The sequence below is a fragment of the Hippopotamus amphibius genome, chromosome 16 (genome assembly GCF_030028045.1).
Source record: "Hippopotamus amphibius kiboko isolate mHipAmp2 chromosome 16, mHipAmp2.hap2, whole genome shotgun sequence".
Lineage (NCBI taxonomy): Eukaryota > Metazoa > Chordata > Mammalia > Artiodactyla > Hippopotamidae > Hippopotamus > Hippopotamus amphibius.
Genome location: NC_080201.1, coordinates 24,816,319 through 24,888,407, shown reverse-complemented (window position 1 = coordinate 24,888,407; position 72,089 = coordinate 24,816,319). Strand labels below are relative to the sequence as shown.

The 72,089-nt window shown below is 37.3% G+C and overlaps 1 pseudogene; it reads right to left on the bottom strand.

Moving 5' to 3' along the window:
* Nucleotides 1-23,630: 23,630 nt before the first annotated feature.
* Nucleotides 23,631-39,941, bottom strand: LOC130838041 (AP-3 complex subunit beta-2-like; annotated as a pseudogene).
* Nucleotides 39,942-72,089: the final 32,148 nt, after the last annotated feature.

Sequence of the window (72,089 nt, the reverse complement as noted above, 5' to 3'; positions counted from 1 at the left end):
AAATGTAAATGGATTAAACTCGCCAATCAAAAGACTGTCAAAATGGGTCAAAAACACATCATCTAACTATATGCTATTCTCTCCATAAGGGCTCACTTTAGATCAAAAGGCACTAATATTGAAAGTGAAAGGACGGAAAAAAGATATCCCATGCAAATAGTAACCAAAAAGAGCAGATGTGGTTATACTAATATCAGAAAAAAAATAGACTTTAAATCCAAAAAGTTTACAAAAGACAAAGTAGGACATTATATATTAATAGATATTTGATATATCTTCTTGCTGTAACAGTTACACTTATATTTATAGTAACAGGCAAGCAAAATAAGGGAAGCAAAACTTGACAGAATTGAAGAGAGAAATAATGGATAGAGCAAGCAGACAGAAGGAAATAGATACACTAAACCAACTATATATAACACTCTACCCACCAACGACATTATACATATTATTCTCATGTGCACAGGGACATTTTCCAGGTTAGACCATATGTTAGGCCACAAAGAATCATCATGCAAAGTATTTTTTCTGACTACAGTGGAGTAAAGTTAGAAATCAGTAACAGAAGGAAAACTGGAAAATCCACAAATATGTCGAAATTTAACAACACACTCTTAAACAACCAATGGATCAAAGAAGATATCACAAGGTAAATTAGAAATGACTTAATTTAAATGAAAACAAAAACACAACATACCAAAGCTATAATGCAGCAAAAGCAGTCCCAAGGGGGAAATATATAGTTACAAACACATTAAAAAACCAGATCTCAAATCAAAAACCTAATTTTGCAACTTAAGGAACTTGAAACAGAACAAATGAAACCCAAAGTTAGCAGAAGAAAGAAATTAAATATTAGAGGATAGAAAAATAGAGAAAAATGATGAGATTAAAACCTGATTCTTTGAAAAAAGTTGTTAGATGGACTGAAAAAAGATTCAAATTACTAAAATGAAAGTGGGGACATTACTATCAATGCTACAGATATCAAGAGGATAATTGTATTATGAACAATTGTATGCCAACAAATAAGATGACCTACATGAAATGGACAAAATCCTATAAACAGAAAGCCTACCAAGACTAAGTGATGAAGAAACAGAAAGTTGAATAGACATAACTAGTAATGAGAATGAGTCAGTAATCAAAAATCTTCCAACAAAGAAAAGCTCCAGATCTGATGGCTTCACTGGTGAATTCAGCAAACATTTAAAGAACTTTTCCAAATAACTGAAGAGGAGGGACCACTTCCTAAGTCATTCTATGAGGCCAGCATTAGTCTGATACTGAGGTCAAAGACGTTGCAAGCAAATAAAACAAGAAAACTCAAAAAACTACCAGACCAATTTCCCTTGTGAACATTTATGGGAAAATCCTCAACAAAATACTAGAAAACTGAATTCAGCAGCACATTAGAAGGATTATATACCCTAAGTGGATTTACTCCTGAAATACAAGGATAGTTCAACATAATATTGATCAATGTAATACACTGCATTAACACAACAAAGTGGAAAAAACACACACACAATTTTCTATTGCTCATGAAGAAGCATTTGACAAAATTCAACAACTTTTCATGAAAAAACAACAACAACAACAACACTCAAACCTGGAAAAGAATAAAAGTATCTTAACATAATAAAAGCCATATGTGTGAAAAAACCCACAGCAAAAATTATGCTCAATGGTGAAATACTGAAAGCTTTTCCTTTAAAAACAGGAACAAGAGAAGGATGCCCACTTTTTCCAATCATAATCAACATAGCAGTGGAAGTTCTAGCCAGAAAAATACAGGGCATCAAAATTGGAAAAGAAGTAAAATTGTCTATGCAGATGATATGATCTTCCATGTAGAAAACCCTAAAGACTCCACAACACAAAACCAAAACTGTCAGAGCTAATAAATGAATTCAGCAAGTTAACATACAAGAACCAGCTGCATTTCTACACACTTACAATGAACAATTTGAAAAGGAAATTATTTATATTAGCATCAAAAATAAAATACCTAGGAATTAATTTAACCAAGGAAGTGAAAGACTTGTACATGAAAACTACAAAATATTGCTGAAAGAAATTAAAGGAGACATAAATAAATGGACACACATCCTATGTTCATGGACTGGAATATTTAATATCTTCAAGATGTCATTACTACCAAATGTTATCTATAGATTCACCACAATCTATTTTCAAAATAACATCACTGGGATTCTGAAATTGAAAATTCCATTCTAAAATTCATATGAAATCTCAAGGGATCCCCATATAGCCAAAATAATCTTGAAAAAGGAAGCTACAGTAATCAAAACAGTGTTGTACTAACATAAAGACATATATAGACAAATTAAATGATAGCCTAGAAATAATGATTTTTGATAAGGTTGCCAAGACCATTCAATGGGGGAATAACAGTCTTTTCAAAAAATGGTGCTGGGAAAACTGGATATCCACATGTGAAAGAATGAAGCTGGACCCTTACCTAACAGCAAGTACAAAAATTAACTCAAAATGGATCAGGGCCTAAATGTAACACCTAAAACTCTACAGCTCTTAGAAGAAAACAGGACAAAAGCTTTATGACATTGGATTTGGCAGTGATTTCTTGAATATGACACCAAAGATACAGACAACAAAAGAGATAGACTGGACTTCATGAATATTAAAAAAAATTGTGCATCAAAAGAGATTATCAACAGGGTAAAAAGGCAACCTATAGAATGGGAGAAAATATTTGCAGGTCATATAGATGATAAAGGTTTCAATAAAAGCAAAAATAAACAAATGGGATCTAATTAAATTTAAAAGCTTTTGCCCAGCAAAAGAAACCATCAACAAAACAAAAAGAACCTACTGAATGGAAGAAAATGTTTGTAATTGATATGACTGATAACAGGTTAATATCCAACATATATAAACAGCTCATATAACTCAACACCGAAAAACCAAACAACCCTATTAAATAATGGGTCGAAGAACTGAATAAACATTTTTCCAAAGAGGAAATGTAGATGGCCAACAGGCACAGGCAAAGATGCTCAACATCATTAATCAGGGAAATACAAATCAAAACCACAATGAGCTAGCACCTCATACCTGTCAGAATGGCTATCATCAAAAAGAACACAAATAACAAATGTTGGCAAGGATGTGGAGAAAAGGGAACCAACCCTCATACACTGTTGGTGGGAATGTCAATTGGTGCAGCCACTGTGGGAAACAATATGGAGGTTTTCTCACAAAACTAAAAATAGAACTACCATATGATCTACTCCTGGGTATTCATTTGAAAAAACAAAAAACATTCATTTGAAAAGATACATGCACCCCAACGTTCACAGCAGCATTATTTACAATTACCAAGATATGGAAGCAACCTAAGTATCCATCAACAGATGAATGGATAAAGAAGATGTGGTATATACATACAGAGTGGACTACTACTCAGCCATTAAAAAAATCTGAAAATTTGCCATTTGAAGCAACATGGATAGATTTGGAGAGGATTATACTAAGTGAAATAAGTCAGAAAGAAAGACAAATACTGTATATCACTTATATATGGAATCTAAAAAATACAACAAACTTGTGACTATCATAAAAAAGAAACAGACTCACAGATATAGAAAACAAACTAGTGGTTACCAGTGGGGAGAGGGGGAGGGGCAATATAGGGGTGGGAAAGTGGGAGGTACAAACTACTGGGTGTGAGACAGGCTCCAAGGATGTACTGTACAACTCAGTGAATATAGCCAATATTTTGTAGTAACTGTAAATAGAGTGTAAATTTTTAAAATTGTATAAAAATTTAAAAATTTAAAAAAGAAAAAAAAAATTGGCAAAGGACTTGAATCGATATTTCTCCAAAGATGATAAACACATGTCCAATAAGCACAAGAAAAGATGCTCAACATCACTAATTAGGGAAATGCTAATCCAAACTACAATGAGTTACCACCTCACACCCATCAGAATGGCTACTAGGAAAAAAAAAAAAAGGGAAGAACAAACCAACCCAGAAAACAAGCATTGGTAAGGTGGTTGTGGAGAAAGTGAAACACTTGAGCACTGCTGGTGAGGATATAAAAACATGGTACATCTGCTATTGAAAACAGTATGAAGGTTCCTCAAAAAAATGTTAAGATCCAGCAATTTCACTTCTGGATGTATACCCAAAAGAACTGAGAGCAGGATCTCAAAGAGGTATTTGTACACCAATGGTCATAGCAACCTTATCCACAATAACTAAAACGCAGAAGCGACTCAAGTGTCCGTTGATAGATGGAGTAAACAAAATTTTCCGTTTTAAAATAAAAACTTTTATAGAACAAAAAAGAATTTACAACTACCATAGTCTGCAAAACTTCTGTAGAAAGGAGCTACCTTTTTTGAACTGTTTAAGGCTTTTTTAGCATTTTACACACCAGTTTTTAATCATCAAGAGCATGGAATTTCTCATGCCTATTTGTGTCTCCAATGGCTAGTTTAGTCCCTGATATATTTACACAAATTAGTATCCTACATCTAATCAAATCATCTTTGACTCAACCCATGTATATTTTTAAAAACGGAAAAACTAAAACAGACTATTTCCTGCTTAAATCCGTTATGTAAACCTTTGGTTGGATTTAAACATCTATAAGTTCGATGTAATTGTCACGGTATCTCCTCCCCTTCCCAGCACCTATGGATAATCTTAATTACATTGTCAGCTGATTCAAATACATAGATACATTGTCAGCTCCCCGCCCCCCACCCCGCCCGGCTTGGAATCAGGTACCTTGATGTTCTAACACTGTTTTAACCACCTCTTGGCATCGCATCTAAGAAATGCCACTCCCGCCCGCAAATCCACCACCATGCAACTGTTATTCAGCCTTAAAAAAGAAGGAAATTCTTACGTATACTGCAACATGGATGAACCTTAAGAACAATACACTAAGTGAAATATGCCGGCCACAAAAAGACAAATACCATATGATTCCACTATATGAAATATTTAGAGTAGTCCAAATCATAGAGACGGAAAAGTCCAAGGTTGGTTGCCAGGGGCAGAGAGAAGGGGGCAATGGCAAGTTATCCTTTAATAGGTCTAGAGTTTCTGTTTTACAAGATGAAAAGAGTTATGGAGGTGGATGGCCCTGATGAAACGTTATACATGTACTTAGTACCACGGAACGGTAGAGTTCAAAATGGTTAAGACAGTAATTTTATATCATATGTATTTTATCACTATAAAACACTGAGAAAAAAAATTGATTACCTCACAGTTCTGGAGGTCAGACGTCCAAAATGGGCCGGCAGGGCTGCACTCCTGCTGGAGGCTCTAGAGGAGAACCCATTTCTCGGCCTCTTCTACCTCCCGGAGGCTGCCCGCCTCCTCTGGCTCATGGCGCCTTCCGGCAATGGCGTCAGCCCCACCTCTGCTCTGTCAGCCCAGCGCAGCTCCTCCTGCCCCGCGCCTCCTCCCTCTGCTCCGTCTCTGCAACTCCTCCTCTGACGGGGAGGCGCCTGCCTCCCTCGTATAAGGAGCCTTAGGATTATATTGGACACACCTGGTAATCCACGAGACTCTCTCTCCAGCTCAAGCGCCTCAGCTTAATCACACCTGCAAGTCCTTTTGCCCTGGAAGGAAACAAACTCACAGGTTCTGAGGATTAGGCTGTGGGCATCTTTGGGAAGCCATGATTCTGTTTACCGCAGTTGCCTACGGAAATACTCACAGGAGTGTGGGAGGACGTAGGTGCAAGGACTTCAAATACTGAATGAAGCACGGAGAAGCCTAATGTCTGGCAATAGGGCTGTGGTTGAGTGACAGTGCAGACATCCTATGGAATACTATGCAGCCGAGAAAAGAATGAGCTGGAGGACGTGGCAGGGTGTCCTTGGTGCATTTTTGAATGAGAAGGACAAATTTCAGAAATTCTTGATTCACTTGTTCCACAAATATTTTCAATGTCTGTCATGTTCCTGGAGCTGAGAACATGGAAGTGTATTAGACAGGAGTTTGTACTCTCTTTCTGTATAAAACCTGTATGTGGAAATAGGTGTGTTTCAGGAGAGGAAGAGCAGAAAGTAAAAAAGGGGAAGATTTGCCCTTTTGTCTTTGGATGTTTTCACATAGTTTTATCTTTTTCAATGAGCATTTAAACTTGCTTGAAGTTTGCTAAAAAATTAAAATAAACAGGTACAGTTATCTTGAAAAGTTATCTATTATGTCTAAGCCCACTTCATAATGATAAAACTACAATCTGCAGAACAGAAAGAAGTGAGGGAAGGAAGGGAGAGAATGGAGACAGAGAAACAGCCAGCTAATTGGTGTTAACTTGGAGCAGGCAAGCCTTGTGGGGCACTTAGCCAACCAGTGAAGCGAAGTGTCCCTCCCTCCCCTGCGGGAACGGGCAGCTCCTCCAGATACAATTCTTTATATCCTCTCCTGTGGCACCGGCCCTGTGCCTACTGTACACAGGAGGCAATCAATGACATATTGTCAACAAGCCGAGTGACAAATGGGACTGCCGGGTAAAGGCGCAGGTGACGCCCAAACAGGCGAAAGCGTCCTGTCTGGGAACAGCTTTGACCCCACATGGCAACAGGCACACCCACCAGCTCAATGCTACACCGAGATTTGTCTCCCCTCATTTATAACCATTTCAGCTCAAAGTCTGGTCCTTCCCAAGCCCTCGGAACTTTCTAGTTTATTTGAAGCGGAGGTTCTGCAGTTGGAGGAAGTGGGTAGAAATTCCAGGTCACTTATTTCCGCCACAGTGTCCCCAAGATGAACTTGTGGTTTGTTGCTTCTTTGCCATGACCTGCAACCCCTGAGCTGGCCTTTCTGCCCTCTGCGTGCGTCTCTGGGGCTGTTGCTTTGTGGCCATGGGGTGCAGGGAAAACAAGAGGGGATGAGGCCTGGGACCTGGGGACACTCGACCCTGGCAAGGTCATCTCAGACTTGTAGACCTGAGTTCCCCTGAGAAATACTGTCTCAAAATCGCACACCTGGCAAACAGGCTGTCCTGGGAACACAGCCCAGGAACAAACAAAACAAGCTTGTGTCTTTTCATTTTATTCTTGGTTCTTACGGTTCTAGGAAGAAGAAAAAAGACTGGACTTGAGTATGTGAGACATTCACATGTTTTACTCAGAAAGCAAGGAACCTCTGATTTTCTTGGAGAAACGATGAGAGCTGTCATTTCCTTTTAGTGCCCTTAAGCATAGACTGAAACAAGGAAGACGTCATGTCAGTTCATTCTAACTGTCCCCTTGGACATCTACTGCATCCTTCCTAGACTGATCGTTGGACAGAATTAAAACTGCTCCCAAAGTGTAGTTTGATTCAGCTGCAGACCCTCCCTGGAGTGTCCCTGCCTGCTTCTGGCTCTGTCCTCCCCGCCTCCTGGTTCCCCCTCAGGCACACCCGGCATGTTCCTGCCCCCAGGCCCTTCGTACCTATTCTCTCTTCCTGGAACGTTCCTCTCCCCCTGGTCCTCCTGTTTCCCTCCCTCCTTCAGGGCCCTGTAGAACTGCAACCCCCACCCTGTCCCAGCCCTCCCACCCCCATCCCTGCTTCCTTTTTCTCCATAGCACTTGTCTCTTTCTGATAGGCCACTTCTTTATTTTGTTTACTGTCTACCCTGTTTCTAATGTAAACTCCACCAAGGCAGGGATTTTCATCCATTTGTTTACCTCTGGAAACCCAGTCCTAGAATAATGATTGAATCTGAATCTTTATAGAGGAGTTTTGCATTATAGAGGATTTATGTATCCAAAATCTTATAATACGCTAATGCCTCCATGTAGCTATTCGACATCTAGGAATTTATCCCTCGGAAGTCATCACAGAAGCGTGCAAGGATAGATCTAGAAATGTTATAAAAACCAAACACTGGAAATAATAAGAGCTGACATCTAATTAGCACTTAGCCAGACCCTGTTTTAAACATTTTATGCACATGAACTCTTTAAACCTCCCGACAACCCTATAACCCGCCTATTATTGTGTGGATTTTATAAGTGAGGGAAGAGGCAGAGGGACTGAAGAGCATGCAGTCGAGCCAGGATTTGATGGGGTGTGAGTGACGCAAGAGTCCATATTCTTAACACCCTATGAGTTACATGAGCTGTGCTCCAGCCACACTGAGGCATTCAATGCAACCATTTAAAATGATGTTGTAGACAAGAGATTTTTTGGTGGGGGGAGGGGGAACATAGGCCCCTGAAATTATATATAAATTGTGTGATCATACACTTTGCTAGGGAGGAGACAGCTTTATCAGATTCTCAGAGACATCCAAGAACCAGGGTTGTAGGATAATCCTACATAAATAGTTCAGGTGAACATATCCTACACGTGGGTTATCAACTGTTTAGCACAGTCTTTAAAAAAATTCTTTTTAGTTTCCCTCCTTCCACATAAGCTTTCCTCCTCTTGTCCCTAAACCATGTTAATGACCTAAAATGTCACCACAGTACACTCTTTAATGACTTGAAAAGATCTTTGTGAGATATAGTTAACTGCAAAAAGCAGGTTTCTAAAATCATGACCATGTTTTCATTAAAAATTCATATGTACATATATGTACCGTAAAAAGAGGTCAAACAGATTATATGTTAATAGCTGTCATTCCTGAGTGATGGGATTATGAGTATTGAGTATTTTAAAATTTCTTTTCTGGTCTTGTTTGTATTCTTTACATTTTTGCAAGACATTAATTTGTATAACCAAAGGAGTTTTTTGGTTTTCGTTTTTGATTTTGTTTTTAAGAAAAAGGCAGCTTTGGGGAAGATAATTTGGAAGAAGATAACAAAATTTTAAGTGCACGTGCCCATTGATCCAGCAAATCTATTCTAGGAATCTGTGCTACAAAAATGCTTGCATGTAAGCTCGAATTTAAGTGACATTCACATAAGCATTGTGAAAATTAGCAAACAGCCCAAATCATCAGAAGAGGTGAGTAAATAAAATAAAATATTCAATGAAATATGGTACCATATTATGAAAACTGTGCAGCTGTTGAAAAAAGAACATGGTAGCTAGATCTCTGATTCTCGGACAAGATATATTGTTCCATAAAAAGAAGTTGCAGAACAGATGTATAATAAGGTCCAACATACATAAAGACGTGAGTAAGAGTGTAAAGGCGTTGAAAGGGGACTGGAAGGAAGCCGCCTGCAGGGAGGCACTGGGAGCTGGGCGGGGGAGGTAACGGTGAAGGGGACTTTGTGTTCTGTTCTGCATTGTCTGAATCTTTTCCACATTATTTATGTAACCCAATAAAACACACACAGTTGAACTACGAAAGAGTTCTAAAATTAAAAAACCTCCGGACTCCAACATGCTTTCCCCCCACCATGGCGCTGCTCAGGGGCTCCACGTCCAAGCCGCCAGGACGTCTCAGGAAGGACCACGGTCCTGGTTACCGCCAGGACTGGAAACAGGCTGGTCACCGGGCAGGGGCAGATGGTTCTGTAAACGGGGGTGCAGCCCCACTGCACACTCGTATGCCCTGAGCGTGAGCAGCCATCATGAGGATCTTGGAGCCGTGTGGAAACGAAGCGACAAAAGCCAAGTGGGAAACGGCACACAGCGCGCCCACGGGAGAGGCGGGGGGACCACAGCCGGCGTCCTCAGCCAGGTGGCCCAAACCTGTTCCTCCCTGGCGCTTTCTCGCCGAGCTTCCGAGGCCGCAAACCTGCATGTCCTCTGGACCTGCGCTTCTCTCCCTCCCCCACATTCAGTCATCACCGCATCCTCTGCTCCCTTCACTTCTTCCGTCCCCACTGCTGGTCCAGGCAGCTCCGTCTCTCCCTGCAAGATCGCAATAGCCTGCTAACGGGTCTCCCTACTCCCAAAGGCCATGCCTCCCGGACCCCGTCTGTTCCTAGTCTGTTCCTGCAGAGCAGCCAGAATGGTCTCCCAGCTTTTAAAAGGCAACTCAGCTCGGTCACTTCCCTGTTTCCTCGTTGCTTTTATAATAATACCTTTGCCCTGACCTCCGAGCCCCTGTAGGATCTGGCCCTCGCCCCAGCTACACACTTCTCGCTTCCCTCACTTCGACTGGGTTCCAGCCACCCAGGCCTTTCTGCGCTGTTTCCTGCCCGGAGCCTCTGCTCTCACTGCCTCTCTGAGCCTGGCTACTCCTTACACCCCCACCTCTCTCCCAGTCTCTCCATCGCATTAGCCTGCGTATCTGCTTCCCGGGTCTGTGCTTGTCTGAAATCATCACGTCTACTTGATTCCCAATCTCCCCCACTAGCCAGCATTATTCACTCTAGGGCTTACCAGGGGTGGGGTGCTGGTCTAAGGACTTTACATTTAGTGCTCTCAAAACTAAATGAGACCCATTTTACAGATGAGGAAAGTGAGGCACAGAGGTACGCAACTTGCCTTCAAGTCAGGCATGTTGAGATGAAATAGTCACACCTTAGGCACTAGCAGGACATAGAATGACATGATGGCGTAATGCATAGGAATTGTGCTCCCAAACAGGAAGGTGGGAGTTAATGAGGGAGGTCATAGTTTATTGTTTCTGTTTTTTAATTGAAGTATAGTTGGTTTACAATATTCTGTTTGTTTCAGGTGTACAGCAAAGTGATTCAGTTATACATATATTTTTTCAGATTATGTTCCATTGTAGGTTATTATAAGATACTGAATATAGTTCCCTGTGCTATACAGTAAAATCCTTCTTGCTTGTCTATTCTACGTATAGTAGTTTGTTTCTGTTCATCCCAAATGCCTAATTTATCCCTCCCCCTTCCCTTTCCCCTTTGATAACCTTGTTTCCTATGCCCATAAGTCTGTTTCTGTTTTGTACATAGATTCATTTGTATTATTATTTTCAGATTCCACATGTAAGTGATATCCTATAATATTTGCCTTTGATTTCACTAAGTATGATATTCTCTAGGTCCATCCATATTGCTGCAAGTGGTAATATTTCATTCTTTTTATGGTTGAATAATATTCCACTACTAAATTTTATACATATATATTTTATATCTTCTTAAGCCAATTGTCTGTTAATGGGCACTTGTGTTGTTTCCATGTCTTAGTTATTGTAAATAGGGCTACTATGAACATTGCGGTGCTTTATCTTTTTGAATTAGGGTTTTTGTCTTTTCTGGATATACACCCAGGAATGGAATTGCTGGATCACACGGTAGTTCTATTTTTAGTTTTTTAAGGAACCTCCATACTGTTTTTCAGAGGAGCTACACCAACTTACATTCCCACCAGTAGTGTAGGAGGGTTTCTTTTCTCCACACCCTTTCCAGCACTTTTTTTTTCAACTTTCAAAATATTAATTCTTTTATTTGGCTGCCAGCATTTATTATTTGTAGACTCTTTCATGATGGTCATTCTGACGAGTATGAGGTGATACCTTGTAGTTTTGATTTGCATTTCTCTAAAAATTAACAATGTTGACTATATTTTCATGTGCCTATTGGCAATCTATATGTCTTCTTTAGCAAAATGTTTATTTAGGTCTGGTGCCCATTTTTTAATTGGGTTGTTTATTTCTGTATTTTAGATATTAAGCCCTTGGTTGCATCATTTTCAAATATTTTCTCCCATTCAGTAGGTTGTCTTTTCATTTTGTTTATGGCCTCCTTTGCTGTGCAAAAGCATTTAAGTTTGAGTAGGTCCCTTGAACTGCTCTTGAATATTTTTACATGGATTAGTTTGGGTTCCCAAGAAATAGACAAGATAGGATTAGACCAGAAAGAGATTTATTTGGGGGAGGGAGTAGGAGACAGTAGGCAGAATCTTCAGAATAAAATGCAGATCTGACTCCTGTGAAAAGAGAGACAGAAGGAAGGTTAATTGTGTCAGGGGAAAATCTCAGACTGTAGCACAGTTCAAAGAAAGTTTCAGCCAGGTCACAGGGGAGCCCTCAAGCTAAAATCAGTCAGTAAAGGAGTTTATCTCACCAGATAACTCCTTAAAAATCCCACCATACTTGACATATCATTGGCTTAGAACAGCCCACACGAAGTGGTGCAAACTAGGTGGAGACTACAGGAGGGTAACAGCTGGAATCTTCATACCCACAGCAGGGTATGCAAGCAGCACATTTTCATGACTGTCATATTATACACAGATTTTCATTTTCTCTATTTTTTTGTTGTTTTATATCCAGATCCCTAATGTTATTTTTTGATTATTATACAAAACACGTAGACACTTTCAAAGGTCCTTCATGAATATTTCCAAATGGTACAACATCCAGGGGGCAAAATTGGATGGATATATTCATAAATATGTGGATTAAATGCATCTTCTTACATATTTCTCCTTATCAGATGATGTCATTATTACTAGCTGCAATCTCTATGAGTTTGAGGATCATAAAGTGATATTCAGATTTGATTGCAAAGCTGTGTTTTCTGACTACTTTTGGCACTACTTGGGGTCACAGTGAAGACAGAAACTCCGTCCCTAGGGTGGTGGCCTTGGCCCAGGTTTTCCCTTCCTTTATGATGCAGTACTTGTCTTCCTTTTTGCCTGACTGGGCTTAATGCCAGCTCTGTTCTTCAATTCCACTGGCTCCTGCTCTTCCCATTCACTTGTTCATCCGTCTAATCCTGTGCTGAAGCAGTGGTAGGTGAGCATATGGAGGATCTCGCCTTTGGAGAATTGGAAACAACAGCAACAGCAGGCCTGCTGGTGGGGAAGCAGCATCTTGTTTGTTAAAGTAGACCCTCTTTGCACCGAATCAGCCCCAGGCAGAGGGGCCCCACCGCCAAGAATGTCAGAAAACATGGGGTGTCTCAGACCTTCACCGAGATAGGCATTTCAGGAAGAGAAGCAGCCTTTGCCTAGGGGATGTCACTGCAGAGTTTGATGGTTCTTAGTAATTAATCAACTGCTTCAATGAAACCATCAGGCTGCATCAGGAAGAGTGAATTAGGAAAGAACTTTATGTGAGCATAGAGGAAAGGGAATTATTCTCAGCAAAAATGATACCATACTGCTAGATCCTCTCCAGAGGAATGAGCCCCTGCATATACAGGGAAGATCAAAGTCCCTTCCACGCCTCTGTCACTAGCTTTAGGTATAACGTTGGGCAAAGCCAGGTCTTTGTTTCTTTCAGTGTAAAATTAAACAGTTGAAAATGAGATCCCTAAGAATCCTCCCAGATTTAATATTCCGTGGGTCCTGTCAACATCTCCCATCTCTTTCACCCTGATGCCTCTTCTTTTCTAATTCACCTGAACTCAGGGTCATTTGAATTATTTCTCCTGTATCTCTTCACCTAGTACAGTTTTCACAGGTATATTAGTCTGCTCAAGGTGCCATAACAAAAAAACAGAGGTTGGGTGGCTTAAATAACAGAAATTTATTTCTCACAGTTCTGGAGGCTGGGAAGTCCAAGATGCCGGCAATGTAGGCGTCGGTCTGCCGCATGCTCTCAGCTTGCAAGTGACCACCTACTCGTGGTGTGGTCACACTGTGGAGCAAGAGGGAGGTCTGGTTTCTCTTCCTCTTACAGAGACACTAATCCTGCCAGATCACCCTTATGATCCTTTATAACCTTAATTATCTCTTGAAGACCCTATGCCAAAGTGTAGTCCTGTTAGGGACTAGGGCTTCAACACTTGCATTTAGGGGGGGGACACGTATAGCAGATATCGTGATAATTATGGAGCTGTCGGAAGCAACATTTAAGTGTGTTTCACTCACTCCTCAAAGATCATGCTTTTTCATGCTTCTTACCTTCAACATATTCCATTTCTCTGTCTAAACACTTTCTCCAAAGCTTTTCTTTTCCCTAACTTGTAAATTCCTACTTGTCTTAAGAGTCAAACAAAACTCCTCTCTGAAAATTTTCTTTAAATTCATCTCCATTTAGTGTCTCTCATATTCTTCCTGTTTCCTACATTCCTTTGTGTATGTTTTACAGTAACACTTATTCCTTTCTTTTGGGAATAATGCCATCTCCCTACTTTCTCGTCTCTTAAATGATTTATTTAAATGTAATTACTATGACAGTTGAAATAATGCTTCACTCAGCTTTCTCTGGAATAGAGAAAGTTTGATTTTTGTTGATTTGGTATGAATAAGCCTGGATTTCATGACAAGATTCATTGTCAACCAGTTAATGTAAATGAATTAAGATGAACACTTTTTTTATATATGCAAATCAACCCCCAAAATAATTCACTATGACTAATGCCTGCATTTCTATATCTGTTTTCAATTAGAGTTAATAATAGTAATCTGGAAAAAAAAAACAGGGTAATAGAGGCTTTAGATTGTTTTGCTAGGGTTTGTTACCTATCAAACAATTTGGGTTTAGTGTTATTTGTTGAGTTTTTTGGAGAGAATTACTTTTACCTATAACTTTAGTAATTATGAATATACTGAGATTTTAAAAAATTTTGAGTCAGTATTCATGAAAATTTCTTTTTTAACTTTAGGAAAATGTATGCATTTTTAAAAATGGTTAGCAAAAAGTTGTGTTCAGAAATCTTCTGTGAGTTGCAAAGATCCTCCGTGTATTTAGGGTCCTTTTCTATTCATAATGTCCAGTTCTGCTCTTGCTCTCTTTCATCCTTGATAAATTTAGCAGAGGCTTTTCTATTTTTTCAGTCTTTTTAAAGAATCAGTTTTAGGTTTACTTGATCATCTCCTTTGTTATTTATTTAATTCAGATTTATCTTTATCATGGCCTTCCTTTCTACATTGTCTGGATTCACTCTGTGGGTTTTTGTTTTTTTTTTTTCTTTAATAGAATTTTGAATCTGTGGTGATGTCTGCTCTTGCTTTTGCCCCCTCTTCCATCTCCACCACATCCCATATGGGACATGGTCGAATTTAGGGTGAAGGGTGGTTATTAACTAAAAGGAAATAGGGATTTGTCAAAGTGGTGTTCTTACAACACTCCTATGAAGCCAGTAGAGAAGAGAGAAGGTTATTAAAATTGACCATTCATTCATGACCTCAGATTTCCTAGGGGTTTTTTTTGGATTTTTTTAAGGGGGGTAATTTGCACAATACCAATATTATGGATGGAAAAATTGAGGTTTAGAAGACTTAAGAGTTAAGTTTCACACAGCTAGGAAATGGTGATGCAGTATAAAGAAAAATGTGCTAAAGATGAAAAAATGGTAGCTGAATATGACACGATGATGTAAGAGACAAGCCCTAAGTCCAGAGAGTGAGAAATTAGAAACAGAGTCCCATGAAATAGGTGGAACTAGAAAGTCTAGGATAATTGCCTTAAGCAAGATTATAACATCCAACAAAACCCCTGAGATAAGTACTTGGGTCACTATAAGGTTAGCGTCTTGAAGTATTGCCTAGTTACTGTGACACTGAATTACTAAATTGTGTTTACCAAAGTTGACAGTTCACTGAATTGTCTTTTTAAGTTGACTTTCTTCAATTTTTAAATGTCTAGAGAGTAATAATTGGAAAACAAATACAGACAAATATACGTTTGTCAGATTGTACTGCTCATATATGTTTATCTACATGTGAGATTAGAGATGGGTTCCTTACTTTGTGATCCTGAAATAGCCTCTTTGTAATGACATCATCTCTAAAACACCAGAAACACCTTCCTCAGAATTTTTGTGGCTCTAAACATATCTAGCATATACAGAACAGAGAAGAGATAGATTTCTAGATTGCACACACTGTATACATACACACACACACACACACACACGTTTCTTGACCTGGCACAGATATCTGTTTGTCGTGTGCTCCATTCTCTGCCTTTCTAATGGTTCATGTTATGATATGATATTGTTTCACACATGAATGAATTGAAAGACATAAGAAGCAATCTGCCTGCTGTGAATTTACCCTTAAATCCCTTCTCCTTTCTTAATGTCCATGCATTTGAGCCTCTATAACCAAGTGCCAAGGAAGATTTTTTTCGCTGCTTGGTATTTACACTCTGTCTGCATTTTCCCTCTACCCCACCCTCAAAGAAAACATTTGACTTAGTTCAGAGTTCTGAAAGAATATTGCATTGTAGATTCCCTTTTAACATTTGCAGTGAAAATAACAAGAGACAACTCATTCCCTAATGCTCCTATTACCAAGTATTTGCGTAAAATTAATTAGAAAAGAATTAATATTGTATATGCTCTGCTTATAGACCCAAATACCTTTTTGCGAATGTGCATAAAGTCGTGGTTTTTTCAGAATATAGTCAGTATGATATAAATGTTTGTTTCATTTTCATTATTTGTATTAACAAAATAGACTTTTTTTTTCTTTTGTGCTTATAGGTTTCTGTGTTTAACCCTATCAAAAAATCTAGGCATGGTGTTTCTTATAAAGAATTAAAGCACATGTATTTATACATAGGAATCCCTAGATAGACAAATCATACACAGTCTCTGATCTTATAGAGCTTATAATCTAATATGGTATTGAGTAGGTAATTGGAGATAAGATATTCAGAATATGCTATTCAACCATATAACCTATACTTTTAACCTATTTGATGGCAGCATGAGGACTTCCAGAGAAAATAATCTTAAAATTAAGACCAATAGACTCTTTCTAGCTTCTCTAAAAGAAAGAATGGGCTATGTATGTCAGTCAGCTGTAGCTGTCAGCCCTGCAGTTAGGTGCACTACCCAAAGAGTGTCATTTGTAAGAGGAGGGACTTTGTGTTTCATGGTTTCCCTAACCTAGTGCAGTGAGAAGATGGAAACATGCTAAAGTTGAGATGGCAAGTCTATGGTGTGAATTTTTTTTTAATTAGACATAACATTAAGAGCAAGTTACAATATTTCATTATTCATGAGAATGATGAAAAAAATGTGATGGTATAAGGTAGGTCAGTAGGAACTTTGCTTCCCTGTTACACATACTGGTCAGTGGTTTCTGTTAAAGTAAACATTTATTAGTTGCCCAGTGTTTTATTCAAGTAGAAACAACTTGCAATAAAATTGCATATTCCAGAATTTGGGGCAGGTCGAGAGGTTCATAGAAATGTGTGTTATAGCAAGAGTGAGGGAAAGGACTAGCCAGGAGGAGAAGAGTGCGGCAGGTGTTTGAGGAATTTCATCTGCCAGCCTGTTTATTAAACTTTCCTAACAGCTCTTCACCAAATTCCATTATCATCACTCCGCTTTGGAAAAAAGGGTTTCTTTAGACCCATTCTCTAGATAATGCTCTTACAAATCTCGAAGTAGCCTTGGAGAATTGACAATATGTAATAAATTTGGAGGTGAAGAATTATCTCAGTGTTCAAAAATGAGCGGAAAGTCCCTTTCACAAAGAATAAGCCAGTGAGGTTATTATGCATGTGTGTAATCTGTGTCAGTCTCCATTACCAGGGCATTTAAAGGATGAATGGCAAAAATTAGAAGTCTTGGATTGCAGGTAACTAATTTCCAACTTGACCAAGTTTTAAAGCACAAGAAAATGTACAGGCTACTGTATCTGAGATGAAACCGGGGGAATTCACAGAATCAAAGCATGAACTGAAGAAACTGGAGCCCCAGGAGCTGAAGTGAAGTACATATTTCAAAGATTTTTATCTCCATCCATCTCTCATCATTGTTTGTCTCTTCTTAGCTTCATTCTGCACATAAACTCTCTCCTTATGCCAGAAAAGATGGCTACTGTCCTCCCTGGAGACCCATCATCTCAGTTAAATCATCCCCAGTGAAAAGATAAAACATTTTTCCTTCAATCACATAAATACCAGGAAGGACACAGATTCCCTACTTACCTGGGTCACATACCCACTTTGTTGTCCACATCACAGGTTCCAAGGATATAGACACGACCGGTAGTTCAGGTAGGTTTCAAAGGTTCTAAGGTTTCAAAAGCTCAAAAGCATTTAAAGCGGAAGCTTTTCAGGAAAAAAAAAAAAAAGCTACAAAGTGCAGTGCATTATATTAGGCAGTGTGAGGTACTTGCAAATACTGATTTTTTTTTTCTTTAAGATAAGCATGTCAGTGTTCTTTAAGGGTGGATGTGCAGTTCATCCTGTAGAGGGAACTCAAGTTATCCTCTAACTCCACTTTTGATATGTGTAAAGACACTAGATTAGATTTCTGACATGGTAGAGAATCCAAATGGAAATTATATCCAAGAGGGGCAACAGATAGGAGAAAACTAGCAATTAATGCCAAAAAATAAAATACAATATATATAATTGAAAAGGATTTTTTTTTTTTTTTTTGGCTCTGTTGGGTCTTCATTGCTGCTCTCGGGCTTTCTCTAGCTGCAGAGAGTGGGGGCTACTCTTTGTTGTGGGGGGTGGGCTTCTCATTGTGGTGGCTTCTCTTGTTGCGGAGCACAGGCTCTAGGCGCACAGGCTTCAGTTGTTGCGGCACACTGGCTCCAGAGCACAGGCTCAGTAGTTGTGGTGCATGGGCTTAGTTGCTCCATGGCATGTGGGATATTCCCGGACCAGGGATCAAACCTGTGTCCCCTGCATTGGCAGGTGGATTCTTAACTCCTCCACCACCACGGAAGCCCCAGAATTTTTAACAGATTATCAAAGAAATACTTCCTGCAAAACAAGCTCTAGGCTTGAAACGTTTGTGAAAGTTTCAAATTACTGAAGTAATTATCACCGTTATATAAATTATATGAGATTCTATTTATCTTTATTTCTACCTGTAATTGACTTTATGACAAAAATAAAACTACTAAAACACTCTTAGAATGATTTTATTTATATAGTATTAAAATTGTTAAATCAAATACCAGAAAATTTTTAAAAATCATATTGTCAAAATATTAACCCTATGTAATTAAGGGAGATAAATCCAGGAATATAACAAGATTTTAATATCAGCTCATTTATTAATCTACTAGAGCAAGCATTGGTTAATAATAGAGCATTGGTTAATAAATGAAATAATTTAACTGAATAATATGATATAACTTGTAAAGTTAATTGCCCTTCCTCACAAATAGTAATTTTTACCCTAGATTTCTTTATAAAAGGATAAGTAAGATTAATCTTAAACCAACAGCTAAAATGATTCTTAGGTAAATAAAATACACCCTGGTATTTCATTGGGTGCAAACAGGTTTCCTTTGATAAACTGATATTTTTTAAATCCTTTTTTCTTGGCAAGGGGATAAGGCATATCCACGCAATATTTAAAATCTAGGGTGTTTCAGGGGACTTAAAAACCCCAGAAATTGAATGCAGTATTTGAGGCACATCTTCACTAAAGTGGCATTATTTTTAAAATAGACAAGAGAAATAATCATTAGGCTATCAGACGTCCTTAATAGCTTTTTGGAAATTCCAACCATTTCAATGAAATGTGGAATTCATTTATGCACTGAATTATTTCCCTGTTGTGAAAAATATTCAGAACATTGATGACATATAAGTTAAGAATAATCTTGACAAAAACTGAGTAGTAGAATATATGCCGAAGGTGTTTCAGACCATACCAATGGATACAAAAGAACATATGAATAGATGGAGAAAACTTGAATCTGTCTGCAGGGAAATATCCAACATTACCAACATTTTATACATGCATGTATTAGTTTGTGGAAATTCTTCAACATCTCAACAATATCTTTGGAAATGTATAAAATATTATAAAATAGTCTTTTGAACAGAAATATTGAGGATATATGAACAAGAAGACTAAAGATTCTTTTCCTGTTAGCTCTAAGAACATGCTACAAAAGTGAAAATAATTTAAAAATTTGGACATGATATAGGAAACCAAACTGATCAATGGAACAAAACAAATAGGACTTCAGCCTGTTTGGAAGATAAAGAACATTTATTATTTTTAAAGAAGCAGGGGGAGAACTATCATAATCAATGGGAATATTGATAGATAATCTAACAGATGATACTAAAAAATTCTACAAGGTAGGGGAAACTTAGAGGTTGTTATATGATTCCTTGATGTTATGTATTAAAAAAGCTTTACCTGATGAAGTTTATATGTGGAAAAAAGATGACATCATAAAAACATATATACAGATAAGAAGACACATATTTGGGAACAATAATATTAATTGATAATAGTTATGATGAAATTCGTAAGACCCATATTTAGGTAGAAAGTTAAATGCTACAAAAAAGTCACATTTACCAGAAATCACAAAAATGTAAACATGCAAAAATAATGACAAAGAAATAATGCCCTAATTTGAAGCACTATAACATTTAATAAAAATTTTGCCAAGAGTAAAATAGGCAAAATATATTAATGGAAGAGTTTCTAAATGAGTTATAAAAATGGTCAATAAAGCTGTGAAATACATAATAAACTTCATACCAATACAGATGAAAACAACAATATGCCACTTACTACTTATTTAACTAGCACCTGATAAATAGCTGGAGATTTTATACAGAAATAGCCTCACTTACTTCATGCTGATAGAAGTGTGAATTGATTCCACCTCTCAAGAAATCTCTTTGGCAATGTAAATCAGAGGACTTAAATAGTCTAACGTTTGACCCAGTACATCTTCATCTAGTTGTATATCAGAGAAGTGATCATAGACATGGGCATATGATTTTAATAGCAGATATTGTGCTTAAAAATTGAAATAACATAAACTTCCAAGAGGGAATTTGGCAGATAAATATAATAAGCCTTATAGAGTATTTTAAAACAACTTTAAAAATCTCATTTTGAAGCATACAAGATGACAGGTTAAAGCAATAGTTATATAACATATGTAAAATATGAATATATAAAAATATGTGATTATTTATAACACACATATATCAGAATGTTATCAATGGCCATGTCTGGGCTTTTTGTGTTTGCTGTTGCTGCTTTGTTTTGTTTCTATTTATTTTTTTTATTGAAATATTGTTGATTTACAATGTGTTTCAGGTGTACAGCAAAGAAAAATACATATATATATAAATATTCTTTTTTAGATTCTTTTCCATTATAAGTTATCACAAGATATTGAGTATAGTTCCCTGTGCTATACAGTAGGTCCTTGTTGGTTATCTACTTTATATATAGTATTGTGTGTAGTTTAATCCCAAACTCCTAATTTATCCCTCTATTGTCCTTTCTCCTTTGGTAATCATAAGTTCATTTTCTGTGCCTGTGAGTCTACTTCTGTTTTGTAAATAAGTTCATTTGTATCAATTTTTCAGATTCGTGGGCTTTGTGATATAGATTTTTCTTCTTTAGATTTTTCTCTTTCTTTTTACTTTTCTTTCTGTTATCAATTTTTTACTTTACCCATTGATTTTTAATTTGAGGCCAATTACTTTCTGAGTGTCTAGCAGGAGTTTCACTTTCCCTAAGGATGCCTTAAAACCTAAATTGCAAAGAATTATTTGTTCAACATATACTCTCTCCTGACTCAACAGCACACTTTGCACTAGTGAAAAAAAAAAAAACCAACTTCATTTTTTTCCAGTCACCTCTCTCTTTCCTCTATCCATTTAAATGAGTTTTATCTTTGAGTATGAGTTTGAGTGATATATATAATTTATAACATAGATGGAAAATGGGAAAGAGAGGAAGAGACAAGAATAGAGAAGCAGGAAGAAACAGAACGAGGTAGAAAAAGATAAATTCTTTAAGTTGGATGTTCAAGGAATGTTAAATTACTCTTTAAGCAAGTGAGTGGCTTGGGCACTGGTGAGTAGAGAGATAATTTGAGTGTAGATAAGAAAGCATATGATGAAGTGTTGCTTTGGGATATTAATTGGATCTCCTTTAAAATTCTGTAAAAGATGCAAGTAATATTTAGAATCTATTATTGCTTTTATTTGGTGGACTCTATTTTTTTAAAAAACAATACCATGTTGTATAAATATCAGAATAAATGTGAAACTGTGATTTATTAGGGTTACAAAGGGGGAAATTCTATATAATTTAATTAGATTTCTCTTCCCCCAAAAATCCGTGTTATTGGTTGAGAGCAACATGCATGCATATCCATTGTATTTATGATTAGAAGGAAAACTCTTTACAGAATTATTTTCTAGAGCCGTTGTCTCAGTGGTGATCACCTCAACCATCTTTTATGTTTTAGGGTTTTATTAGAATTGTAATCGAGTCTCAGAGTTTTCTTTTCAACTGCATCGAAGATCTTCCATAGTAATTGAATCAGGGTCCCAGCACAAAAAGGACAATATATTCAAATGGAATAATTAAAGAGAGCTTACTGAAAAGGTTATCTGTAAAACTGTTATTAAGTTTATAGGAAATGCATAGGGTATGTTGAATTACCTTGGTTTAGATATGGTAGGAGGTATTGCCATTCTGAGGCCTGAGGTTTAAGGAGAAGTTACTGGAACCTGGAAACTGCTGTAATTATAGTTGAGATTCCCCAGACAAAGCATGTGGCTTTTAGAAAAGGATCATATAAGTACTTCCAAAACTAGATTCAGCATGGAGGGAGCCAAGAATATAAATGCCACAATCTCTATCCCTTTGTATTCTCCAATCTCCACCCAGTTTGTCCCAATTGATGTACCCAGTGGGACTCCAGGGGTCAAGGAGGCCTCGTTAATACAATCCATGTATGTCAGACCTGTGAGATGAAGAAGGATTATGAAGGGCAGAGAGCTGATCTTGAGGAACAAACAATGGATATCCAGAACTTTTGAAACTATTACCTATCAGATAATTGATTCTCTCTGTATATGAAGCTGTCGTCGCAGGATGCACCCAAAATACACAAAGTCTAAGAATAACCTGAATGTAAAGATAGTAATGGGGCCTTGTGTCCTATGTAATTGTTTCTCTTGTGGAATCTGAACCTTCTACATGCATCGCCCCTTGTTCTGAATAGGAGCATTTGAGCTCGGGGGAATTAAAAGACCGTCTTTTTTCATTTTTTTTATTTTAATATATTTTATTTTATGTTTACTGTCTTACACTGTGCTGGCTTTAAATTGAAAGATGTGGTTTTGGAGTAACCTAGAATTATATTGAAATTCCAGATGCACTGTGACCCAAGTTGTAATGACAATCTAACTAACTTATCTTCTATCAAAAAACAACAACAGCAACAACAACAAAAAACGGTCTCCTCTTTGTAAAGGGAGACTATTAATACTAACTCCAAGAATAATTTTTGAAGATTTTGTAAGGCAATTTATAAAGGGCACATTATCACCATACTTGCCACATAATACTAATAAAATGTTAGTTTGAGGCTCACCACATTCCTCTAGCCAACTTCTCCCTTTTTTCAAAGTAGTAGGCTCATTTGTCCAGTGGAGAAAGACAAAGAATGTTCTCTGGCTGTCACAGCACTAGAGATTTAATCAAAAAAGAATTTCATGCATGAAAATTTTTAGCTTAAATGGAGACTGTTTGGAGACTGGTGTATATAGGTGTATGTGTGTAAGTCTGTATGGTGAGGGGTGTGGATAGTATTGAGGAAAGAAAGTAAAGCCACAAGGATAGAAAGCTTTCTCCTTGCCTAATAACTTTGAATGAGTAGAACAAAGGAGATTGACTGTTAAGTGGATGAAGCTCTGACTTTTCACCACTAGGACTGTAATTCAAGTTCAAAGTGATACCTAATTGTCACAACTGGGACTCTGGTTGAAGCAATATTTAAGCCACCCGTGGAGAATGTTTGAATTGACTGCTATGGATAAAAAATTTATTTTCTTAGCTGAGGCCCTAAAATTTGAAATTTTGTAAAACAAAACAACAACAACAAAATCTCATGAATTTAGTCTCTGAATTCGGAGAATATTTCTGACAAAGGCCATCACCACCAACTGCTGCATGGTTGACTTTACATCTGCCTTGACAATTTTTCTGTCACTTAAATTAGAGAAATTTAGGGTACATACAAATATGTCTGCTTTTAACTCACTAGAAGCACTCTTAGGTGCCTGGAGGGACCTTCCAAAATGTCTGTTTTGTGTTACTACTCCAAGCATTACAAGTTTTCAAATGTCAAGTTGTGATCCACTATAAAAGCCATAAATGTTAATAACTGAGGAAAACAACAAAAAACAGAAAACAAAACTGTGGCATTCTTTCCCTCCCACACCCTCATCATATTGCAGAATTATCATAATGCAACATGATATCATCTGATGATAATTATCTGATAATGTTTCTATGTATATAAAAGAAATAGAGGTACATTCCATTTAATTGAAAGCATATCTCTGCATGCAGGGTCAGAGACATTAAATGATAGGCTCCTTATAAAGCACCTGGCGTATCACAGAGAAACAATAAATAATAAACTGCTCACCATATCCGTGCATCCTGCAGTGACACTTTAGCCTTTGCTATTCTTCATTTTCTCTAATACAAAATAAGGACAATAGTTTCTGTGCCACACTGATACTGAAGAATTTGATTGAAAAGATGTCAGATAACCTGGTAGAGTGTCTCGACTGTCGTGGGATTCAAAAAAATCCTCAACATGACATAAAGCTGAGTCTTTAAATAAAATATGAGTAAGTTAATGAGCTGTTGGTATAAATATATACAGACGTTGCTCCAAGTTACAAACACCAATCTGAGAATACTTGATTCTGAAAGTGTTGCCTGTCAACAATCATTTATTTAAAGAGCCATTAATTCCTATTAAAATTGATCTAAAACTGACAATGTTTCTATTCCTGGAAAAATAAGCCCAGCATCGTTGTGGTGATGTTGAGAGTATGCATTCATATTTACATTCTATAGATAACGAAAAAGTCTGTCACTGCATTAATAACATTAAAAAAAAAAATTCCTGGAGCAGTCAGGCTCTTAGTAGAAAATGCAACAGCAGCTACTTCCAATTGTTCAGAAAACAGCACTAATTGAAATGGTTCAGATCATCCATAAATTGTGTCAAGCAGCCTCTCCTACACATCTGTGCCTGGAAGGGGTAATGATTTTGTGTAAAATAACAATTTCAAGATTTAAAAAAATATTTAATATAAAATATTGGTTACAGAATCATATAAATCAGTGTTCTACACTAAAAACCTAGCAATGAAATCTTGTCTTCCAAGAAACTGTAGCAGGTTCTGATATTGCATTAGGTATTCCCCCAAAACAAGTTTGCATGCATAACAACACTGAGCATATATATTGCCTTATATTTTGTAAGAAAATTCTTTTTTTTTAACTGAAATATAGTTGATTTACAATATTGTAATAGTTTCAGGTATACAACAAAGTGATTCAGTTACATATTTTTTTCAGATTATTTTCCATTAGAGATTACTGTAAGATATTGAATATTGTTCCCTGTGCTATACAGTCAATTCTTGCTGTTTGTGTGTAGTGGCTTGTATCTGTTAATCCCATACTCCTAAGCCAGACAAAGACAAATTTTATATGATATCACTTGTATGTAGGATCTTAAAAAATAATTCAAATGAATCCGTGTACAAAACAGAAACAGACAGACATCGTAAACAAATTTATGGTTACCAAAGAGGAAAAGAAGGGGGAAAGGATAGATTAAGGAAGACTCAATGTGTGGTGATGACCTAGAGGGGTGGGCTGGGGAGGGCGGGAGCGAGGCTCATGGGAGGGGGTATGGGCATATATGTATAAATATACTCAGTCATTTTTTTGTATGGAAAAAAAAAAAATCCACCCCCCCCCAAAAAAAATAACAGAGATGAGAGCTGCCACTAAGACCCAGCACAGCCTAAATAAAATAAATACATACATAAAAACTTTTTTTTTTTTTTTTAAGAGAGAGAAAAGAGAGAGAAGTGTGGCCCTGGGCCTCAAAATCATCTGGAACAAAATACAGTCTAATCTAATATGATATAATGTGATATGGTATAGTGGTATTATATGCTACATGATGCAACATTTGTACCTCCTTGATATCTAAAATAGATCAGTATAATAAATCAGTGGTTTTCAACTGTATTTTTTTCATTTTAAGGTGAAAACATCTTTAATTATGAGATTGTGTATGAAATACCATGTCTGTACATCCTACCCACCCCACATCTGTGGGTACTTCACAGTGCAACTAGACCTTCACGGAGAAGCAGACTTAGAATCAGAACTAAACCACACTAAATTGTACTTAGGTAAACTAATCCAAATTAACACAAATAATTAGATTAGGGGATAAAAAGTATCTAAGTATAATTTTCTAAATAACATGCTAATAAAATATTGGCTTTATTGCTTTGATAATATTGCCACAGACTTATCAGAACTTTTTTGAATCCTTCTGAATTTCAGGAGGGATATCTGCTAGAGTTTTCACCTGTGAAAAGGTAAGAGACAATGTTATGAAGAAGAGTGTTTCCTTCACCATAGATGAGTCTCAGGCCTTCTATCTTTAAGGTCCAGAATCTCCGTGTTGCATTTATCTGTGATATAATATAGATCACTTTCAGGAGTGCTGATTTCGGTAGAAAGTCTCAAGAAAGCCTATGTGCAAAAGAAAAGGGCAGAGCAAATGACTGTAAGTATCAAGAAAAGTGACTTTTACATTTGCCCTAAGAGCAATATAATCAAGTTAGGCAGAAGCCAGATCTCAGAACATGGCGTAAAGAGATTTGTGACATGAGCTGAATGTGCAACAGTGTCAGAAGGCTTTAACATGATGCTTATATTCCAACAATGGAGATTTAACTCTTAGGTCAAGCAAACTTGTCCTTCAGTCTCTACCCAGACAGCGTTTGAATGAACAATACCCACCTGCTCCTCTACACCGGTTATTTGTTTCAAGGCTTACAAGAGTTCTCCTTGACTGGCATGTCCGATAATTGGGCATTGGAGACCTGTTTGGGAGTGTTCCCTTATGCAGGTATTTAGTAAATGCTTCATTTCTGGGATGTAAGCACTTAGGTCTTTGTGAGAGAGAAGGGAAGATGGTGAATCAGTGACCAGTCAGACTAAGTCTCTTTCTTCGAGGCAAAGCAATATGATGGAAAACCATGGACTTAGAAGTCAAACTTACCCTTAGTCCTCATGTATTAGCTCTGTGACCTTGAGGACTTTATCAAGTATCTCTGAGTCTCAATTCTCTCAAATGTATTTACCTCAGGGAATGATCATGGGTACAAAGTGCCTAGAACCAGGTAGGTATTCCATCTACATTTATGTTTCTTCTGTTCTTTCCCTCTTTTAATACTGGGAAAATAAACTCACATATGTATTTGGAGAGTTACATGATTCTCTTACAAAGAAGTCCATCGAAGAACAGAAATAGCATTCTCTCTCGAAAGTCTAAGTGATGTCATTCAAGTGATTATTTTCTCTTTTTTTTTTAAACCTTTGCAAATCAAAACACTAGTGGATTTTCAGGTCACCAATATTTTTGATACAGGTATCTTCCTTTTCATTACATGTCCTTCTGCTCCTCTGTGTAATTTTCTCTTTTCTCTTCATTGTTTAATCTTTCTTTCCCTGAGACAAACATGCAGATTTCTCTCTTCTCCAGTGACGTTTTAAAAGCTACTCCTTACGTTCTGTTTGTCAGAAAATTAAAGTTAAATATTAGCAGAGTGCCTCATTTATTCACTAAACTTAAAATCAGTGGCTTCATGGCTGAGCTCGTCTTTAATGACAATGATAACTTGCATTATTTACAAGTCACTGATGATGTGTGTTTTGTTTAGTCTATAACTAGTGTTTCTTATAGTTCACAGCTGACACAGTGAGGAGAGTGCAGAAATTTCCTTTGGCATTCGCTAATGAGAAGAAAAAGAGGAAGATTCAAGAGGTTTTCAGTCTCTGCTTGGAAATCAAATGTGTGACAACTAAGGTATTACAAGTAAAGTTAAATCAACATATGTTCTAGGTATTAATTATCTGTTAACTATTATCTATTAATTTTGCGGAGACTTAAGAGGGCTATGCGTTGTGAATACCCATAATCAACCAGGCATAATGGCAGGTATTTAATTTACCCAGGGAAAAGGAACTAACATTTGCTAAGTGTTTGCTAGATCCTAGAAAACCTATTTTTATGTATACATTTATTTAATCCACTAATCCCCAGAACGTAAAACCTTCTTTTTTGTAAGTGAAAAAAGAGTTCAGAAGATTTACAGACAAAGCAAGTAAGTGGAAGAGACAGGGATTATTAAATAGGTCTGCATAAGTCCCCAAATTTTATTCTTTCAAAAATACCAAGTTAGTGCAATCAGGAAAGTAAAAATCCTATTAACAACTAGGGGATCTTTGAAACTGCATTTCTTAGACTTACTATACAATTATTAAGATTTGTTTCAAATGTAGTTTCTGTATTGAAGGGAATATAATATTCAAATTATTGTAAAGTTTCTTCCAAGTAGTTCCAAATATCAAACACATTAAGAACCATTCCGATTATTTTTATTTTTAATGCAACATTTCTCAGGTAAACCACTTTTAAAAAATATTAAGCCTAAAGTAAATTTCAGAAGCACTCTCAGGAGTTCCCTGATTGCCTAGTGGTTCGGATTCCAGGCTTTCACTGCCATGGCTCCCTGAGTGGGGAACTGAGATCCCACAAGATGCACTACATGGCCAAAAAAAAAAAAAAAAAGAAGTCAGATCTCTTTGTACATGGAGACCAAACTATTAAAGTCATGTTGTAATCTTAATTTGTTGTGGGCCAAATTAAAAGCATCTTTCTCCTGGAATTGTTGTGTGATCTGTTCTCTGACTTTGATTTCATAATCGCTAATGCAAATCTTCTTACCTAATACCACTTTAGAAAGTGGTTGGAGGACTATTCATTGCTCATACAGGCTTTTCAAATCTCTCCTCTCTCACCTCATCTCATAGTTCTCTGCTGTTCTTATCGGGTGACTGTTAATATTATCTATGTTATACTTCAGATGTTTTTTAATGTCAAATTTATTTCTCCTGATAGGCTCTGATCATACGGGGGAAGGACCAAGTTTTCTTATTTCATTTACAAAACCCATTCACAGACTAATACCAAAAGAAATACATTATAGAGTTAAGAACTGTGGAATAGATTTTAGATCAAATTTATAGATTTCTGGTCAAATGCATTCATGTTACTTACTGTTTTTTTTTTTTTTTAATTCTTTATTGGAATATAATTGCTTTATACTCTTGTACTAGTTTTTGAGGTACACCAAAGTGAATCAGCTGTATTTATACATATATCCCCATATCCTCTCCCTTCCGCGACTCCCTCCCACCCTCCCTATCCTGGCCCTCTAAGAAGACATCACCCATCATCGAGGTGATCTCCCTTTGTTATACAGCAACTTCCCATTAGCTATCTATTTTACAGTTGGTAGTGTATATATGTCTATGCTACTCTCTCACTTGGTCCCAGCTTCCCCTTCGCCCTCCACCCCCACCCAACCCCGTGTCCTCCAGTCCATTCTCTGCATCTGCATCTTTATTCTTGCCCTGTCACTGGGTTCATCAGTACCATTTTTTTAGATTCCATATATATGCATTAGCGTACGATATTTGTTACTGAGCTACATGAACCTAGGCAAGTTGTTGAATTTTCCTGAGTTTTGGTGCTCAAGAACCTTACAGGTCGTTTCATGAAACTTTACAAAGCTGTCTCACAGCCATTATTTTCAAGAATAGCCAGGGTTTATTGAAAGCGTACTGGTTGTATACATCAAATAAGTTACTAACCTTGTTTATACTTAGTTCGCTCATCTGCATAATAGATACAACAGTAATTACTATCTTAAGACTGTAATGGATATTGAATAAGGTAATGTATAAATTTCTTAGCACAGTGTTTCTGTAAACATTCAACAATTTCAACAATTTTGCCATTTCCCTCAAAATGACCAATGGCATGGCCTCCTCTTCACCTCAAGTTCATGTCCTCAGTATCTGTGTGCTTTATCTATCCTGGAAGAAGTCTAGAAATCCAAGTCAAAGAAAAGAGGACAGATGTAGTCTGCTAGAACAAGAACCCATAGCTCAACTAGTGGAGGCCCGTGGGTCAGTGAGTTGAATAAAGGCCCTTATGTTGTTACATGGTAAGAAATATTCATGAGATCAACTTTTCAAGCACAAGAAAAAATAATAGAAGGAACATTAAGACTCCTTTGAAATGCTGCAAAAGGAGCCATGGTTAACATTTTAACAAATTAGAGTCATTAGCTAAACAAATCCTGACAGTTTCACAGTCACATAGACACCTAATAAAGGCATGATTTGTGAGTCACCCTTGAGAGGTCCTTCTGCATTTTCCTCCAACATTCCATCTTGTTCCTTTACTATGGATCCTGCAATGCCATCCTCTATGTTCTCTGCCAGCCACGTATGTTTAAAGTACTGCTAACGTTTCCTTTCATTAATGATCAGAAGACAGAGTCTCTTCTGCATCTCACTGTATTGATCCTCTCTAAAAAGAGGGACGTTTTTGAGGAAAATCAATCAATCCATTTCTTTAAGCTTTCAAAATGGAGACTGCCTTTCCTAGGTTTTGCCATTTTATCTCAAGTACTAAAAGGGGAGATGGTATGCGTTGCCCCACTATAAATAAGACTGAAAAATTATGAATTATGCCGTATATAATTTATAATAATAGAAAGACAACCTGATAGAAAGGTATTTTAATGAGTACCTATCAAATGCTAGGCATTTGGTATTTAATTTACATATAATTCTCTCATAATCCTCACAAAGATGCAGTGGAGTAGGAAATATTATTTTTCACCCAAGGAAACTAAGGTCAGAAGGTTAAAAATAAATGAAAATAAATATCCCTGGTGTAAGCAATACCTGTAGGAGAGAAGCTTGAAAGAAAAATGGAATGAGAAATGAATCCCATTTATTTACTTTCTAGCAGGAAAAAATATTATTATTACTAATAATTCATGTTATATTCAGAGTTCAAATTTATGTTGAGTCATATTTTCATTCTATTTTATTTTAATATGAACTGAAAAATAGAACTTCTGGGTATAATTTTCTTATTAAATTATTTTAATTCCCCCCTTCACCTCAGAAGCAAATCTCAAATTTTATAGACCTATTGGCTAAGAAAACGGTGTAATTTTTTTTGATAGAGAAATGCACTTTATATAGAACTGCACAAGAATAAATTACCTTTTGTATTAGCTAGGTGTGAACATGTGCATTGACTCATAAAGGAACAGCTGTTATTTTAGATATTTTTATCAGTGGCCAGTCATCTTAGTAGAAGAAACAATAAAGCTAATACCTTTGAAACCACAGCAGAAAATTATCATAATAAAGAGTTAGTGGAGAGAGATAAGAAGTGTGTGCAAAACTGATTTCACTGAATTTTCAGTATTCTCCCTTAGGAAGAAAATGAATATATTTAATTAATTTATATATATATATATATTTTGAATGAACTCACTGTGAAGCACAAATATTTCCCTAACCAAGAGATTTTATACCTGAGCTGTTTTTACAGCTTCCTAAACCTTTCTTCTCCTAGAGAATCCAACCAACTTCTCTAGTCTCAGCACTTTTCAAAAGGAAATCAGCCATCAGATTTTTCCCTTGACACTAGTGTGTGTGTAGTGATGCAGGGAGAAGAATAAGAGTGGCCAGCCCAGGAGATAATTCCTCTTTGTTCCATGCCTCACAGCCCTGCAAGGGGGTCGGGGTCCACTCTTCCTGAACGCTGTGTGGAATATGCTCTGTAGGTTACTTAAGGGGGAAAGAAGTTTGGGGACTAGGGGTAGGAGGATGAGTGTTGTTGGAGCCCAGCACAGGGCACCCCAGAATATGCTTAATGGCATGTTGATTATTTTGAATTAAAGTTACTTAAGAAACTGCAAGAGGTACACTTTGACCCTCCTTTCTGTCCCTCTGAAAAGCAGGAAATAAATCCATGTGAAAGGTGCTCTCTCTCCATCTGGAGATGGAAGGACAGCCTTATCACCAGCGACAGGAAATTCATTTGGACTGAGAAGCCTGCATAAACAAACCTTGTTACTTCTTTAATGTAATACCCCAAGCCTGAACTCTGTTTAGATTCTTCGCTAATTAATCACCCAAAGCCTAAGTTTCTTTGTCCTGCCAATTCCTCACAAAGTTGTTTCTTTGTTGTAAAAGTATAAAAGCTCCCTGTGTTGGCCAGGCCTTAGGTCTCGTTTCTATGAGAACTGTGTGTACACAAGTTAAAATTAGTTTCTTTTTCTCCTGTTAATTTGTCTTGGTCAATTTTATGACTAGTCCAGCCACAAGAACTCAAGAGTTGTAGAGGGGAAAATTTTTCCCTCCCTGACAGTGTTAGGGGTGTGTGTGTGGAGGGTGCTCCTGCTATTGTTCAATTTGAGATGATTTTACTGAACTTTTCTGAGGGGCCTAACTATATAAGAGTGAGTTTTCATGCACATTTTTATTGAAAATCTATCCCAAACCCAATCATATCCTTTAAAAATAAGGAATTGACAACATTGTTTTCCTGTGTAAAAAAAAAGAAAATTGAATAGACAATTTATTAGCGAAGAAGAAATACTGATTGAAAAGTACATATGGAAATATTATACCTGTCAGCAATCAAATAAATACAAATCCAGCTTCAGCGTTAGAGACAAATGAGCAAATGCAAAAAAACCCCAAAGCATTTCATATGAGAATGTTTACGGTAAATGGGAAGTTTTACCCTGATGGTGAGGCAAAAGTTGGGGTAATCGTATCAGAAAATGTCACAAAATTTTTCAAACTCTTAAATATTTTTACAAACAACCCTTAACACATAATCCTACTTCTGTAAATAAATCCTGAGAGGTCAACAAACCAAAAAACCCCAAAACAATAAAAAGTTAAAATATCCATATTGATGTATAGCTTTATTCCAAACAACGAACACCTGGAAATGACACAAAATTGAAAAACAGAGGAGTGGACAAATAAATTATGACATGCAGGACTTCCCTGGTGGCACAGTGGTTAGGACTCCGGGCTCCCAATGCAGGGGGCCTGCGTTTGATCCCTGGTCAGGGAACTAGATCCCACATGCATGCCACAACTCAGAGTTCACATGCTATAACTAAGGAGCCCGCCTAATACAATTAAGACCCGGTGCAACCAAATAAATAAATTTAAAAAAAAAGAAAAAAGGAAGACATTAGCACTGAGAAAAAAAATTATGGCATGCTTTATATGAAGAAATACTATGAAAGGATTAAATTCACCTTTGCAAAATATTGTAATATCATGGAAACATTTGTTTTATATTACACGAAAAGAGATATACTTTATATATACACTATTTAATATATCAAAATTACTTACAGTTTAAACTATAAAGCATGAGAAAAGTATACTGAAAATGTTAATTTTTATCAGTGACTATTTCTGTTATTTTGGGTACTCTTTTTTTTCCCTATTTTTCTATTTCCTATATCCCACATATTTTCTCATGAGCACATATCAATTTTTAAAATGAATAAAAATAAATCTCATTAAAATTATTTTTAAGATGAGCCTTAGTGTTTGGAAGGATTTTTGAGTGGGATTTATCATTGTATTAAAAACCTAAAATAAGCTAATCACCACCACCTCCCCAAAATGTTGAAAGATGTCATCTGAATAGCATGGATTACTCCGCCAGAAAACTAGATCACATTCCTGCTTCATTATTATTTTAGAAAACTCACCTTTCAACCATCTGCAATATGGGCTATCATTCATATCGAACTTAATTAGAAAATAGTTTGGAAGTTGGAGAAATTCCTAATTTAAATCAATTAAAGGGAAAGTTGTCAGGTTCGCTTTAGGTTTGCTTATCTCTACTCTCACAGCAGGACTGAAGAGATCTGTCTTCCCCAATCTCCTTGTATTCCTCCAGGATTTTGTCATAGTGTTCAGTGTGTAAATCTAGGAACTCATGGTGGTAATTAGCATCTGAGACTCTTGCTGTAGCTGGGAGAAGTCCGGGTGACAAACGAAGGCATCTCAGGATTCCACACTTAAAATTCTTTGATGGGTGCTTCTGTTCACAATGACACATCTCTAGTTGGCGGGGCCAGGCAACCCTATACTCTAGCCCTATTTCCATTCTGTGTTGAGAGCTCTTCTTCTTTCCCTCATCCATGCCCTAAATCCTATTGTGTCACAGTTAATCTAGTTATCAAATGGAAAAAGCATGTCAGATAGTGATTATTTAAGAAGCACATTCCTTTCCCTGAAATAGATCATCATAGGTTCTTTACCTCTCCATTGCTAAAATAAGATTCCTTGCCTTATCTGTCACCTGCCCATATCCCTGCTGGCTTAAAATGTGTGCTCACTCTCCACCCAACTTATAGAGAACTACTTTCTGTATAGTAATTTCATCTTTTCATGCATTCTAAAATTATCATTTTCTGCCAAGCACAGAGGATAAGATATATTCCCCAAGGTGATTTTAGATGACAGATGATAGATAGATCGATAGATAGATTTTTTTTCCCCAAAAATTAAGGGAAATGGTAATTTATACATCTGCCTTATCTCTTAGGCTGTGGTCCATGAGAATAGGCACCAAGTATTAATCATCTTTAGTATCTCAAGACATAGATGACTCTCAACTTAGAATCAGTGAATGAATGAATGAAAAAACCATAGCTGTCTTGTATTACTTTTGAGTGCAAAAGCAGTAGAAGATTTCAAAGTGATGGAATTTCTGAAATCTTTCAATAATTTGAGAAAATAATCCAGGATATTTGAAACTAGACATATCTTAAAGTTCCAGAATCTACTACGGTTTGTACATAGAGTAAGTCAAAAGAACATATAGACAAGAGACTAGAAAGTCTGGACTATATTACAGTCATGCATTTAGGATGTTTAATGGAAAATCCTAGAGTACAGGTTAGAAGACTTTTGTTCTCTAGAGTCAAAGTAGATGTAAAAGTTGAAACAATTACCCAAGTAATTAGGATGATTAGATTTTCTCTTCTCACATACTTGGAATGTGTAGCTTTGTCTCCTAGTAGATTGTAAACCCTTTAATCTCTTCTTTGAGTTTCCAGAATTGTCTCTCCTGGACTGTGCCTTAGAAAGTCCTCATTTGGTTAATTGTTGTAAACTAGCTACTGTAGAATGAACAGACTCCAGAGATCTCAGTTCCCTTGCTTTTTGGTGGTTTCTTCTGGCACCTCAATCTCAGTTTACCAAGGTTCTTTCTGAAGGGCTGATCCCATATGGAAGAGCCCAGGGCAGAAAAAGGGGGACTGCTGAAATGAGAGGTGTCTAGGGCATACCTTAACAGGTTTAAATTCTGCTATGCTTTAAAACTGAGTCAGATACTTTTTAAATGAAGATTTCTAGGCTCACATCTAGATATTCTGATTGAATGTTGTTGAACCCTAGTCCAGAAATACAGATTTTATTTATTTATTTGTTATTGGGGCATGATTGACATATAACATTATATTAGTTGCAGGTGTACAGTGTAATGATTTGATATTTGTATATATTGCAAAATGATCACCACAATAAGTCTAGTTAATATCCATGATGTATATAATGTGCTTTACAACATAAATTAAGAGGAAGGCATTTTATTGAGATTTTGCTACATTCATAGCCACAGAAAACTAAGAGGACTGAAGGGAGCAGCTGTCGTCCCCTTCTGCACAGGTCACTAAGGAACCCAAAGGGAGGGTAGTTGGGGGGGTGATGATGACGAGGGACAGAGGACCTCCTGGATGCTATTTGGCATAAGGAGTCCAATATGAGAGAGACAGGAAGAGAGGGAGAAAGAAAAGAGAAATAAAACGGGGGGGGGGGGGACTAACAACCCAGATTTCATGAGGGAGGGACAGGTGAGGGCCAAAGAGGTGACAGTGCTTGGGAGTCCCTGCGTCGGAGCCTGCACCACGTCCTTCACCAGCACAGTGCCCATCACCATCTTCTTGCTGTTGACCATCAGCTGGGCAGCATGAGTGGGTGGGACATTCCAGGGTCAGCAGGACTAGGCTCCTACTGGTCAGCGTCTTTCTTGCAAAACCTGTACCCACCCTATGCTCCACAAGAGACACAAGCCAGGTTGGCAGCGGCAGTCACTTTCTGCACCCCAAGGTGGTTACTCTGACAGGTGTCTGGAAGCGCCAGCTCCTCTGTGACCTTATTCATGCCTGTCAGCTTTCTCTGTTCCTGAACTCATTCTCACTCATGAACACAGGGCCATCAGCTCCCCAGTGGCCGGATGGAGACAGAACTGTCGTGTCTGGGTTTGCAGCTGGAAGCCCCGCTGCCTATTAATGCCCATTATAGCAGTGGCACATTCTCTGAGCGCTTGGAGCTCAATTTCAGGATGCTAATGCCAGCAGGAAGTTCAGGAGATGCTCCCATGCGGGCCCTTGATGGGGGTGTCGAGCTGTTGAAGAAGTAAATGTGCACAGCCACCACATGGGAGTCCCGGGAGAAAGGCTGGCTGTTGAAGGGGTAGCCCACAGACAGCCCCTCACCAACTAAGGTGCAGCAGCTCCTGCCTCTCAACACCTGTCACTGGACTCAGTAGTGAGGGCACCAGGGAGGAGTCTGTGAGTGTCAGGCCCTCTAGGTCAGTAGCCAGACTGCTGGACACAGCCATAGGGGGAGAGACAGGCTGGACACTGGGAGGGGTGAAGTCCTCTAGATCGAACAGGGAGATCTCCTTAGATGCAGGGTCACTTTTGCCACTGTTTTTTTGTTTGTTTGTTTCTTGATGTTCCTCTAAAAGGCAGATTCCATCTGTTCTTCCTCAGACTCTGCTGTCATCTCAGACTCTGATGAGCTGCTGTACTGCTGGAATTGCTGCCATCATCCGAGAAGGAGCCTTGGTACTTTCTTCCCCTTCTTCATCCTCCTCTTCTCACCTTCCTCCTCACGCTGATGGCTCCCGCTGCTCTTCCCCTTTTCCTCATCCTCATCCTGGTCTTCATTTTTGGACTCACTGCTGGACTCCTCAGAGCTGCTGTTACTGCTGCTCTCACTGTACGATTCACTCTCATACTGGGGCTCATTGCCTGCAGAATGTGTAAGCTCTGACTCCCCCTTCGAGGCTGAGTAGAAAGGTCTCTCCTTCTACTTCTCCTGATTTGATCATGTGGTCTATTCAGGTACCTCCAAGTTGTGCAGAGATGGATCTGGGGCTTCCTCTGGCCAGCCTGGTAGCTCCCAGTAGGCTGTGACCTTGGCATTGAGCAAGTGGGACAGTGAGCCCATCTGTAAGTGATTCTGGTCTTTGGAGAATGATTCCAAGACTGGGACTGGTTTGGTGCCAGGAAGAGCACCTTGGCATGGTAGCTGAGGGCCCGACACTGCTCCGAAGGGACCATAACTTGCTGGGTGAAGTGTGCTTGGTTTCTGATATCACAATTCTTGTTGTATCTGGCTAGACTCAGTACATACAGGGTCAGCAGTTTGGTCTGCTTAGAGTTGGTCAGGTAAAGCTTGGCCACCAGGTGGATGACCTGCAGCTAGACAATGTCCTCCTCTGCTGTGAAGGACTTGGCTGTTTTGCTTAGGACATCAGATGCAATCCTGGGGACATGCTCACAGTACTTACCAATGAGCCACAGGATGCTGGCTTGGGCCATGGGCACCTGGATGTTCTCTGTGAGCTTTGCCAAGTGTTTGAGGATCTCCTGTTGTGCTGGGTGCATCTGCAGCAGCTTCTTCTTGATGACCACTGACTCTGTGGCCATGAGCTCATCACAGTGGGGAGTAGCTGCACCAGGTCACTGAGGCAAATGTCACCTACTCGGCCTATGTTAGTTGCCTAGCATCCAGTGGCTTGGACCATGGCTGTCACAGAGTCCTTGTCTGTGCTGCAAATGTAGGTCTGGAACTCCTGTAGGAAAATTTGGACGTTAGTCTCATTTGCCAAGTTGGTCAGTGATTCCAGCTTCAGGAGCTTATCTGGGTGGGGTTGATGGACCTAATGTAGAAACTCTTCCAGTAGGGCTCAAACATATCTGAGCACAATGGGCATGGTGGCCAATTCTGGAGCACCATGTACTGCACCTCACTGTGGGGAGAGGATGAGTCTGAAGTACTTGGGCCCCTCAGCTGGGGCAAAGGGCATCAGGTAGAGGGAGAAGGGTGATGGACCAAAAAGGAGGGAGGAAAACGATAAGTGGGAGAAAGGCACCAGTAGGTAGAGGACATCAGTAGGAGGAGGACAGAACTGGAGTCAGTGCAGCGGTAGGTGAGCTAGGGTGGGGAGGTTGGAGAGGGTGTGATGCACTCAGCGTCCTGGAGAAGACTGTTTTTTTTTAAAAGCACAAAATATTTAACAACTTTCAGTGTAACAACTTACATTTAGGAAAAATAAGTCCTCCCTTAAAGGAAGCTTCTTGAATCAAAAGCCACTGGCGGTGGACACAGAGAGCAATGGGCCGGGCTGGACTGGAGGAAGCCAAGGGAGCCAGGAGGGGCCTCAGGTCCCAGGAATCACACTCAGAACCGACCGAGGGAAGTAAGAGGCTGCCCATCATAAAGCCCAGCCTTTCTCAAGGTGGTAAGAACAAATGCATCCTGTCCTACAAGTCTTTGAAACCTTTTGGATACCGAACGTTCTGTGGGTCTCTCCTAGATGATCACATGAACCAGAAAAATGGGAAGGACCTGTGCTAATTCCACATTTACATGATTCCCACATAGAATTAAAATACTCAGTAAATTAGGTTCCTCCAGCAGAACCTGCATAAATTATTTCCTAATGATTTTTATAAATATTTAAATCTTTTCTTCAGTATCTTTAGACTTAACAAGAATGTGAACAGTTTTCAGAACCACTGATGAAGGCTTAAATCTTTGAGTCCAATAAGAGGGGGTCTTTTTTTGAAGTTTAATATGGTCGATAGTCAACATATTAACTACTGAAGATCTTAAGAGTGGAAAAAATTGCCTGCGCATGTACGATGGGCAACACGTGGTGGACAGCATGTGAAGGACGGTACGTGGGAGGAGGGAGAAGGGGCGGAGCCTGGAGTTAAGAAGAACATGGCCGCCCGTCTCGCTGGAGCTCGCCTGAGGGAGAGCTTGAAGGCAGTGCCACGAGCCCTCCGTCCCCTCGACTGTGTTGAAGAGATGCCTGCCCTGCAGACTAGGCTTTAAGATGAACAAGTGAGCCTCATTCACGTAAGGTCTGGGCACTTCTGGAGCCGTCACCTGTGTGTGGAGCCCTGCAGCGGGTGAGTGGCCTTCGAGCCCTTTACGTGTTATTTCCTGGCGAGGGTCTCTAGGATGCGAGCCGCGAAGGTGTTCAAAACTAGATGTTTTGGGAACTTGTCTCTCAGGTGCAGGTCTTGAAAGCTGGGCTCCAAACCCTTCCCTCCCCAGGCAGGAGCTCGGAGTTCCGGTTCGCTGGCGGTGGGAATTCCCTCGCAGCCTGGGTCTCGCCGCTGTGGGAGGGGTTTGTGGTGCGATGGTGGCTCAGACGCTCCTGGTCTCGTCCACGGGGCCTTCCCTCCCTACACAGAGGTGGAGGAGTCACTCCGACTCCATTTTTAGGTCTGTTTTTGGTTTTGCAGAGAAAGTTGTTCTCTATGCGTATCTGCAGATTCAGTGTGTCTGTGGGAGGAACTGAGTCCTGGATCCTCCTCCGGTGCCACCCTGAAGCCAGGACAGTGCTGGAGGCTGGGAGTCTGAAGTCAGGGCGCCAGCGTGGTGGGGGGCGGGACCTACACGTTTCAATGAGCATCAGCTGTTCTTAATGTCTAGGTGGTCGGTGGACCACAGGCTGAGAAACTGCCCTGAGGAATACCTCTCCTTCCACCCCTCCTGCCCCGAGTAATCCGCTCCTGTCGTTATCCCCTCGAGAGGAATATCAAGGAGGCAGGGTGTGGTCTCGCGCAGGCAGTCTTGGAAAACCACAAAATGGGACCATCAACGTGATGTTTTAGTTCTAGCTCCAAAGGATTTTCTTTGAAGTTATTTCCCTGTCTCTTCACAACGGACACCTGCCCTCCCATCACCATAATAGTCCATGTCCCTTTAAAAACATTCAGGCGTTACCTAAAGAAGTAAAGCGGTGATGAGTTTTGCTGAATCCCTTTGGGTTTCAACGTATGCTTGGCTTGTGGGCTTTGGCATGTTTGAACCGTCCCACAGTGAGCTCTAGAAGGGTCCAGAGGCACAGGGCCTCTTCGCATCTTGGCGCTAATCTGATAGAAATCACAAGCGTCAAATGAGGAAACGTTTTAAAAATGTGTTCTAAATACAGCAACTGCATGTTTGTATCTATTTGTAAGTACGTAGGAAATTTTTTTGGAAAAACACACACCCAGGTTACCCCCAGGGAAGGGAACTAGGACTGGGGGGATAGTCAAAATGGCCTTTACTGTAATACTTTTCTGGTAGTGTTATTAGCTTTTCAGATTTACTTTTAAGCTGCTTTCATTTTGTTTCACAATTGTACATTTTCACATACATCTTGAATGTCTGTTTTTAAAGTTGGCGATAATGTTAATACATTTAAGAATATTTTACCTATCTTTAGGCCAATAATAACAGACGATTATAACAAGAAGTAATCCTATCACAGAATTTTTTTTTTTTTTGGATAGAAAGGGTGGAAGGATTACAATGAAAGATTCTCTACCCCTTCAGGTGTGTATTAGGCAGAATTCTCTCCACTTATGATAAAGTATCCATTTAAGCCTCTTTCAAGAATATATCTATAGAAATTTCCTGGCAGCATTTTTGGAAGAGGACTTTTTTTTTTTTCATGTGTCACCTGAAAGGAGGTAACTCTTGTCTGAAATACAGAATCTATGAATGACCCAGAGTTATGTACAAATGCATGGATAGATGAATGTCTGGGGTATATGAATATATTAGTAAATTGTTAGAAAATAAAACACCTTGACAGAGGTAATGTCACATACATACATACATACATGACATATCATGGTACCTGTGTGTTTCTTCACAGTGGGACACTCTTTGTTAGCTGGGATTTACCTACAAAATGGCAATTGACATTGGAAGAGTAGAATATAAACATTAAGATCACTGCTGTAGTATGGCAGAGAGAGAGAGAGATGAGATGCTGAGCATGGCATTCCGGGTAAAGCAGTAGGTCTAAACCTTGGCTGCACATTATAACTGCGTAGGCAGCTTTTGAAAAGACATAGTGGAGTCCCACTCTCATAGATTTTGATTTAATGGCCTGAGAAGGGGCTCAGGCAATATTAGTTTTAAAAGCTCCCCATTTGATTCTCATGTGCAAGCAGGGGTGAAAATCACTAGAGTGGAAAGGAAGAATGCATAGTGGTGGGTGGTAAAGTGTATTGGTAGAGCAGATGTGGGTAGCAATCAATTGATAAACATTCAGACTTGAAGAATATTTTGATCAGTTGTAAGATCAGACTGAAGTAATGCTAGTAAGGATTCTGAAGCATGAAAGAAAATAGTTGTAGGGCACACCAAGGGCAGCACAGTACTTTGGGACACATTGAAAAGAAGAAAGACCAGACTAGAATAGATACAATTTATTCATTCTAGGACCTGGACAGGGTTATTTCTGAGAATTTTCTATTTAAGTTTAATCAGTAACTACTCAAATTTAGATGTCTTACCTAACTCCTCACCCCATGCTGAACACATACATACATGTATACATTAATTTCCACGTTCAGGTATTTAGTCCATACAGTCTAACCAGTGCTCCGTGACATGCTACTTTGATAATCACACTTATAAATAGTTGATCTGGATGATTTCATTTTCATTATTGAAAGCACAGTCTTAGAACTATATCATGCCAATGTTATCCTTCTACAATTCTGTGTTTAAATAAAGTATGTTTCTCATCTGTTCTGCCCTGGGGGTCCATCTGTCTTCTCCCTTCCCCCCTTCCATTGTTCTGTTGGCTGGAAAGGCTAGATTTGGGGCTTCACTCTCTGGATATATCAAATTGTAATGTAGGCATATCATCATCATAGTAGCCTTCTTGTTAATTCAGGTCTCTAAACACATGAGGGTTTTAGAAATGTATGCTACTATTAACAAAATAAAGAATTTACTAGGCCCCAGAAACTAGCAAACTATTCACAACTTGGAAATTTTCCGTGTTAGTATTTTAAAAAAAGGACAAGTACCTTTTTAAATTTTGATTTTCTAATCTCTTTTATACATCTTCATTTATTCTATGGAGGGTGACATTTAAACACTCTTCCTTTTATTTGTTTGATCCTTTATTTTTAACTTTACTCCTTTTTGAAATCATCCTGGAGACCAGCATGAGGTTTTTGGATTATTTTTTGGTGGTTGTTATTTTAATTGTAATGTTAATATTTTGATAACATATTTTCTAGATAACCAAATCAAATAATACTTTTGGCTTAGAAGGCTTATATTTTCAGGGGCAAGGTGAGGTTTATCAGAAGGTCAAAGATGTTTTCCTCTGGAACAATTCAATATACTTTTTCTAGGATTTTATTGACTATTGTGACTAAGTTAACTGTCTTGTTCATTCAGTCTGTTAAAAAAACACCTTAAAACACTGAGAATGTAGATATACATTTTTGTTGTTGCTGTTGAGGGAGGAGATATTGAATGATTTTACAGTCAAAAATCGAACTAAAGGAATATAAATATCCTTTTCCCCTTTATCTATCATACAGTTACAGAGTTTTTTGACAGCTGTCTATAATGAATTTTAAACTTGAAAATGCTCAGTTTCTTGGTTCAGACAATATGTCTTTATCCTATGTAATTTCATCTGAAAATATATCTGGGGAGAAAACCAGGTAATTTCTTTTCCTATGGGAATGAAGATTACTGCAAATCCTTTCTAAGAATCTCATCGAGTTTTTTATTATCTGAAGATAATTTTCAAAGTTATGTCTAATAACTGTCTGTAAATAAGTCCCAGAAACTGTATTTATTAAAACCTCTATCAAAAGTCATTCTTAATTATTTTAACAATACTATTATTTATTATTAGTCTCCATACCTAGAGTACACTTAGGCAATTTTTACGGTTTTATTTTGAGAAAGATAACATATCTTTAATTCAGGCAATAAAACATCATTGGAATTTTTTAAAGGTGAGACAGTGGTGGTCAGCATATGAAGCTTGACTGTAAGGAATTTGTATTTTGAACCTGGAGCAGAGACTGGCATGTATTTGACGCTCAATAAATAGGATGTAAAGAAGGAAGGAAGGAGAAAGAATTCTTCTTCTGTCACTTTCTACCTGAGATAGAGTTTTTCTTTCTGTTTTCCAGAGCATGCATATCTGAGGCTTATTATGTGTACCTATATGATAAGGCTCTATTGTCCAAAGTTTTGTTATATTTTACCGGAATTGCCATTTTTTGCAGATATTTGGGATATCAGATATAAAGAAAAAGAGAGTCTAAAAAGGCTTATCTTACTTCCTTAGCTAGTCATGAGAGAGTAGTCATTTTATCTTATTTTGTAACAATAAACACAATCTCTGTCAATTGTGAGGTAGAGAGAGAGAGAACATATATGGTGGTTTCACACATAAGCAGTTATTTCTGGATTTAAAAAAAACCCCAATAGATCAACTTTAGTAGTACCATTGAGCACATAGTTCCATTTAAAAAGTTTAGAAAATCAATTGAGTGTCTATTAAAATCATATGCTTTTTTTTCTTGGATTTAAAAGGTGGAGTAGGCATATCATGAAAACAGACATTTTCATGAAGATTACAAGATTTAGATAAGAAATGTATAAGCAAATGAAAAATCAAATTGTGTTTCTAAATCAATAAAAGCAATGCAAGAAAAATTCCAAGTATAGATAAATGAGGTTTTATTTCATGCCTTCAATCAAGTATGCTGTCTGTACAGTTTAAGGAGGCTTTCATTTTTTTTGAACTGGTTTACCAATTTATAATAGTGGAATTAGACTGGGTCTACAGAATACTATCTATGAGTATGACTGATGAAAAAGGCTACCTTATACATCAGGAAGATATGAAATTTAGAGCTTTCTCCTCTTCCTCAATTATTTATTTTTTGTTTATTTATTGTATCTATACAGACTCATAGAGTCCTAATTTATTCAATAGATTATAATCTAATATAATCATGGTTTATTTTGATGCTCAGATTTTCCCAGAATGGGAGCCCCATAAGTTTGCTCTTGTGTCCTTCTAAGTCTCCATCATTTCTTGTGTGTCTTTAACTTATAACTTAAGTATTATTATGTGACTTCATGTTAGCATAAGACCTTGCTGCGGTATACTTCTATTGCCCTCTTTAGTGGCCTTTGTAATATTGTTGTCATATGTTTGACTTCTAAATATATTATAAACCTCCCAATACATTACTTTTTACTTCATACATTCAATTAATTTTATAGAGATTTAAAAGGAGAAAATGTATGTTATAATTACATATTTATAATGTCTAGTGTCCTTAATTGCTTTATGTAGATACCTATTTCCATCTGGTATTATTTTCCTTCTGCATGAAGGACCTTTTAGCATTTCTTGCAGCATAGATCTGCTGGTGGTGAATTCTTTTAGGCTTAGATTTCTAAGAAAATAGTTCATCTTAATTTTTTTTTGATTATTTTATTTATTTGGTTTTGGCTGCTTTGGATCTTCGTTGCTGCATGTGGGCTGTCTCTAGTTGTGACCAGTGGGAGCTACTGTTCATTGCATGAGTGGGCTTCTCATTGTGGTGGCTTCTTTTCTTGCAGAGCACGGGTTCTAGGCACGTGGGCTCAGTAGTTGTGGCTCACGGGTTCTAGAGCACAGGTTCGGTAGTTGTGGTGCACAGGCCTAGTTTTTCTGCGGCATGTGGGATCTTCCTGGCCCAGGGATCGAACCTGGGTCCCCTGTATTGGTAAGTGGATTCTTTACCACTGCACCACCAGGGAAGTCCCTCATCTTCATTTTTGAAGGCTTATTTTACTTTGTTGTCAATTCTAGGTTGATAATGTTTTAATTGAGTAATTGCTCCACTTTCCTCTGACTTGCATTGTTTCTGATGAAAAATCTATCATTCTTATCTTCATTCTCTGATTCAAAACATACCTCTTTTCTTCAGCTGTTTTTAAGACTTTCTTTATTACTGTTTTTAAGACTTTCTTTATTACTGTTTTTAAGCAATTTGTTTGAGATGTGCTTTTGTATTTTTTCCTCATGTTTTCTGTACTTGGGACTTGTTGAGCTTCTTGGATCTGTGGAATTATAATTTTCAGCAAACTGGAAAAGTTTCAGCTATTATTTCCTCAGATATTTTTTTTCTTCTACCGCCTGCCCTAAGTTGTTTTTCTTTGACTTCAGCCCACTCAAGGTTGTCCCCCAGCTCACTGATGATACATTCACTTTTTTCAAAGTCTTCATACTCTCTGTTTTTCATTTTGGGTAGATTCTGTTGCTGTGTATTCAAGTTCACCAGTCTTTTCTTCTTCTTCTTTTTTTTTTTTTTTGGAGTATTTATTTATTTACTTAGGCTGCTCTGGGTGTTAGTTGTGGCACGTGGGATATTCATTGCGGCATGCGAGATCTTTTTTTTTTTTTTTCAGTTGCAGCATGCGGACTTCTTAGTTGTGGCATGCATGCGGGATCTAGTTCCCTGACTAGGGGTGGAACCCAGGCGCCTTGCATTGGGAGCACAAAGTCTTACCCATTGGACCACCAGGGAAGTCCCGCCAGTCTTTTCTTCTGAAGCAGCTCCTCTGTTCTCAATCCAAACGAGTGTGTTTCATGTCAGATGTTGTAGTTTTCACATCTAGAAGATCAGTTTATTTTTTGTATCATTCACTTCTCTGCTTAACATGTCTAATATTTCCACTTTCATCTTGGAGTATAGAAATATAATAGTAACAGTTTTAATGTCCTTGTTTGATAATTCTGTTATCTGGGTCATTTCTCAATCTTCTATTGATTGATTTTTCTCCTCCTCATGGGTCATACCTTCCTGATTCTTTGCTTACATCGTAGTTTTTGACAGAATGCCAGACATTGTGACTTTAACTTTGTTGCTGCTGAATATTTCTGTTTGTCTGTAAATATTCTTGAGCTTCATTCTGGAACACAGTTATGTTACTCATAAAGAGAGAAATCCTTGTGAGTTTGCTTCTAAGCTATGTTAAGTAGCATTAGGTTAGACTAACCTATATCTGATTTGCCCCACTACTGAGATGCTGCTGAGTTTTCCAAGTACTCTATTTGATTTGCTGTGAATTAAGAGGTATTTTTTTCCTTTCTGATTGCATGATACTTCCCCTGCCCTCATTCATTTCTCTTACACATATGTTTGTCAATCATGAGATGAAGATTTGAGGAAATGCTTTGCTGAACTTTGTTTTATTTCTGTGCAGATCCTGTCTCTCCAATATTTTGACCTGTAAACCTTTCATATCTTGGTTTGCTTCTTTTAATCACCTCCTAATTACCCCATTGATAAAGCAGGGATTTCCACCCTAGAATTATGGAAGCAACCAAACGCATGTCACCCAACACTGGGTAAATGAGATTGACCATAGTCACATATATTATTAGTCACATACAATCACAGCCTAGGGGAGGAGGACACAGCACACCGCATGGACCATATAGAGGTGGCACTCAGGGACAGAGTGAACAAATAGAGGTTGTAGGAGACAGGTTGTGGAGATCTCAGTTCTTGTGGGAGGCTGTAATTGGCTTGTTTAATAATTCCATAGGCTGTCAGGAAACTAAAACCACTACTCAAAGATAAGCAAGAACTGTGCCTGGTCTCTCTAATAAGGAAGTTTGTTTGGCTAGGGGACCTCACCTGCCAGAGCAGAGTTGGGTGGGGAACTTGTGGTTATACCATTTGAGGCCCTTTTGGATTTACCAGGTGTGAAGGTGGCACATAATATTGAATCTTAATTTTAGGCTTTGTACCACATTCCCCGAACTCCCATCTCCATCCTCTCAGTTCAGTGAGATTGCTGGCCTCTGACTGGGTCTTCCCTCTCAGCGCTGCAGTCTGGAAGCTCTCACTGGGCAACAACCAGGGGGCAGTCAGAGTTTCCCTCTCTCAGGTGTCACTGTCCTGGGTGACCTAATGTGCAAGGTTGGAGAATGTTATTTCATAGATTTTGTCTGTTTGTGTCATTGTTCTTAGTAAAACGATACATGCGGCACCTGCTACTCCATCTTGGCCTTAGCTTACATTTTAGAGAACTTTGGCAGGATATACATGATAAATTGAGGTTTAATGAAAAGTTTGTCATTATTAAGCAAATGATAATTATTTGATCAACAAGAGGGAAATTTCACCTGAATTGCTTTTAAATGGCTTCCTATTTCTCTAGAATCCTATAAATAGTATGACTGTACTATGACTAGGGGAGGAAGGATGTAAAGGGAAAAAATGTCTACTGAGTATTTGAATAAAAAAGAGGGAAAGAGTAAATCACATAAGTGAACTGTATTATAAATTTACCTTTAGCATTCTCCTGACTTTTATTGATGTACTTGAATCTGGAAGCTTGTGTTTTTCAAAATGAAGAGCTATTAGGCAGTTGGTTTTGAATAAGATATTAAACTTTTAATATCAATGCTTCTATCTTAAAAAAATATTGTGGGGATAACATCCACATCAATGATTTGTTGCAAAGACATGATATAAAATGTACATAGGCACTTTATACAAAGTTTGGTGGTTGTTTATTGAGCACAATAGGTACTCAATAAATATCATTTCCCCTTAAGCCACTTTGCTTAATTCTTAAGGAGTTTCCTTTCTCAAAGTTTCCCTATTTCCTTTGGTACAAACAAAAGTTATTTTACCAACTATCTGCTTCGATTTTGTTTTTGCCATTTTCCTTTTCTATTTCCTCACTCTGGGAGGCTATAAACCATGCTGTGTCCATAAGTAAATAAAAAAAGTCCTCAGCCACCCCAACAAAGAATATTTTTGGCAAACACTCTGCACTTACACGAAGTGTCAGAATTTCAAAGCCTCCCCAAGGAGTCTAGAAAACATATCTAAGGAAAGGTAATGGAGTGATTATAAGTCCTTTTCAAGGCAGAGAGATCATTCTTCAGAAAGCAAGTCAGGCTGTGTAAAGAGTCACTTGCTTATCTTATAAGACCTTTAGCAGCAGAAAAAAAAAATTCATGCAGACAAAGAATAGGGTATGGTTAGCTCAAAAAAGGGGAACTCATTTGAGAACTGTGAATTATTTTTAAAACTTTGCTGTAGTAGTATATAGGAAAACTGTAATACTTCTGATTATGTTCAGTCCATACAGTGGTCAGTTGTGTTAACAAGTACGTATTGAGCAAATTAAATTGTCTTCAATGTATTGTGCTTTAATGTTTGGAGATAAAGATGCTGGCAACTATATGGATAAGGACTTGTTAGCAGTAATATTCCAACTTTTCAGTTACTGGTTCTGTAATCTTGAGCCAATTATCTAATATGTCTGAACCTCAGTTTCCATCTGTTAATTATGGACATTTCATGGGTTTTTTTCTGTGAGTTAAAAAAAAAACAAACCCAGCACAAATACAGAATCAATCATGGTTTATTATTCATAAAATGCCCCCAATGAGTGATTGTTCTGCTACCACTACTAGTGAACCATTAAGTATTACTACATTTATCATTAAATGTTTGTTTTCAAACAATGAACATTTTTAGATTCTTCCAATGCTTGCCAAAAGCAGAGCTCCTAAAATCAAAACAAGGAACAGAGAGAAATGAAATATTACAGGCATGGTGATGGAAGCTCAAAAATAAATGCTATCATGTAAGAAAACATGGCATTTAAAATACAAACAATTACTGCTCATATAAAAGAATAGAAAAATTGGGAGAGTGAAATACCATTCTACCATTATAACATCTTTTTCCCTTGTGTATTCATTCATTTATTTAACAAATGCTTGTTAAATACATGTAACGTTCAAGTCATTATTCTAGGCATTGTGGATAAAGAAGTTAACAAAACAGGCAAAAATTTTAGCCCTCTTGTAGATTAAATTTTAGTACCATGTCATGTTTTGTCCTATCCTATTCCCAGAGAATGATACATTATATGTTTTATAATGTGTGTGTGTGTGTATATATATATATGTATGTGTGTATATGTATATATATTTATATACACATACATGTACACAGGCTACTATGGAGAAAAATAAGACAGAGAAGAGGAATAAGGAGTGTGTGTGTATGGGTAAAGGCTTGCAATTTTTTAATAAGGTGGCAAGGGAAAGGATCAGTGAGAAGGTATGAACAAAGACTTGAAGAAGGTATAATTTTGACCTTACTGGATAACTGAGAAGAGGTTATTCAAAGCAGAGGGAACAGCCAATGCCTGGGCCTGAGTAGGAGCATGCCTCAATTGTTGGTGGAATATGGGGGAAACCAGTGCAGTTAGAGTGGAGTGAGCAAGGGGTCAGTCCTGTGACTTGCAGTTAGAAAGTCAGTGATGGGAGAGTGCTCAGATGATAGAGGGCTTGCAGATTATTCTAAGGGCTTTGGCTTTTTCTTTCGAAGAAATGGGAAATGGGACTTCCCTGGTGGTACAGTTGTTAAGACTCTGCGCTCCCAATGCAGGGGGCCCAGCTTCGATCCCTAATCAGGGAACCAGATCCCACATGCATGCTGCAACTAAGAGTTCGCATGCCACAACTAAGGAACGGTGAGCCTCAACTAAGGAGCCCATAAGCCACAACTAAGACCTGGCACAACCAAATAAATAAATAAATAAATAAAATATATATTAAAAAACCCCAAAGAAATGGGAGAGACATTCTGACTTCTGTACTGAGAACAGATTAAAGGGAAGTAGGGAGATAAGTTAGAAAGTAGGGAGTGATTGGGTTCTTGATATATTTTGATGATATCATTGACTGAATTTTCTGAGTAATTGGATGTGGGATGCAAGAGAAAGGGAGAAATCAAAGATAACTCACAGGTGTTGGCTTAAAACTCACAGATGTTGGCTTGAGCAACTGCTGGGAAGAAATTTCCAGGTGGAGAGATAGAAAAAAATGCCAGAGCAGATGGTAGAGGTTGGAAGATGGTGAGATCCAGAGTTCCATTTTAGAAATATTAATTTTGAGATGATTATTAGACATTCAAGCCTAGGTGTCATGGAAAAACTTGCATAAAAATCTGAAGTTCAGGGTAGAGAGCCAGGCTAGAAATGTAAACTTGGAGTCACCAGCATATAGATTTTTTCCATATTCCTTTTACTCCTTATCTATAGACACATAGAACTTACAGATCATTTTTCAGCATTATACTAAAATATCTTTAATATTTACTCATAGCAACATTTAATATTGTTTTAAGGGCAGTGGAAGATTTGTGGCAGATCTAGGTATAAATGGTCCATTTTATCAGATATCACTTTTACAGCTTTGAGCTTGGAGGTGCTATTTTAGATTTGTGATCCTCAGGTTCCTCCACTGCAAATAAAAGATGATAATACTTACCTTACAAGATTTTTGTGAGGGTCACATTGTAATACCATTCTTCATAATTTTAGTTTCTAGTTTAAGTGATATAGGATGTGCAATGTATTAAGTGCTTCATATCCATCACCTAGTTTAATCCTCTCTAAAAAATAAAGATAGGTGAAATTATCCCAATAGGAATACTGAACCTCTGCACATTGACTAATGTGCTCATGCTAACATAGCTAGCAAGTAGCAGAACCAAACGTTATCTGTTAACTCATTGCTTTGCTTTGCTTTTTTTGCTTCTACATATATTCATATACAGCATGAGTTTGAAGTCCCAGGAATAGAATAGGCACACAATAATTTCTCACTATTTTCATTATTACATATGTGAGAAGGTTGAACATCAGCATTAAAGCAGTAACTAGATAATTTTCTATGAGATACAACAGAATTATCGCTTGAATGAATAATGATATGTGTGGTAGTTTTGGTAGCAAAATACTTGCAAATGCAATAGCTTAGCTAAGTTAAGCAGCATTTACAAACATATATCCGTACATGAATTTCAGTTGCTCACGTACATGGAATAGTATCAGTACAAATGCCTAGCATCTTACTCAATGGATTGCCTTAAGATCAATGCCAAGTGAATTCATGGGGCCTCTCTTATTCGCCCAAAGTGTCCACTTTTCCAGTGTTCTATGACAGACACTCTGGTGCCCTTTATTACCCCCTTCCAGTGATTTCCACTGAGTAAAATTTATCCCAAACATCTAAATGTAACTTCATGTGTACGTGCTAGGTGAAACTAGCCCATTAACTGGCAAATGCAGTTGAAAAGCTGTGGATGGTAAGGTCTTCTTTCAATTATCTGTTACATCCAAGCCAAATTTAAGTAATTCTTCATTTCTGTAAATAATTTGAATAGAGTCTTTTTGCTTTTCTTCTCTTATTATTTATCATACACATTTTGCTTTACTTATATAACAAAGAATTTTTCCTATTATATAGATTATAATATATTATCATATTTAGTATATAAATTCCAGAAGATGTGTGCCAGAGTAGTCAGGCATGTGATAGGAGCACACGTGTTGGTCATGAATCATGCTTCTGACATCCCAGTCGTGTGTCTGATTTATGTGAGTAATTTCTCAAAGAATTAGCAGCTCTCATCTGTAAATTGAATAGGGGGTGCTGGTCTTTCAGGGTTCATATTATAAACAAATCACTGTTTACAAGATATAAATAACTTATTAGTGATAAATGTGACAATAACTTTAAAACCCAATATTTGTTAAGTACATATATTAAGAAGATGCTCAGAATGTTTATATGAACTAGCTAAAATAATCCTTACAGTGACCCTCAAAAGCAAGTATTATAATTTTATTCATTTTACAGATAGAGAAAATAGAAACTGAGGTATAGAGAGGTTCAGTATCTTGTCCAAAGAGGTATAACTGGCGTTTGTCTCTCTGATTTAAGAGTTCTTGCTCTTAAATGCAGTTCTTTAGAGCAACAGTGTCCAATAATACTTAATGCGATGCAAAAAATATTCTGTATCTGTCCTGTCCTCTGTGGCAACCATTAGCCACAAGTGGCTATTAAGCATGTGAAATGTGACAGAAATAGAGGAACAGAATGTTCATTTTTATTTAATTTTAATTGCAATTTAAATTAAGTAGCCATATGTAGCTAGTGGCTCTTACATTGTACATTGCAACTCTAGAGTAAAAATCTATCAAACTGTAATACCCCCTGGAGCTTGTACTGTGTCTCATTTGGCTTTGGGTCAGGGGCTAGGACAGAGCTTGCAGTTCAGGTGCATAGTACATATTTGCAGCAGCCATTAAGAAGAGAATTATTGATGTGTTCTACACTTTAAGTTGTAGGTCAATTCCTGGTTTGCAGATGTCCCATCATAGCTGTCCTTTTCTGCATCTTCCTTGTCTTTTACGTTCTTGCTTAGTGAGCCTTGCCTTGACATCATTTCAAGCTCCTCTGCTGGGTTTAGACACCAAAAGTGTCCGCAGTTCCCAGGGAGAGAGTGTATATAATGGTTGAAAGTGTGGGCTTTAGAATAAGGCTGCTTTGTTTGATATCCAGTTCCATAACTTCTGAGCTGATTGTCCTTTCTTAGGAAATTCCTTTAACCTTTATGCATCTTAGTTTCCTGTTCTATAAAGTGGGCATAATAAAAGCTCTCATCTCATGAGGATGTTGGAAGGAGATAATCTTTGAAAAACACTTTGAAGAATACTAGCAGCTAGATGACAGTCAAGAAACAATGTCTATTTTTATTATTTTTCTTCAATTTTTTCTATTTCTGATTTTTCTTTCAAACCCCTAACACATCACAAGTGCAACATTTCAGGAGAATGTTTTACGGAAAACATTTTGAAACATTTATTAAGACTGTGTCTATAGGACATTGATTTCTGTCCTTTATTTAAATAATCATTTTTCGAGCTGAAATAACTTGCCAGGCTCTTGAGGTAGAACAAGGGATATAAAGATAAGACACATCTACTGCCACCAAGAAGTGCCTAGTCTGGCAGGAAAGATAGCTAACAAACATTATAGAACAGTATGACTATTACAGAAGGACTAAGTATGAGGCAATGATCATCATTATTGGAAGGGTAGAAATTGTCAGGGAGGTCTTCACAAAAGAGGTTATATCTGACTGGGTTGTAAAGAGCACTTGGCATTTGCTTGATGCATATGAAATAGAACCCTTGTTGATCAGTCTATTCTTTGCTGTTGGGAACTTAATAATGAATAAATCGAAAAGTAGTACCTTCTCTTTTTTTCTATTTGTGAAGGTTGAGTAAAAAAAAATCTGAAAAATAAAGTTGATCTTGTATTCAAATCATGCTTCATCTACAAAAAATATCTTTTCAAAGGGTGAAAATGGGTACTAGGAAGAAAGAAAACAATAATTTGTATGTGAGTATGCTTGAGGTCTCAAACTAGAGCAGATGCCATATTAAAGGCTTTAAAAAATAATGCAGATAAACAGGGGTATCACAAAAATACAGTTCCTTTAGGTATTAACAAAAGTATGTCAAAGAATTGCCACAGCTGGTAAGTTGATTGCCACATATCTGGCGGAGAGCATGGGACACCCTGAAGAACAACTTGAGCCTCATTTCACTGTAATTATGTCTCAGTCCTGGACCGTCTACACAGTCTTGTCCTGCCAAGACCCTTGATATAACTATGCATAACCCATGCCACCAATGGGACACATTGTGCAAGAAATCAAATATCTTAAATTAGATGCCTGGAAGAGGCTCTCTAGCCACAGAGTGGAAACAGCTGTAGTAAAATATCTGGTCGTCTCAATTTTCTGTAGTTTGGCTCAATGTATTAAAAGGGAGTGACATGTTTTAGATTCTTTCACTAAGGAACTAGGACATGGTGATTAAGAGTTCTGGAGATAGTTAGCTTTTATTCAAATCCTATCTCTGATCACCCCTGCTTGTGTGACCATGGATAAGCTATTTAACTTATATGTGCCTGTTTCCTCATCTATATATTAATAATAGTATCTCACTTGTTCTAATTGTTAGTATCTCTGATACTAATAATAGTACCTCTCCTTGTTCCTACTATTGTTCTAATAATTAAATCAAGCAATATATGATGTGTTCAGGCAGTGGTTGGTAAATTAGTGGCCAGTAAAAGTTAGATATTACCTCTCTTGTTATTCTGTAAGTTTTTTTAATTTAATTTATTTTATTTTTTTGTATTTACTGGCTACATTGGATCTTCGTTGTTGCGCGCAGGCTTTCTGTAGTTGCAGCGAGCGGAGGCTACTCTTTGTTGCGTTGCTCCAGCTTCTCATTGCCATAGCGTCTCTTGTTGCAGAGCATGGGGTCAGTAGTTGTGGCGCACGGGCATAGTTGCTCTGTGACGTGGGATCTTTCCAGACCAGGGCTTGAACCCATGTCCCCAGCGTTAGCAGGTGGATTCATGACCACTGTGCCACCAGGGAAGCCCATTCTGTAAGTTTATACTGTGTCATCCTCACGCGTTGTGTTCTTCCAAGTCAGTTGACCTTTAAAAAACGGTTGCTAAGTGAAGGAGTGAGTAAATGAGAGCCTTATATTTATATAGGTTTTGGAATAATTCCAATAAATCATTTTTCTCTGATTTCAGCATTGCAATATTAACATTTTATTCCATAATTTGAATAAATGATTTTTTAGTTGTAAAATTGTTATTAAATGTCTATAATACTCCATATTGGGAACAAAGGATGGTATGTGGATTATTTTTAATAATTATTTCAGTGTTCTCATTGATACTTTCATTGATTGTTAATTCATTTTGCCAGTGGTTAGTGACCAGTTGGAGAAAAATGTTTGCAATTCCAATATATGTATTGGAAAAAACTTCGTAGGTTATCATTGTGAAGTGGTAACGATGGGAGACTTAAGCAAATCATGGAAAACCACTTTTTCACAGGAACGTTCATTGAGAACCACTCTGCAGTGACCCTGATAGCAAGGACATAGAATTTTTCTCTTGTATTTTGCCATAAGGGACTATGTAAACTCAGGATGGAGTTAGGAATCAGAGGCCACTAAAATCTGGCATTCAGATTGTATAAAAGACATTTGCTTTATTAACTCTAAGCAAATATTGTAAAGATATGAGTTCCAGAGGAGTTTTATAAAATGTAAATAAAAAGCAACCTCGTGTTTCCTTTAATGAATATACTGGGCAGCATATGAAAGGAAATGTCTTAAGAAAAGTGGTAATACATCAATCAGTGTATTGTAACTGGTCAGGAATGTTTCACAGTGCTTGAGTCATTCTTGTGATAACCTAACACATATTCCCAGCAAATGTGTGTGAAAATTATATTTTACTAAAATTTATAGGGGGGAGGACATTTTCACTTCTGTACTTTCTAGAAGGAGGCGTTCTCCCCTAAACTCACCTGTTCTCTTGCTTCACCCCACAGTGAAGTGGAGTTCCTGTCTTTAGGTTTATCATTTGTTTTTGTTTTTGTCCTACCATTCATTTTAGGTTTATCATTGGAATGGGGCTATTCTGCTATAGTTCAGTACTTTCTGTCAGGGATGAGTGGGAGGCTGTGAGAAGAAGATTTTGTCTTCTTTGCAGATTTCCCTCAGGTGAGCAGAGGGTGAGCACACCTGTTCGTTTTACTGCAGCATATTAAATATCAGCTTTATCATTCACAAAACACATCTTGATATTCTGAGGCTGTCTCTTATTTTTCCCTTAATTTGGGAGCGTTTCTTTTGACTGATCCCCTTCCCACCCCATCTAGCCAACTCTCACTCTTCTTTCAAAAAAGAGGTGTGTTCATGGGACTTCTTTTCCCATTCAGATGAACAAGTGTATCCTTTAGCATTATTCCTGAGTAGACACAGTAGCAGTACAAGGATGTTTCTGAAGGTCGTATGTTAAAATGTAAGATGTAGTGGAGAAAAAAAAAAAGTTGTCAGTAATAAGGTTTTGTCTTAATGTTGTCAAGTGACTTCTGGAGTTATCGCTGGCACATTTGTGAGTATTTGCCTCAACGACAGAGTCTGCCTTACAAATTCATTTTGTGCCAGAAGAGACTATTTAAAATTGTGCTTATGGTGCTGTCTCCAGGCAGGAATCTGTTATTAGTGGTGGTGATAAGGAAGGCTGCAGACATGTCATGACATTGGTTACCCTCAGGATAGGAGTAGATCAAGGCTTTCTGAGGAAAGGGCATAAGGGGAGAATTACTCCTCGTCACTGCCAGACTTTTGTGGCTACCAGCAAAGGATCATTTTAAGTTGCTTCCAACCCAGGAAATTGGGAAAATTGTAGCTCCTGCACTGATGATTGCTCCCCTCAGCCTGCCCTCTTTAGAGCTGATCTTTGCAGAGACTTCACTCAAGTCCATGGTCATGGATAAGTTTTCCCTGCACATAATTGAACAGTTACTTCATCTGTGTGTACAGGGGCCTCAGGGTCAGATGTCGCAAGTTGAAATGTTAGTAACACTGCTTTTACATGTTCCTGTACACACATACCCACATACACACAACCAAAAGCATACAGGTTGTTTTGACAGTATTGGTTATAAAATGAGTGTTTAGGAGACTAACATGTATCCAAGGGGGTGGGGTGGGGGGTGTAGTTATTTTCCATTAATCAGGAAAGTTTCTTAATCCAACAAAATAAAGTTAACTAGAAATGAAAAGAAACTTATGTACTCACAAATTTGAAACATTTTTATTAATCAATTTCTCCCATCCCTAAAATAAAGTACATGAAATGACAGAGATTTTGTCACATCAGTACAGTGAGGTCATTCACTCATATTCTGAGCTATTGTTAAATCAAACAAAACAAATAGCAATAAAAAAGAAAAAAATAAGACTATGAATTCTAGGAATATGCTTATTTTAGACTGAAGATTAAGCATTATTGGATGTGAAACTTGCAAATCTTTGGTTGTATTCCCTTTTATTCAAAGATCAAAATGTTCTTTATACACTAGAGAAGAAAATACTGGGTACATTTGAATTCAGTAGATATCACCAACTCTTTTTTCAAGTGTTCTGACTTTGGCAGAAGCCAAGAAGCAGTTTGCAAAGCACTTTTCCTTAATATTTAAATTCCCTTTGAGGTTTAAGAGAAATTTAATCCACATGTTTCTAATTCATTTGCACTCAACTCATAAAAAAATGTTCTTCAGTTTGATCTCATTGTGGTCCAGGGGCATTAAAAAGCTTTCAAATGAGCTTTCCTCCTTGAATTGAAATCCAGATGTTGTGTTTTGTCAGCTCTAAGCAAATTTGAAACCCAAGAAAGTCTTGGTCATAAATGAGAAGGCACAGATGGTTTTTGAATTTAGGGAGAAAAAAACCCCACAGATAATAGAAACTCTCTTAAAATATAAGGAACTATCATTTTTAAGGATTTCATTCAACTGGTGAGTAACATTATACCCACTTAAAGATGGCAGTCTCTGCAGCTAAGAGAAATTGAATAATCAGGGGCTAAACCGTGGAGCGAGAATATAGCCAGGAATAGACGCTCAGAGACCTTCATTTTACTAATCACGAGTGGTGATTAAAATAAATAAATAGTAGGAGGGTGAAAAGGATGGAACCAAATGCTGAAGCCATATGGTAACACCATCAGGGATAGGAAAAAAAAAAAAAGGTTATTTTTCACATTTCAAATATTCCCTCACATCAGCCACACACACACAAAAAAAGGGAGGGGAGAAGGGACTAAATACTGCTTAATGTGAGGCAACAACAGTCAAATTCTAAATAATTATATTTCTGGAATTTTCCAGAGAGTTCAGCTTTTAAACATTCAAATTCTCAATCTCAGTTTACTGCCTTTTGAGGCAAATTGTGATTCCATCTCTCTTAAATATGAATTTGGTTTGAAAAATATTAAAATTTTTTTCTATGTCTCTAAATCAGTACGTCAATTTGTACAAATATAATGTCACAAACTACTAAGTGGTAATCATTTTCACCTTAGAATATAGGTTATTAACTTTTCTGCTTTAGTTATAAATGTCTTCAAAACCAGGAGGAATTTATCAAAATCTTATGCATTTTTTTTTAACTGGTGACTTCCACCTGAGAACTTCCTTATGGTTTTTAAAATCTTATATTTGAAAGATACTTTAATGTAAATGCCTTAGCTAAACATTATTTCTGTCCTTAGTTTAGTAGGGCATGGATGTTAGCGGGTTTTCCCTTAGAAATTGCTTTAGAGTAAACCAGTTCTGGGTTCAAATTTTAGCTCCATACATAGGAGATGCGTTACTTGGAGACTTTACATTGTTTCTCTGATCTATTTTCTCACCCCCAAAATGGTGATAAAAATGATACATCTGGCTGGTTTGTTATGAGGACTGAGAATGAGATGTGCAATACCCACTCATTCCTTTTCCATGTACCTTTCCCTCCCCAAAACAATGAATTGTATATAGGTGTAGCTCAGTCCTTGATAACCTCCTGAAGGCAAGCAGAACTTCACTGGAGATTTTTCTCTAATCTTTAAGCCCTCTTCACTCTTGTTTTAATTCTGTACTTTATAAGAGAGTGCTATGCAATGCCTCCTGCATATTGGCATTTCATAAACCTTGACTCCTGTTCTGGATTTACCATCCTACAAATCACAGTCCCAAATTCCTTTTCTCTGTTTCTTTCTGATAGAGAGTATAAAGGATATTGGTGTCTACTCCAGTGATCATTCACTCAAACTCTCATAGCAGCATCCCAGTTTTCATGTTGAACCCTCTTTCCTCCTCATTCCATGTGAGTCAGTTGGACTTGACACCAGACCAGCTCTACCAAGGCATTGGGTCAGTATCATGTAGGCAAGTGACCCAAGAAAGGACAATCAGGGCTATTGGAACTCAATTGCAGTGCCTTTGCTTAAAAGAGTTGGAACGCTTTCTTTAGGGCTTGATGAGACAATAGTTTTCATACCTGGGGTTTCTTGTAGCTTTTGCCAGTAGGAAGGGAAAATCTTGTCTGTGGGTGGAGCCCCCCTGAAAGAAAGGAGAGCAAAAACTTATGAGTTCTGATGGCATTGGCTGTGTGCCTGGAATTAGCCATACCTGAAGCCTTTCAATTACATCAGAAAACACATTCTTCCTTAAGCGCAAATCACTTTGAATTGGAGTGCTTTATTTAATACTAATGTAGAAAGAACACATAGATAAATGCAGTTTTCAATGCATAATAAGATGCCTTTCATAAAAACTGTGACTAATGGCAAATATTTTTCTTCTTTTTCTTACTGTTGTTGTTATTACTATGATTATTACTTGTGCCCGAAAATAGCAATAAAAGATAGTTTTCTTTTCTCATCTTGAACAGGCTTGCTTTATTTATTTTATTTTATTTTATTTTATTTTATTTATTTTATTTTATTTTATTTTATTTTCAGTTCCAGCCCTAAGACCTATGGTGCTTGCAGACCTAGGCAAGTACTTTGTTCAAAAAAAAAAAAAAAAATTTCCCCAAATTCCTCTGCTTAGATATGCCCAGCAGGTCTATTAAACTACTGTGATTTCTCAGCCATTCACAGTTACTGCATGTTGCTTACAACTGTGTTTTCAACAGATCCTTCACACTACTTATTTCTTTTTTTATTCCCTTTTGGCAGACTGCTTCACTATTAATACCTGCTTGGGTAGCTCGATACTATTGAATGTAAATGAGTTCCTAATATTAGTCTTTTCATTTAAGAATGGATCCTAATTTATATTCTAATATATATTAGTAATATTGATCAAGGAGCCAGAGAAAGGTCTATGGATAATAATTTTGTAAAATAGAAAAAGAAATGAAGAACACAATTGTTATAGAAAAATAGTAAATAAATGATGGGGATAAATGTAAAGCAGCAACCTTTCTTATGTAGTGAATGAAGGACAGGGACCATAAGCACCCTGGGAGAAGGTGCCACATTTGAATTGCCTTCGTTTATACCCCAGCTGCTTGCTACAAGAGTGAGAGGCAGTGTCATAGATTCTCATCTCCATTTGCTTAAGGGCTGCTGATGGCCAGGACCTCAGCAAAACAGATAGTGGAGGTAGGTTTTGATGTTTATCTTTATTTGATGGGTTTCTATATGTAATTATTAAGGATTACGTAAAGTTTCTCTAATCTTGCTTTAGGAAACCTTTTAGAAAAGTTTATTTTGGTAAAGGCAGTTTCCCTTCAGCTGTGTTGTCCTAAGTAGATAAATAAGATTGCCTAAAATCTTTCCTATCACAAATATCTAAATACCTTTCTTGGGGAAACTAAGAGATCAGGAAGGAAACCTCAATTATATCATTTTAGGACTTGGTTTGGTGGCTGGGGAGAAAATCAGATAGGAGCTCTCAAACTGTTGGTTAGATGTGGAGAATAGTAGTGAATAAAAACAATCTGGCTTCTTTGAGTTGAATTCGCTTTTGTGATAGACAGTGCATTCCTGAAACATTCTGTTGGTGAGAATGACATTCACAAATAGCATCCAGGTCTTATATTTTACAGCTTCCTCTTCCATGCCCACTAATTCTCTGGTATAAGTTTTATTGCTACATATCATGATATAATTCTTATATTGCTCAAGAAGATCATTAGTTCTTAGCACAACATAAAATTTGCCCAATATTTTTCAGAAATGGTGATGTGACCTCTAGCTGACCTTGCCTGCCCATTCCATTCTGTCTTTTCAAGGGCAGAGATATTAGCTGTGTGATGTGCTACCAAGGGAATTTGTCTTGGAGTCAGTATATACGATATATGGTGTGAAAAATTACTATGCATATGCATTTTTTTAAATCTCAGTTTCCCTGTGTTAGTAGGTCAAATCATTTAACTTCTCAGAGATATTCTGCCACCTCTGCCATTGGTAAAACTGGAGGGTTTAGTTGGATAATCAGTGGTTCTCTAAAGACATGAGAATAGGTGGCCCAAGCAGAGAATAAAGGGATCATTTCAAGAGTTGTTTAGAAGGGAATATACCACACTCAACCCCTGAAAAGTTCAAATATTCTCAGCTTTCAGCTGATTTTTTATTTCAAGCTACCTACTCTTTTCCATTGATGCTGCGAAACAACCATCCCTAAGGGAACTACGAATATTTTGCACATCAGCTGGTTCAGCTTAAATTCTTTAATGTCATTTTTTTGTCTGAAAATAAGTACTTATTAAACTGCCTAAATAGATGTGGTGATTTGCTTTTTTTAGTTCATAACATGAAGGAAAAAGATTAAAGTTAAAAACAATTTATAGTAGAGAAAGAAACAATTGTATGTGCTGAAAGCAGAGATCCCTTCACACTGTCATTCAACTTTGTGTTTATTCTGTAAAGCCAAATTTAAAAAATGAAATAAGTATTATATGCTTCAAAAAACATGTTTACAGATGATAGTCAAAATGTGAGTTTTAATTAAGAAATTAAAACTTGTTTAGCTATCTGGGAATGGAATTGTTTTTAAAACATAAGACTTTTACCATGGATGTAGGATAGTTTTCTGTTAGGAAATAAGGGATTGTATAGATTGCTTCTTTAGAAATAAGTTTCAGTAACAAACTTTCATCTGAAGTTCATTGATATTATCTTTTTGTAGTTTGAGTTATTTTCTGAGTCTTAATAATATTTATGACAAAGGAGTTGATAGAAATCCAAGCAAATGGCAGAGCACATTGTACCAATGGTTAAGAAAGCATTTTATTTCTACAGCATGTCAAATTTAACTGTATGACTTTTCCATCATTTGGTTTGTTATTTTACCCTTAAAAATGTAAAAATCAGTTTGTTGAACTTTTTAACAATGGTCTATTTTAAGTATTACAAACATCTTCCAGTCATCTTTTGTCAAGTTCCCATGTAGCTACCATTGCCATATCTGTGCTTTGTTCCTTTTGTGAAATAACACGTTTATCCTAATTTAGGATGATTGCAGAGATGAGTGAGTTCCCATCTCGTATGACTTGTTTGATAGCAACTATATTAAATCACATTCTTTCTAATTGTTTGATATAGAGACTGGCCTTCATTTATTCCACCTGTCAAAAATCTGGAGTCAGCCAAGCAAAGAGCAGACGGAAGACTGATTTATGAAAGGTACTATATAAAGAACTGGGTAGGAGGAGGGTAGGCATAAATAAGAGGCCCTCGTGGGGGGGCAAACATGAAAGTACATCATTACTCTACATGGTAGTTATAGAGTGCTATTCAGAAGTATGTGCTAAGGAGAAGGGAGGCCTTACTCTATGTGAAATTATGATGTCTTCGCAGAAGATATAACATTAATTGCATCTCTTACTTATTATCATTTATTTTAGAGTGTTTTATGTTTTAGTTGCTAGTACATTTTTTTAGGCCTCTCTGAGGGTACTCAAAGTAGGTTTCTGCTACTCACTTTTTCATTTAGAAAAAAGAAATGAAGCACATATTCTAAACAATCCATTCCTCTCCATCTCCACTGCCACCATACAGTTTGAATAAGCTTCTGTACTGGTTTTCCTGCTTCCATCCTTGCCCGCTTCAGTGTATTCTCTATCCACAATGGAAAGAGGGGGAGATGTAACTCAATCTGTCATTTTCCTGCTGTTAACTCCCAAAGGTTCAACTTAATGGCCTTCAAGGTTCAGCAAGATCTGCCCTCCTCTTGATCAACACCTCACCCTTTTGCTGAGGATCTTCAGGTCCTCAGAGTCTTTTGGCAAGTGCAATCTTCCTTCTGCACTTTGCTTGGCTGACTCCTCATTCTTTAGAGACTCAGATTAAATATTAGCTCCTCAAAGAAGTCTTTCCTAATACTTAGTTAAATTATTTCATAGCATGTTGCACTTACCCATTGTAACCTACTTAGTTATTTGTAATTTGCATGTTTACTATTTATTTTCCACACTAATCTGTAAACCTGATAAGGGTTGAGAGAGTTATAGATTTTGCCCCTACAATAGAGAATGCCAGATATGGAACATTCAAGAGAACTGTTTTCTGGATGAATTAATGTCATAGTATTTGCATCTAGGCTAAATATTCCATCAATATGTTTATAGTGTATATTGACCATTGTGTACTGTGAATTTAACTTCCTAAAGATTGAGGGGGAAAGAACAAAGCAAAACAAAGGTTTTAGGCATATAATTAATTGGAAAACATATTGCATATTAGAATACTCTTACTTTTCTATTCTGTGAAACTTGAGCCTAAATTCAGCATGTTCATACTGTAGGCTGTGTTTACTAGAATGAAGCTACATTCAGCTGTGTATAACCTGTCTTTGAACATTGCTGTAGGCTGCATTCTATCAGAGGAGTGGGCAACAAGCTGTGAGACTAAACTTTTATCATCATATCTGTAAATCAAGATGAAAGCTATAGACTTCCTCCTGTGGGCGTCACACTGCCTTTAGAAAAATAGAAAGGTGAAATATGTAGATTTAAAAAGAGAAAATCTGAAAACAGTTATTTGGCATTAATGGAATGCTGTTGATTATCTCATTTCCTTAAAAAGCCTGTATTATGGTGAATTCTCAAATTATGTGACAGCATAATTGCAGATACCTAGAAGAGCATGACCAGTATTTTCATATCTCAATTTATGATGCCAGCTCCAATGTAAAGTGCATTCTCTCAAAATCTTTTTTTTTTCCTACATTGAGGGATAATGGATATATAACACTATATTTGTTTCAGGTGTACAGTATAATTATTTGATATTTATATATATTCCAGAATAATCACCAGAATAAGTCAACATCCATCCCCATACATAGTTAAATTTTTTTTCTTGTGATGAGGACTTTTAAGATTTCTTAGTAACTTTAAAATATGCAATACTGTATTAGTAATTATATATATATGTTTAGTTATATTCACTTCTTTAACGTAGAGACTAATTCCAAGCCATTTAAAAAGTTAGTTTCTACCCTGCATGTCCTTTTTTTTTTTTTGTGAAATAAGTATATTATAAACAAAATTCCTGCCAGAAAAAAGTAGTATTTACTTTGGACCTGGAGAAATGAAAATAAAGAGAAAACAAATTGGGCCATGTATCAAGCTCCATATCAAACACCAAACATGTGTATGCTTATATCTAAGGACCACTCAAGATTCTAGATGTTCTTTTTTACAACATCGGGCCATTAAAAATGTTTTGTGTTAACTTGCCTGTAAGTAGTAGATAAATCAAATGTACACATATTGTAATGTTTGTTACATTTAATAGGTAAACCTTTAAAATAAAGGTACAATTTTCTAATAAATTTCCTTTTTAAGAACAAAGTTATTTTTAGTAGCAGAGGGAATGCTTTTTAATTGAATTTAGTAACATTGATAGAAGGCTAGACTTACTTCAGCTGTAAAATGAAAATTAGAGCTACATTTCATATTACCATACTTTGTGCACATTAGTCTAATTTAAATGCTGTTTAAGTGTAGCTCACTTGGTCTTCATTTTGCTATCAGAATAATGGAAAATAGACTTAGTTGTAACAAAAATATTTAGCTTCTATATAGTAATGTTTTTAGTTCACTGCCTTTTTTCTAAAGGTTTCCATATATTTCCACATATTCTGTCTTATTTACTCCTCTCTTCATCTTGTGAAGTCAAACAGAAAAATAAAATTTGGTTTGAATCCAGGGAATTGACCTTTAATTTTATTTTCTTACTACCTTCTGATTGACTGAGTGAGTTTGGGGGAGTAAATCATTCACTACATCAGTCAGTGCCTCAGCTTCTCCAACTTCGCAATGAAGAGTTATCCTTTTTTACTCCTTCCTTGTTGCACAAATGAAATATGAAATTAAATATCTGTGTCTTTACAGAAAATGGTGCCCCATAAACTCAAGTAATACTGATTTATATTTTCTGGTTGACAAGCTAATTTACTTCCTAAATCAGTTAGTGCAAGAGATTCAACCTTGATATCCTGAACTTTCCCGGGACCCTTGACAGTTGGAGGCAGAAATTCCTACCTTTGCCCTTATCAAAGGGAACATTTGATGCTTTGCTAATATGTGGCTTCAAAGGAAACAAAATTAAGTTTTGACTCATTTTGACAGTTAAAAATGAGTCCTTGTGTGAAGCATGAAACTAAAATGTAGGAGGTAGAGAGGGAACTAAATTCTGTTGAGCAACAAATCCGTGTCAAGTATTGTGCTAGTAGGTGCTTTCCTTACTTATCTAGAGAGGTTGCCAGATAAAATACAGGGCACCCAGTTAAATTTGAAGATAAACAACAAACAATTTCAGATAAACAGCAAACAATTTCAGATAAACAACAAACAATTGTTAGTATAGGTATGGCCCATGCAATCTTTGGGATATACTTATACTAAAAAAAATTGTTGTCGTTTATCTGAAATTCAGATTGAACTAGGAGCTTTATATTATTATTTGCTAAATCTGGCATCTCTATTCTCATGAGAATTCTGCAAGGTAGGCTAACAACACCCCATATTATAATTGGGAAAACTAAGTTTCAGAGAATTTTCATTACATGTCTTAGATCACACAGCCAGCAAAGTGGCAGAGGTGGGGATGAACCCAGGCCTGTCTGTGCCCACTTCCAGTACTCATTCCATTATACCCTCCTGCCTGTATAACACACCAACACATCTAGCTATAGAATCAACAAGGATGTCTTCCACCAGCTCATGAATTTCTCACTGATTAAATAGATCAAAAGAAAAAGGAAATGTTTTATTTCATTCCACCTCCTCCCCAGGCAGAATCTCCGCCTCCCCCCCCCCCCCCCCATGCCATGTTCTCCAAGGTCTGTCAGAGGAGAAAACAGTACTCTCATTTACTCCTAGCATAGAATACAACTGCAGCCACATTCCCTCAAGGTGAGAAACCCAAAGTACACTCAGAGAACCAAGGGACCTATTTACAGTCTCCTAAGATCCTATACCTTGCTCCTTTACCACTGTTTATCATTTTTGTGATGAGACATATTTTGGGAAGCACTGTAGTAATACCCTCAAAGCCACCGTTCCAGAACTCCATACAGCTGGAGGTGGCCATCCGTGGCGTGTAGATTCTGAAGGATGAAAGAAAAACGGAGTCTATTCGCAGTTAAAGTGATGAAAGTGGCAGCTATTAAAGCTGTTAGTTACTGTTTTCTGTTCTGAAAGAAAGGGAAAGAGAATATTAACACTGGGGGCAAAGGAAGATGCATTGCTGAGTGTGGAGCTTCAGAAGCCTTGCCCTGCAATCTGTGTTGCTGCTCCCACACAGTTTGGCAGGGGACAAACAGTGAATAGTGTTCTATTTTTAATTTTAAACTTTTAAGCAGAAGGCCATCAAGAATAATCTGCTCAGTAAACATTTGGTCTCGAGTCTTAGCATTTCTCTTCGTTTGGCAACAGTATCACAAATGTTAAATGTTAGAGAAGAACCAATGGCATGTGTGTTTTATCAAATGAATCCTTTGCCAAGAATATTCTCTGGATTTATTTATTTTTCCTGATGCAGTTTAGAAATGAAATGATGAACATAGCTGGAAGGCTGTGAATGGAGATATAAAGTATGGACTTTCTAGGCTGATAGACACAAGTTCAGGTGCCAGTTCCACACTTATCTGCTGTGTGACCTTGAATATGTTCCTTAAATTCTTCTGTTTCTTCTGATAATTGAATATATAGCAGTACCTACTTGATGGTAACACTGCAAAAATGGGAAGAGATTTTGTACATGAATGAATGGAAATATTAGATACCCCCAAAGGCTTATCAATTCCCTTTACTTTTATCTGTCTTTTAAATGTTAAAATACAATTTATTGAGAGAAGAGAACTGTATTAAGCTCAGTAGCACTGTAGATTGAAACGTATCGTTATTTTATTTAAAATTATGTCACATGTTATTAATTATCTGGGCATATGACATGTTATAGATCTAGAAGCATTGACTTATGAATCTTCTTAATACTTCTCTAATTCCTACAGTTTATCTTGGATGAGTTCAGTGAAGGGATGCAACAGGACCGTTGTTATTCTTTAATATAAGAAACTCTCAGATATGTCTCTGTATGTCATTGGAATTAATGGTAATGAATTTTCTGTCCAGAGATATTCTCCTAACATCACACCCACAATAACTACACATAAGGAACTCCACAGAATGGATTCATTTTCAAGGAAAATAGGTGGATCGGATGGCTTTTAAGTTGAAGTTATTTTCCAGCTTTGAGATTTTGCATTTCTAAGTGCAAATTCTATAACTGACTTATTGAATCCAATTTAATTAATCTATTTACTTATTCATTCATTAAAATGCATTTATTGTGCTCCTGCTATGTGTTTGACATTGCTATATGCATTTAATTAACAAACACTATGTAGAAATCATGGAGAAACTAGTAAATTGAAATGTAGGGAGGAGAGGAAAAAAAACTGGCAACCAATAGTTCCTTGTTACTGTGCATGGAGCAATATATTTTATCCCATTACATTTTATTTGTGTCACTTCCATTCTGCTCTCAGTATGAACAGACAAGGCTAATATTGTTTCTGGTGAAGGCCTGACAGCTATTCTGTTGATTTGTTTGGCATTACATTTGAGCTGCGCTCATGCAGCCCAGACTGTTGAAGGATGGCTTGACTGAAAAGAACAGGCAATATGCCTTAGGGAGAAAAGTCAGGGTTTTGGCAAAGAGAGAAATTTGGAATCAATATTTGTACATATATGCACTGCCAAAGGCTCTGAAAATTCCTGCACAGTGGTTTAGGTAGCCTAAAGAGAAATGACTTCCACCCTGCATAACAGAGCCTGGAGCCAAATAGACTAATTTTAAAGGATATGAGCTTTGATGTCACATGATCCAATCCTTGCTTCTCTGTTACAGTGAGCACTGTATGTTGCCTTCTCAGCAACCTTTTCCAAAGGTGTACCCTGATTTTCCTTCCAGAAAATTTATTTTCCCCCAATTTTTGTTGGTCAAATGATGTGGATGCAGTTGGGCCCACTGTCTGCTGGAGGTGTAGGCCATCTTGGACATTTACAAATAAGGGCAGCTATCCTCATCTGGATGAGTAGAGATGTTTTCTTAGGCCTTCTAGATAAATTTCTTCAACAAATAATAAGGTTCCATAACTAATAAGAAGCTTTCCTAACAGTCTCTCTGTTTAGCTCTGAATGACATGGGATGCAGATGTGAGGTCTGAGCATCTGCAGCTATTTGGTGTCATGAGACAGCCATCCTGATGAAGGAGCCTTCACACAGAGAATGGCACAGTCCAGACATTTTTCAAGAAATGAGCCAGAGACCATATCATGAAACTTTGTATTAAATTGTTCCCCAAGACTGACCTCTGAACTTTTTAGTCACATGAGATAATAAATTTCTTTTAAGAACTAAGATGATTTAAATTGGGTTTTCTTTTTTTTATAAATTTATTTATTTATTTATTGGCTGCGATGGGTCTTTGTTACTACATGTGGGCTTTCTCTAGTTGTGGAAAGTGGAGGCTACTCTTTGCTGCAGTGTGCAGGCTTCTCATTGTGGTGTCTTCTCTTGTTGTGGAGCACGGGCTCTAGGCACACGGGCTTCAGTAGTTGCAGCACATGGGCTCATTAGTTGTGGCTCACCGGCTCTAGAGCTCAGGCTCAGTAGTTGTGGCACATGGGCTCAGTTGCTCTGTGGCATGTGGGATCTTCCTGGACCAGGGATCGAACCCGTTTCCCCTGCATTGGCAGGCAGATTCTTAACCACTGTGCCACCAAGGAAGTCCTAAATTGGGTTTTCTGATCATCTCAAAGAGAAATATTCAAAATGACAAATTAACGTCCTTAGCTGTATGACTGTGGGCAAACTACTATCCTCACTGAGGTTTTGAAGGTGAATCCTAGATTTCTTGCTAATAAGTTACGTAATTTAACTTTCTTTTCTGTAAAATGAACATCATAATGGTTTTGGATATATCCTTTGAATAATACAGTAGACAGTGTGACTTGATACAGACACATTTATGCTTCAGCAATCATATGCTGACTTGCCAAGAGTGCACAGCTCAGTGCTGTGTATGGTAAGCTTAACGATGATGAAGATATCATTCTGATTTCTCTCTTTCAGGGAAAGAAAGAAAAATATGTCAAAAATAATTATGATACATAGCAGTACTTGATAAATTACATTTTTAAAGAAAGGGGCATGTGTAAAGTGTAGTGCCTGTCAGCCTGGTAAGAGATGCTGCCTCTGAGTAGAAGAATCAAGGAACACATTAAGACGGAGGAGGTAGAATAATTGGTTGCACTTAAATAGGTAGACTTTGGTAAGTAAAGGAGCCCCATGGTATCTTGCCCAGCTCTTTGTTCACAGTAGAAGTGATTGTAAGGGAAAGGGTTATGGTGAGGAAAGCAAAGAGGGAGTGAATTGACAAAAAGGTTGAGAATTTTCCTGGAGTTTGAGGCTCTACCGTAAGTTTCTTGTGCTCAGGAATTACAGCTTCTTTTAAGTCTTGTATGTAAGATGATGTCTATTATATGAAGGTGCCAAGATATGTGTGCTGATTGGAGTAATTCCAAAAAATTACTTAAATTTGTCAAATCCAATATATATTTTTAGTATTTACTTCTCATTTTCTCCTCCAGCCCCTCATCAAGTTCAAAGGAATCAAAAGTCTCTGAGCAGGCTTTCTCTCTGTCTCTCTCTGATTTCATTTATCCTTAGATTAATCTCTTGATAAAGCATTGCCATCCATATTTTGCAAAGGGAGAAAGATTCAGAGAATTTAAATTGGGTTTATTGCAACTAACCAGTGGAGTCAAAGAAAATGTATATTACTGCTATACTTAAGTTTCATATAACAGAGGATAATAGCATGGGAGAAACATGGATCTGTTTAATAGTTCCCCTTAAAAAACTTGTGGTTTTAGAATCTCTCTTTTTGTTTTGTTATTGTTTGTTTTACTTTGTTTTTGCCCTCTTGTATCACAACCAACCTGTTACTGGTAATGCCCACAGTTCTCTTGGCCCACTACCACGAGCCGGCTTCTCTCTATCTCCTGCTCTCTGGATCAGTAGAATATGGATGCTTCATCTTCATCTATACTGAAAGACTATTTTGTACCAAGGATTATGACAAATGATATAATCAATTTTTTTCTTGATCTGTGTTTCAAATAATATGAGGTAGGACCCATTATTCTGTGTTTGTTTTTTTTTTTAATGAGGCAAACCTGGTAGTTTTTCTTTCTAGATTTTTATATAGGTCCAATATCCTAATTTTATATGGAAGAAAATCAATGTTGGGCAGTTTATGTAGTCTCCCAGGGCTCAAACATCTAGTAATGGGGAGACATATTTGAAATATGGGCCGATCTGACTCAAAAAAATACATAATGGAAAGCACAGTGTTACAGTGGAGAGAACTACGAGTTCACACATAGAGCCATTGAGATGCTCTTGGCTGCAAGTAAAAGAATAACAACAACTTAAGGAATGAAGACAATTGGTGATTTCACTTAATAAGCCTGGAGGAAAGTAATCAAACTTGCAGTGACTGAACATAGGCCACTTCAGTGAGCCAGCATTTCATGCTCAAGCTTGCCATGGCATGGTCATAGGATGTTCTACTATGTAACTCCAAACACCACATACCAGCATCCATAACAGGAAGAGAGGGAGGAGGCACACTTCCCTGCCCATCTCTTGGTCAAAAAGGGAGCTCCTGTCTCAGAAGCTCCTATTTCCCAACACATATTCTTTCACATCTCATTGGCCAACATTGGGTCAGATGGCCACCTCAACTTAAGGAAATCTGAAAAAAAAAAAGTATCTAATTTTCAGTTTCTAATAATGCTCACCCTTCAGAAAGAAAAAGAAAAGGAAAGGTTGAATAGGGACCATATAGGAGAAGAGAAAAATCTAAGGAGGTAAACTTCCCTGTCCAAAGACCAGATCCTAGTCTTTGGATCTGTTTTTATGTTCCCTTGAGCTGATCCTGATAACTTTTATGTTTATTCACTTTTCACTGAGATGCTTCTGACTAATGTGATATTTGATTTTTTAAATCAGTTTTATAGCCTATGAAATTGAGTGATATTAGAAGAAAATGTAGTCTCCCTAAAAATATTTATATTAGTAGTTAAAATAAGATTTATAATTAAACATAGAGAAGAATATAGCAAATATCTATGCTTATCAAAATCTTAATATCTGGTAATGTTAACTTCAGAACATTTAAAACTTAACAGACAAAAATTAGGCATAAAGTTACAGTTTTTTAAGAAATATTTCTCAATCACATTTCCATGTAGGCGAATGCTAGTTTCAGTATGACCTATGTCTTGCCAGTCCATTTTTAATATATATTTTACAAAATATATTCATACACAGGCAAATATATTGTTAATTTGTAAAAAATCATATCATGGTGCACCTATCATTTTTCAACTTGAATTTTCACCTTACAGTGTTTTTAAGATCTATTTATGTTGATGCCTATGGTCTTTGTCTATTTATCTATTTATCTATCTATGTAGTGCATGGCACTTCATCGTATGACTATATTGCTGGTTATTTATATTATTTCTTATATTTTGCAGTTGAAGATAATATATATGGTTAACTGTGAGCATGTATGAGAGTTTCCAAAGAGTTAATATATAGTAGTGAATTCTGGGTCAGACAAAAGCATATGCAGATATTGCTAAGTTCATCTTCATTTTCCCATTCTCCCAATTCATACATATATACGTGTGTGAATATGTATATATATTTAAACATATGAATTAAACTAATGATAATAGTAGTGTTTCATTTATTGAGTTGGATCCATTGAAGAAGATCAAAATGATTCCGCCACTGTCTTCATATCCCCTCATTAGAACTGACTGCTGACTGGCTGGACCTGATCAATAAGTGTTTGCACCTTGCTTTATCCTAATCCTTGATAAAGGCTCAGGTTAAAGGGAATGGATTTTTTGTGAATGATATAGCCAGAATATAACTCTCAAGTATTCCAGCCGTTAAGAAACCAGAGGAAGAGTTAGGCACAAAGAACCAAATATTTTTTTCAAATATCTGATATATGGGACAAATGTTTTCTTCTTTCTGAAAAACCATCGTTACCCTTCAGTTTCTGGAACAGGGAATTTTATCATATGTTTGAGACAGTGTCTTAGACAGCTAGCTATAGAGAGTGCTTCAGTTGAATTCAGTGAGAATATCCACTCAAAATCATGTATGGGATACTTTTTCTGTGCCTGAAAACACATGTGGCTGGGGTAGAATTGTGTATAGAATTTTAAGAGCGTTTCAAGGAGTGACAGACCAGTACTACTGATGGGAGCATGATTTAGAAAGGATTTTGCCTTAGATTTGTATTTTATCTACAATAAGAAAACAAATTACCCAATTTAAAAAGGGGCATAGATCCGAACAGCCACTTGGCCAAAGAAGATACACAGATGGC